Below are 72,089 nucleotides of genomic sequence, written 5' to 3' on the forward strand. Positions count from 1 at the left end.
AGCCCTTAGGTGGGTCTACCAAAATCGATACCTTATTGGAACTCACGGAGTCCATCTCCGATCTCATGGCGTCAAGACACTTTCCCCAATCGATGTCAGACATCGCTTCTTCATAAATCTTTGGATCAGTATCCAACTGATCGATCACCAGTAAACTGTATCTCCCAGGAATTGGAATATTTTCACTTGGAACTACAGGCATGGTAGATTATGCTATTGTTGCTTGAGGCGTTGCTTCACTTGACTCCACAAGAAGCAACTCCTCAAATCAGGTATCTGGTGTAAAATCCTTTTTTAGGAAAACTGCATTTCTCGAAACAAACACCTTATGTCATGATGGATTATAAAAACAATATCCCCATAGTTTCCTTCTAATATCCGATGAACCTACACAAACTAGATTTCAAACTCAGTTCGTATCCACTGGTTTCTTGACAGACAGGGGACTTCCTCATACCCTAAGGTATTTATAGGAAGCAAGCTAGCCATATCATATCTCATATTGTCTTGGCCACAGTCTTAGATGGCACCATGTTTAATAATTTGGTAGTCGTCTCAAGAGCATAACCCCAAAAGGATAGTGGCAATTTAGTGAAGTTCATCATTGATCGAAACCATTTCCAATCGTTCAACTGTGGCATTCCAGGAGGAGTCCACTGAGAGAGAGTCCCATTCTCTTTTAGATAATTCAACAATTCTCCACTTAAGTACTCAACTGTAGGAATAGTTGACCAAAAGCCAATTAGATTAGCGATTTGGAGAATAATTCAAGTAATCTTTATTTAAGAAAAATGTCGTTCTGACGAATATGGTAAGTATTCATCACTTAATGACCCATGTAGTTGGGTTCGGCATTGGATGGCGGCTGTAAAACCAAATTCTAAGGGTTGATCTGAAACCTTTGAAGTTGAGGACCTCGACACCTGGCATCGAGAGTCATACTGAGACTTGTACTGAATATTGCATTCATTGGATGAGTGTCGCATTTCATCGGCAACAGACTTTGAGGAATCACGGGAGTCGCATGCATGCGATGACTGTATCTTAAATTTGTGCTAGAGGTGATCATGTCTCAAATATGATCATCATAAGCCTTGCCTAGTACAGTCAAAGTATGTAGCGAGGACAGTGAGTTCCAAGGAGAGGATCCGTCCTCTGTTAAAATGTGATAGAGGTATCTTCTATGTACTTGAGATGCGTCTATGCTCTATAAAGTTGTGGCTACAGTATTTTGTCGAATAGGGAGAAGATGTTCCTTTGCCGAGCAATTTGGCGCAATGCGATCTCAAGTATTAAGCATAGATACCTAGTCCAAGATGGGAACCGACGCCAATTCCATGTCCTAGACTAAGGACGGGAGACAGTCGATGGATGGACCATACCCATATGGACTCGTGAGTTTAAAAGTTCACATGAAAATTTACCTGGTCTATAGTGTCATGGACCGTTGCTAGATGGCCACCCAGGTGACGGGCTTACTTGATCAAGGGTTGATCGAGAATTATTAATTAAATTAGATTTAATTAATAATATTGTTGGACACTAGTCCAAGTCTAGCTGAAAGGTGAACCTAAAGAATCACCCACAAATCATCGAGAAGGAACGACGAATTAATTGCAAATTAATTCCGTAAGTAATTGGAGTAGTTATATATGAGATGGATCTATTGGATGGATAAGCCCAAGGATAAATTGATTCGATTAATTTATGGTCGGCTTTAATTAAATTAGATTTAATTAATTGGGTCTTGTATTTTAATTAATTAAAATCGGCTCAAGCCCATCAACTAAGTTGGTGAAAATTGTTAAAAAAGAAAATTATTGACTAACAAATTCACCTTTGGAAAGTGCCATGTTAGTGATACTTTATTTGAAATAAAGGATTTTATTACCTTATGGATGGTTAAATGAACCTAAACATATTTTAAAGCATCAATTCAAGGTATATATATGTGTTTTAGTTATTTGGAATAATTAATGAATGAATGAATACCCAAAAATAGTTTCCTACTCTCCTAATTTCTACTCGGCCAACCCCCTCTTCAATGTACACTTGGTGTGTATTTTTCTCTCTAGTTTTCTTCTAGCAAAGAGAATTGAGGAATCCCAATTCCGCTGTGGTGTGGACGCGACGTTAGAGGGTCTCTACATTGAGGCCTTGGGTTAACGAATCAAACGAAGGAGGTTCAAAATAAATCAAGAAAAGGTAATTCTTCATTCAGGTTTTGTTCCTCTTATTTTTCATTCTACTCATACCCCTATTAATTTTATTATCATTTAATTTTATTAACTACATCGAGCACTCGAAAACTCTAAGGGTACACCCCTTGGAATTATAGTTTCATTGCGATTTCATTTTATTTTACGAACCGTTTCCACTTGAGCGTTCCCGGGCCGATCCACTCGCACCTCGTAGTGCCTTTCAAGTGGTATCAGAAGTCAGTTCTATGTAGGGATTATGTTATTGTGTGAATAAGCATGACAATATGTTCTCTATTGGTTTTGAAGCATGACATAATTTTTGCTTAGTCTTGAACAATTATATGAGAAAATTAATTTGTTTATTTTTTGCAATTTTTGATGATTTTAAGTATTTTATGAAAATTAAATTTTCTGATAAAATACTTATTTTAATTTCAGATTAGTGTATGAAAATAAAAAAAAAAAAACGGGAACCACTATAGCAATGCAGTGTCGGCCGGGCGCGCGCGGGCGAGAGCCTACGTGCAGTCCTAGCCACCTCGCGCGTTTAGGCAATCTGTGCTCGCGCTCTACGAGCAGGCAGCGCGGGCGCACACGGCCGGCTGTGCGGCCGCTGTGCTGTTGCTGCTGCTAACGCGACGGCTGGGCTACTTCTTCGAAAAATTGGATTTTTCAATTTCTGTACATTTTTTGAAAATATTAATTATTTTTATTTAATTTTGGTGAAAATTATATTTTTTCTAGAATTAAATTACTTTAATTAATTTTGTTTATTGTGTGCATTGGGTGCACGAAGGTTGATCATCCATTTGAGTTGCAAATTTTAAGCTTATTGTTTTGTGCATATAATTGTTTGTCGTGATAATGCATATCGAAATATTTTTGTAATGTTCATTTCTTGTATATCCTGAGTAACTGTTATTATGTGTTAGAATAAACGTGAATGGATGATCACAAAGCCCTAGACCGCATGTATGTCTTTTAATTTTTGTTGGGTGGGCCCGTGTGCTCTTGTGATTTTATTTTCTCCCTCCTCCTCGTTTTTAGCCTTAGAATTATAAGGCTTTCTATCTCCCTCCTAATGTACTTCCTCCAACTTCTGATCGGGATTTCTTATTCAATTGTAATGAGAGTAGTATAGAACATTTTTGGTGCGGTTTTTATTTTAAGTAAACCCATGGAAAAAAAGGCCTACGGAGAATGAGGTCCACGAAGAAGGTGGCCCATGGATATATCACAAGGTCCATCTATATGTTGATGGGTTACTTTTGTAATAGCATACGGTCACCCTAGACTGGCCACAAACTCACTGCGGGCTCATTGGGTTGCATAGGTTGAGCTCGTGATCATCCAACAGGGCATGCTAGATTTCATTGCGTGCGATGCGTTATTTCAATGCTTTAAATATTTGATATTCATGCGCATAATGTGTGATGAGGCCTCGACCAAACAACTCATAATTAGCTCTCACTTGGTTGGACCAAGCTGAAGTGTTAGGGGCCCAAAATGGAGTTGGATCAAAATGGTTTGACCTGTCCAAGGTATCCATCCACAATAATGTGGTGAGGAAGCTGCCACTATCTAAGTGTGGTCTCACGAATCGTGGCACATTTGGACTAGGGGCAAGCTGCACCATTATTGTGAACAAAGGAGCATGCTCAATGTTTTCCTATCTCATAAGTCGTGGGGGCGATAATTGAGGTGTGATTTGATTGATGTGTTGAGCTTAACACTAAACAAATATTAAGCCCATAAATGGACTTGGATCGAAATGGGATTTCGATCTTTCCAGGCCTTCCATTCATTGCAATATCATGAGGAAGCTACGGCTATCCAAATATGGTCTCACGAATTATGGCACATTTGGAATAATAGCAAGCTGCATTATTGTTATAAACAAAGGAATAGGCTCGTTGTTTCCCTGTGTCACGAGTGGTGGGGGGCGACAATTGAGGTATCATTTGGTTGATGGGACGGGCTTAACACCGAGTAGCATGATTCACTTGGAATCCTCGGGGTCTTGTGAAAAGGTGAGACAAAATATCTTGGAAATCTTATAGAATGAGAATGGTATTGGATACCTCGCACGACACTTTTGCCGTGTGAATCGTAAAAGTAGGGCATGACAAATTCGCTTGTGGATCTCAAGCCCACTAGAATAGTATTTTCCGAAACCCCACTTGAGAGTGGTGGGATTTTGTAGAAATAGTGGGAGGGGTTAACGACTAAAAGGCAAGTCTTAACTCAAACTCAACATTGCTATACTCTAGTTACTGTTCTGCTTTGCGTTTAGAATACATGTCTTGGATACCGTTTTTCAATTTTCTTTATTTTGAGATTCATGTAAATGGAACACAATCGATTAAAATTGATTGCAGAAATTGGAGGATTGTCCTCAATTTCCAAACCTAGACTTATGTTAATAAAAAGCCACTTCTATCGAACTTGTGAAAGGACATCCTTGCTTAAGGAAGTTTGACGTTTGGAATTAAGGCATAAGAACAATCGCAAGGTCCGTAGCATCATACCTGTTTCTATCACTCATGAGCGGTTTGACAGGCTGGATGTTCTTGATTCAGTAAATGCTTCACATAAATCAACTTTATGTGGCATTGAACTGGCACATTGGATATGCAGCGACGGAAGCATTTTTGAAGCCAAGATGACTGAGGACCATCTGTACATAAACATGGGGTTGAGATGTTATTCCTTGTAGAAAAGCTCGATAATCTCATTGTTTATCCCGAAAGGAGATATACATTGACGTGATCCTTTAGGTCCCTTCATCCCTCCTTTGCCCTATTTGTCATATACTCTAAATGGGCTTGAGAAGACCATTTCATGAGTTGATATAATGGTTGGTCCAATACGAGGCAACGATTGAATAATCTGCACCATCGGTATTGGACTTGGAGGCTTCAACCTCAAAAGCGAAAGGCAAGGGAGCCGAACGCCGAATGAGAAAGAAGGATGAAGCAAAGTCAGGCAAGCGCTTTTAGTACTCCTGTCACCTTGATGGGTGAGGGTAAAAGGAAAAAATGGAATAATGGTTTGGTAGTCAAAATTTTCTTGTGATGTTTCCATGAAATTACCAAAGGGCACTAGAAGAGGGAGTGTCGTGAAATCCCCTTTACCCAACTATGACATTTGTTGAGCAAACATGTTTACTGTTCTTATTCCCAAGTGTTGGACACTTGCTCTCGAAATGCATTTCTGCAAATGGTTTGTAGAAATGTTAAAGAATAGAACGCTAAGTCAAGTAGTCTTAAAGCTAAGGAATGGATGGGTCATTACTGAAAATGCAACAAGACTAAGTAAACTTAACTGTTAGTATTCATGTTGGAATAATATGCGATTACATAACCCAACGTGATCAAGTCATTAGTCAATTATTGAACAATTTAGACTACAAGCTTGATCAATAAAAGACTTTTTAAAGTTATTAAATTGTCGTACTGCATAATTGGATTATGCATGGTCAAAATAAATGACAGCTGGTCAAGAACATAACTTACAGAAAATGATATGCATGAGCTTGACCATATCCCTCTAGTTAGGATGAGTTGGTTGGTGGATTCAAAGAGTCTAGTAATAGATGATTTGAGTTTAATGACTTATGAAATCCTTTCTGAGAAAGAAGAAAGCCATGAAAACACTTTGTGGGATAAAGAATACTTGTCAAAAATGATCTATTAGATTGGATCCAAAAATGACATCTGTAAGTTACTAAATACGCAAATACCAGTAGAGGGTTTAAAAATGTAAGCACTTCTAGAAAGTTCGGAGAAATTAGACTTGAGGTGGAGAACCAAACTGGTTATGGAGACAAACCCTTTGATGGGATCGAGGTGGTGCGTATTTAGTGGGAGTTTTTGAAGCATCCAAAATGAGAATGGAATTCTCATTCAGTGAAATTCCTATGGAAGAGACGATGTTGAACTGTCTCCGATAAGGAAGAAATCGAGACCTCGATTGGACATGGTTCGGTCGGTGCTTCACTAATTAGTTGGGCCATCTAGATGTGGACTACCGAAAATCATCCAATTGAAAAACTTGGCTTTTTTTAAATTGCAATCCAGACACCATATTTTATATGAATTGGCAAACTTATGTTCTACAAAAAGTCTTGAGTATGAGGAATGGTCTTGTATACGTCAAAGGACTAGTGGGAGAAAAGTTAGACTCGGAGTTTAATTTATACAGGTTCATTATGGAATAATGAAACATCACTTGTAATTGAAGCTTTAACTGACCATGTCTATGTTCTCCAAAGGACAATCAGAAAACTCCAATTACCTTAAAGGTTCTGAAATCGGACAAGGAAAAGCGATGTAGGACATCAATTGGATAAATGGCTTGGACTCATAAAATCCGCTATGGAGTTCAAACTGGGTTTGAACGTCCCACATACTTGTTTCGAAAAGATCATGAGGTACATGACTTGGTCAAGAACAAGGTAGAAAGTCAATGGGAGCTCAATTGTGTTTCAAGTGTTTTAGATGTTAAAACATCTTTGATCATTTGGAATGATAGAAACATGTTGTGGAAGTATAAAACATGAACGTTGTGCACAAGATTCTCCATAATAGGAATTGGATTCCTATCTGGCCATAAGTTGTCCAAGATTTAGTCGTGGTAAATTGATGAGGAGCTTAAATGTTTGACATCCCCTACGTCTTTGCTGTAAGTAGGATGGAATGTTGTTCGGTGCACTGAATCCGATGTTGTTTATCCTTTTTGAGTATAACAACGGATATTGAGTGTGCACCGATGAGGCAAGAGATAGCTGTTGATGGGCCATCTTTAATGCCTAAATAAGGATTGAGGAAGAGCCTTTGACGCACATAAATGGAGAGTTAATTCTGGAAGGCTATAGCGATAGTAGCTTCCAAGATCATATGGATAATATTTAATCTCAAAACAAACATACATTTGAGATTTATGATAATGTGGTAACATTGGAAGGGTTCCAAGTGGAATACCACAAGGAATCTTATCATGGAAAATTGTTACTACCAAAAAACAACACCCAATTGTTTGGTGTACTACCTAGCATAACCGCGCAAGTAGTCACCTTGGAGGATGACAGCTGGGCTATGGCACAAGGTAAAAGCCTCGAAATCTCATCATAGGTCCAAGAAAAAATCTTAGACAACATCATCTACTTGGAGAGATGATAGGAAGATTTGACGTGGGGTTGGACCGCAGGACATCGACAGAAATGAAAAGCAGACCCTTGAGACCTAGCCGATATCGCAGTGCTCATAATCAGTTTAGTCTGAAAGACATGAATAATTGGCTTTAAGGTCAAGTGGGAGATTGTTGGAATGGGTGACCAAAAGCCAATTGGATTGGTGGTTTTGATAACCATTCAAGCAATCTTCATTGAAGCAATGTTGTCCTGATGAATGTGGTAAGAATTCATCATTGGTACACGTATCTCTTGTGCTTACCAAATTACATCAAGCATTGCTTGGACGTCAAAATAGATGCCAACAGACCACTTTAACAACCGTGTAACAATTGGACTACGGACTGGATGGTGGTCTTGAAACTAACTATTTAGGGTTAGGTCTGAAATGTTCCAAGTCGAGGACCTCGAGACTGGGGATCGAGAGTCCTACTAAGACTTGCATTAAGAATCACATTCATTTTATGAGTTTGGTGTTCATCGACGACAGACATGGGATGTTTATACGATAGTAATGGTTTGATTAGCTAGGTGTCGAATCGACTGAACTGACTCACAGGGATCGTCATATGGAAGCGTTGGAGGCTTGGTTGGTAAAATTTGAGTCCCTGGCTCTGATAGTATGGGAGTAGTCCTCAAACTTGAGGAATCACGGCAGTCGAGTGCATGTGATGACTGTATCTTAGATTTGTGCGAGAGGTGATCATGTCTCAGATATGGTCATTATAAGCCTTGTCTAGTACAGTCAGAGTATGTAGCGAGAACGGTGAGTTCCAAGAAGAGGATCCGTCCCCTGTCAAAATGTGACAGAGCTATCTCCTATACACTTAGAGATGCGTCTACACTTTATAAAGTTGTGGTCACAGTCATTGGTCGAATAGGAAGAAGAGGTTCCTATGTCGACCAATTTGGTGTAATACGATCTCAAATATTAAGTATAGACGCCTAATCTAGGATGGGAACCGACACCCAATCCCATGCACTAGACTAATGTCGGGAGATGGTAAACGGAAGGACCGTACTCGTATGGACTCGGGAGCCTAAAATTTCACATGGATTTTCGCCTAGTCTCTGGTGCCATAGACCGTTGCTAGACGACCACAAATGGTGACGGGCTTTGTTGATCAAGAATTATTAAGTTAATTTGATTTAATTAATAATAGTGTTGGACACTAGCCCAAGTCTAGCTGAAAGGTGAACCTAAAGAGTCACACACAAAGAATTAATTGGGAATTAATTCCGTAAGTATCTATCCTTCGAAGTACTAGATCTTTGAGTCGAAAATTTCGTATTTTCACTCTTCTATTGTGGGCATTAATCATGGTATTTATATATCTTTGGATACAAATAAAAGTTTTCTCTTTTAATTCTTCGATAAAATCTAGGTTTTCTTTTAGTAATTTCGTGTTGTTTTCTTCATAAAAGTTTAAACTTCTGTGGGAGGGTATTCCCAATTCTGCTGGGATGATAGCCTCAGTCCCATAAACCAATGTGAAGGAGCTTTCTCTTGTAGACCCTTGAGGGGTTGTTTGGTACACCATAAGAAGCTAGTTAGTTCTTCCGTCCAGTTTCCACCAACTCGTTCTAATCTCCTTTTGATTCTTTGCACTACGATTCGGCTAGTGACCTCCTCTTGTCCATTAGACTAGGCGTGTACCACTGATACAAATCTTTTCTTGATATGAAAATCTTTGCACCAATCTTGTATTTTATGACCTTGAAATTATCGATCATTGTCTGAGATTATTTCTCGAGGGAGACGAAAATTGCATATGATATTCCTCCATGTAAATTTCATCACTTCTTTTTCTGTGATACGCCCTACTAGCTTGGCTTCTATCCCCTTAGTGAAGTAGTCCATAGCTACTAGAAGAAATTTTCATTGACCAGGAGCTAGGGGGAAAGGTCCTACAGTATTCACTCCCCATTGTGCGAAAGGACAAGGTGGCAACATGGTTGTGAGGGATTCTGCAGGTTGATGTATGGGGGAGGAGTGCTTCTAGCGTTTCTCACATTTGCTAACCAGTTGTCGTGCGTCTTATTTTATTGAGGGCCTAAAGTATCCCGCCTGTAATGCTATGTTAGCGAGGATCATGTTCTTGTGTGCGCTCCAAAACAGCCACTATGTGTTTCTTTAAGAATATGTATTCCCTCTTGCTGCGATTAACACCAGAGTATGGGGTGTGGGAAAGATTTCTTGTAGAGGAGCCCTCCTTGGAGCAGGAAACAGGAAGCTCGAGCTTAAAGTCTTGCTACCTCCCACCTATTATTTAGGAGGCGTCCCTCTTCGAGCCATTGGATAGTGGGTATCCTCCAATCTCCCGAGGAGGATATGGCTAGAATATGAATTGGAGATCTTGGCTTGGGGAGGTATTGTATGGTAATATGTCTCGTTCTATAATCTTCTAAGAACTAGCTAAATTGGAGAGGCAGTCGGCCTTGACATTCTCCTCCCTTAGGATTTGATAAGTTGAAATGTCACAAATCCTGGTTTAACTCTATGATTCGTTGTAGTTATTATATCATATTTTCTTCCTTAGCTTCATATGAGCCTTCTACTTGTTTGACTATTAGCTGTGAATCTGAGTAAGCTAGCAAGTGTCTAGCTCCCAGTTCTCATGCCATTTTGAGGTCTTTTACAATGCTTTGTATTCAACTTCCTTGTTGGAGGCCTTAAATTCGAACTTGATAGCTAATTCTAAATCCTCTCCTTGAGGTGAAGTGATTACTGTGCCCGCACCACTACCTTGATTGATAGACGATCCCTCTACGTGTAATAGCCATTTTTCGGCTAGGGGGAAGTCTTCTTCAGATATCCTTGTTGTTTTTGGAATGAAGTGGGCTAAAGCGGGCCTTAATGGTAGCGATATCAAACTACTTAGTTCTACCGCCCATTTTACTAGTCATCTAGATGTATCTGGACTTTCCCATGTTTGCTTCAGAGGTAGATTAGTTTTTACTCCAATGACATGCGAGAGAAAATAAAAATGTAGTCTTCTAGCAGTAATGACGAGTGCGAGGGCCATTTTTTTTATAAGGGTATATCGTCCTTTTCCTCCATTAAGTAATTTTCTTATATAATAAATTGGCATTTATTTTACGTTATCTTCGCAAATGAGGACGGAGTTAATAACTTAGGGGGTGGCCGATAAATACACATAAAGGGTATCCCTAGGAAATGGTTTTACTAACAGAGGGAGCTAAATATCGTGTAAGCTCTTCAAAGGCTTGTTGGCACACATTGTCCAACTCGAAATTCTTCGCCTTCCACAAGACTTTGAAAAAGGGTAAGCTTTTCTCGGCCGACTTGGAGAAAAAACGGTTGAGTGCTTCCACTCTTCCAATTCGTCTTTGCACTTCATTAATATTGAAGGGCGCCTTCATGTCCAGAATGGCTTTTATCTTGAGGGAGTTAGCCTCGATCCCTCTTTGGGTGACCATAAATCCTAGGAAGCATCTCCCTTTCACTCCAAAGGCGCATTTTTCCGGGTTGAGCTTTAGTCGATAGTTCTTCAAAATAGAGAATGTTTCTTCTAAATCTACAACATAGTCATTGGTCTCCTTGCTTTTTACTAGCATGTCGTCCACGTATACTTCGATATTCCTTCCAATTTGTGGGCAAAAGATTTTATCTACTAACCGTTGGTAGGTGGCCCCTATGTTCTGAAAGAATCCGTATGGCCCGGGAATGCGATGGAAGCGTGAAATAAAAAATTTAAAACCGATTCAAAAGGGGTGTTCCCTTTGAAATTTCCTGGAGTTTGGTGTTTATCAAAAGCAAAATAATAACCATATAAACATGCTAGACATGTGGCTAGAGGATGAAACAAAAAGTATAGAAACATTATATGAAACTTTACCTTTTGTTTCTTTTAGAAAAAACTGCAACTTGCGTTGTTCCCTTTATGTTCTCCCATTCTGTTCACTTGAGAATTCAAATTAGAATTCCTCTAAGTTGTCCACACCACAAAATGAAAAAGGTATAGTTATTTCTCTATTGCTTGATAGAACAAAGAACAACAAGAAAATCAACTCCAAACACAACACTATTGTTTAGTGCTTTTGGATTGTTTTGTGTTCTAATTTGAATTCAATTCAATATAGAACAAAAAGGAGAATATTTTTTAGAAAAAATGGAAATCAAATTCGTGGATTTTGTGGTGGTTATGTTGGATATGTGTGTAGTTTTGTGTATCACATACAATTGAATTCAAAATTCAATAACTTCTAGGCTTGCCTCCAAGACAACCTATACAACCATATTCATATAATCTCCAACCATGATGAAATAACTCTTCCATCATGTTCATCATGATGAGGAGTTTCAACTCCTTCTCAACTTGCTCCAACCATCCTCAAATGGGCTTGGACTTCAAATATTCACCGGGCTCGATTTAATCAAATTAAATCAAGCCCAACCAAAGTTCATTGGACAATTGTTAATTAAATTTATTTTAGCCCAACTAAGTTCAAGGATTCATTTAATCCAATTAAATAAATATAAACTCAAATACTAATCAATTGATCCAATCAATTTTATATGGGGTATCGACTAGTAATTCCAACCAAAATTTATTGTTAAAGTTCGTAAAATAGCAAGATTCACGCATACAAAAAATACTTTTTCAATTTTTTCATTCCAACCACATTACAATAATTTTTCTCTAATTTTAGGGCATTTAATTATGTACGTACTTTGTCTCTTATTAATAATTAATCAGAAAAATAACTGGTTTAATTTAGTAATCAACTTAGAGCTTTTCACACTGTAAATTTCATTCATTATCAAATTCTTAGTTTTTGAGTCAAAACTTTTGAAAAGTAGCACTTTTAATTCCACGACGGTACCTTTCCATTAGATATTTTAGTAGAAATTACAACGTGGCCATTAGAGCCTTTATACTGTTAGTCTCATAATTTATTTATAAAAAAACACTTTGGTCCAGTTCACTTAAGTTCAACCACGTTAGATTTATATTAAATATCTAATGAAAAGATCATTAAGAGTAAAAGTACTATATTTTTAAAATTACGAGAATGAAAAAGAGAATATTATAATCAATGAAACTAAAAATGAAAAAGTAGTAAATTACGAGACGAGAAATACTATTTTTCCTAATTAACCTATTTATAAGAAAACAAAATCTTGACCTTTGTATTTTTAACTAAAACTTTGAACCATTAGATCATCTTGAAGGATGTTATAGGGGGTGAAGCTGGATAATATTGAGAGTAAATTACATAACACTCTCATATATTTTTAAAATTTAGCTAAAAACATTCTGTATTAAAAAAAGGGAATATTGCAATTTTCGTCCAGTTTCTTAGGGACGGTGGCGTTTCCAGTCTAGGTCTTTTTCAAAATAGAATAGTGGAACACTAATTAAACAATTTTAGGACAAATTACCCTAAATCGGCCGGAATTATGCACGAGGGAGGCACGTGAGCGTTTGAAAGTTGGGGGAAGTTGACGTGTTCGGTAAAACTGCTTGTGTGTAAAAAAAAACAATAGGCCCACGTGACGTGGCATCGGTAACGTGGAAAAAAAGCCACGTCAGATTGCCCATAGATACACATCGCAAGTTTTCTTCTGCAAACTAAATTGACAGCTTACCCCTAATCTTTGCTATGCAAGAACCCTAGTTCGCTCCCAATGTTTGCTAGAAAAAATTTGCTCCCAAGCCAAGCCACGATTGAAAGAGAAGTTGAGCAAGAAATTGAAGATGAGCAGTGTTTCATCTCTCGTCGACTGCTATTGTGGAAAGAGGACAGTGCTTCGGACCTCATGGACTGAGATCAATCCTGGAAGGAGATTCCATTCATGTAAAAACTACAATGTAAGTGTGTTTTTCTATTTTGTCATCTCCAGTTTGCTGAGTTTTCTCCTCATTATATTGTTAATTTTTCTTATCTTCTTAACTGATTGTAGATGGGTGGATGTGGTTTTTTTGATTGGGAGGACCCTCCAATGTTTAGAAGGGCGCGTGCAATTATTCCAGGTTTATTGCACAAGAAGAATGAAATGGACGCTAAAATTTTGAAACTAAATTTCAGGCATGCAAGACTTTGGAGACTGACAATTGTTTTGTTGGTTGTTTGCATAATACGCATTTGGGTGAGTGTTGGATTGTGTTCAAAGAAGCAACAAGAAAAATGTAGGGTGTAGATGATGAAGAAGATGGTTAGGCTTAGTTCATATTGTACTATTTTTAATTTGTAAGTGTTTGAATGTATTGTATTTAGTCTTTTTAAAGTACTTGTATTACATTACAAAATCCATATGTAATCATTTGGTTATGTGTAATGGAATTTTCCCCTGTTTTCAATGTATTGTATTTAGTCTCATCTTTCAATTATAAATTGTATTACGAATCCATATTTAAACATTTGGTTATGTGTAATGAAAGTTCTGCAAACAGAATTTATGTGAACTTGGACTGTGAACTCATAATTTTTATATTGTACATGAACTGTGAACTCATGATTTCTGGCAAACTTTCTGCTAACAAAAATCTCAGAATTTCTAAAAAAATACATTGAAATTTCTGAAAAAATTCCTGCAAACAAAAAACTCAACAATGCAAACAAAAAACAGAACAGTGAAGATTGAACCCATAATTTCTGTCAAAATTCTTACATTGCAATTTGTTTGACTTCATGACATTTCACTTGCACAATATCCACAAACACTAATCATCTTACTGCATTCCTACCACCACAAACTATCCACAAAAACTCATCATCTAATTGTATTCCTACCACCACAACACAAAAACTGATCCACAAAACCAAGTGCACAAAAACTAATCCACTACAACTGTGAAACATACTACTTTTACACGTGATCATCTGAAATTTTGGGAAGGCCATTTAGAGATATCAACCCACTTTCTCCCATGCTCCTTCACTATTCTCTTGGAAATAGGAGCTGCTGCCCTGCTTGAAAAAGAGGGCATGAAACTGGTACCAGTCATTGGAGGAGGTGCCCTGATGTTGAGTCTAGGTTGCAATGTCACTTGGGGTTGGAAGGACATGTTTGTGTTGGTCATCTGCAATTGTTCGTACATTGTAGACCCTTGAAGACATGGTGGAGTGGGTGTAGGGCCAGGTTCTGTCAGTATTTCTGGCTTCAAATCATGCTGCATTAGCTCATGTTGTTCCACAATTGGAGGTAAAATTGGTTGTTGATCATTTACTCCACTATCTGTAGCAGGCATAGTCACCTAATTGAATAGCATTGAGCACACTGTCAACCAATTTGTAAAATAGGATTAAACACCTATAAAAAGTGAGCAGACTTACCCTATTTGGATCTTCATAGACAGAATGTCTCCTCTTCCTTGTATTACTTGTGGATGATGAACCTGCCTGAAAATGAAAATTAATATACAAAAGAGTACATTAGTTTATATGTATACAATAGATTATGTATAGAAATAAAAGTGAATATTGAGGTACCTTTGAAAATAATGTATTCATTTCAATCTCATCAAGCCCAGGTTCTTGCATGTCCTTATATAAGGCACATCCCTTTGCATTATGCCCCTCTTCACCACATATCTTGCACTGGTGTTTAACATGTTGCCTTCTGAGTTTAATTTGTTTCTTTTGCTTTTTCTTTCCATCGTTTTCTTTACCTTCATCAGGCTCTCTATTTCTTGCTCCAGCAGGTCTTCCAGGACCCCATCCAAAGTTCGGATGCAACGGAGGAATGAAGCCTATCTCAGCCCACAGCATTTCACCACTGATTGGTAGTATAGCAGGTTCATACACTGACTTGTATGTATCCACATTGTAGTAAGGGTGAACCATCTCTTCAGGTTGCAAATTTTGATTAAAAATTGCACTGCATGCATGCTTGCAAGGGATTCCTGACAACTGCCACAATCTACATGTACATGTTCTCTCCAAATCCACTGAGAACTGACTCCCATCATAACATGAAATTTGATAGTATCTATCATTGGCCTTAATAGGGATGCAGTCACCAATTTTATCAATATGTTTCTGCAGCAACTTTTAAATTTTCGGGCACAGAGTTCCTTTCCACTTCTTGGATGCTTTTTTCCTGTTTTCTTGCAATCTTCACATTAGATATTCCCTTATCCATTCTAGCATTGTAAGATAGGCTTATCTCTTGCATCCATTATGTTTGCATTGAACCTTTCACAACAATTATTAAGCAACATATCACATTTTGGCAATTCAGTAAAATGTGACTTACTCCACTCACTTGGGGGCTTTTCATTCAACCAATCAAAAGCTTTCTCATCTAACTTCTTTATCTCTTCCATTCTTAGTTTAAACTACCCCACTGTTCTTGCTCTTGCTACTTTCCACATTGCATTTTTATATGCAAGACCCCTAAAACCCGCATTCTTGAAATTATTGTGTAAATGTCTTACACAAAGCCTGTTTGCAGCATTAGGAAAAACACTTTGAAAAGCCTGTATAAGTCCTTTCTGTTTGTCTGACATAAAAGTGTATTCACTATCCCTCTGAATACACACATCCTGTTTCAGCACCGTTAAGAACCACTCCCATGTGTTTGTAGACTCCCTCTGGACCACAAAATATACAATGGGGTACAAGTTATTATTCGGGTCCACCCAGACAACAGTTAGCAATATTCTCTTATGAGGTCACTTCAAATGACAACCATCTACACACATAACAAGCCTACAACCTCCCAAAAACCCATGCTTCAAAGCACTGAAACAAACATAGAACTTTTCAAATCTGTTCTGCCATTTTCATCATTAATCCCCAATATGACAGTTGAACCAGGGTTTGTTTTCCTATGTTCCTCTGCATAATCCCACAATTTTGTGAATTGATACTCCTGGCTTCCTTCCAGTTTCTTTAAAGCTTCTCTCTTGGTCATGTACGCTTGATCTCTAAACACATGACATCTAAACTCATTCATGATGTCCACCCTCCGCCCCTTTACACATCTTTTTGGATCAGACTTGAAGTCCTGAAGATATTTTTCACTTAGCCAACTAGTTTTCACATTTTTTACTTTGAATACTTGTGGGCATGTGTGCTCATCCTTGTACAGATTAACCTAGAAAGTTTGTTCATCCTTCAACTTTGTTGCATGTATTTTCCACTCACATCCCTCCTCAGAACACACAACCTAGACACTGAAGAAATCATTCTTAGTGAATTTGACAGTTCTCTTATTTTTATTGCATGTGATTGCACTGCTTTTTTGAACTCTTTCTTAGAACTAAATATCATTCCCAACTCAAGTGCAGGATCATACATTTGATCTGGATTGAATGCAACAAAATTAGGCCCATTCTCCTCATCATCTAACTGTCTATGTTCATCGAGATCATTCTCACTAGCCACCATATCAATTGATTCATTTTTAGAGTTGTCTTCCTCAGCATCATTTGATCCACTAGCAGTACCTATATCATTTTCATTATCTAAAACCTCCACATTTTCTTCAAATATACCCACACCCCCTGCCTCAGTTTCATTGTTAATTTCATCATCCTCCTCACCCCCTGTTTCAGCATTCATGTCATTTCCTCCTCCTACAACTCCCAAAAATACTATGTCATCATCCTCCGCTACTTTAGTTTTCCCCTTCTCCTTCTCCATCACCTTCCCCTTCCCCTTCCCTTCCCCTTTGCCTTTGTTTTACCCTTTCTCCCCCTCACTGGACCAGTTTCAACAGCATCCTCATTAGGTTCTGGAGGCGTATGTTCAATATATACTGTAACTTCTCTGCTTTGGATGTGATCTAAAGCTTGTTCTAGTATGTCTTCATCACTGAACAATAGTTTAAAGCCACCATTTTTAATTATGTAAAACCTGATTTCTTTCCCAAAAACCCCACATTTTTCAGCAAACAGTTCAAGATTTTGCCTGTTCATATGTGTCACGTTCACATAATCAAATTTCTATAATTTTCCACCGATGCAAGCTGCAACAGACAGGTTTCTAAGTTCACCCCCATAGAACACAACTACTGTTATGGATTTTGTTTTAGGGTTTGTAAAAAGAGCATAAAAAAAAGAAACCTAAGCAACATAGCAATAACAACACACCATACCAACACCAACATTATAATAGTAATTTCATGGGGGACCATGTTTTCCCTTTACAAAATAGCAATATAAAAAGAAAAAAAAAAACAGAGACACTCACAAAATAACAAAGAATAGTCATCTTCAGGGGACCATGTTTCCACTTTTCACAATACCAAATTTAATTCCTTTAAATGATTTCCTACGATAAGCAGGCGGTGGCATATTGAAATGATGTCTGCACGAATGACGACCATCTTCCCTCCGATTGATTTTACCGCAGTGAAATTTCCTTTTTCTTTGTGCTAAAACTCAGTAATCGCGTTTTTAAATCTTTTTCTTTCTCTACAATTTAGGTATTTGGCTTCAATATTTACCCCTCTTTCTTTACCCTAATCTGTAAAAGAGGGGAGAAGACGACAACAACACGTGCTTCAGACGTGCTGTCTGCTTTCCCTCCAATTCTGTCCACGTTGGCAAGCTGACGTGGCCTTTTTTTCCACGTCAGCTTTGCCACGTCATGTTCCCCCTTCTTTTTTTACACCTAATCGATTTAACCAGACACGTCAGCTTCCCCTAACTTTCATACGCTCACGTGCGTCCCTCGTGCACAATTCCGACCAATTTAGGGTAATTTATCCCAAAATTGCCAAATTTTTTTAATTGCTGTTCCACTATTCTATTTTGGAAAAGACCTGAACTGGAAATACCACTTCCCCTACGAAACTGGACGAAAATTGCAATATGCCCTTAAAAAAAATAGACAAAATTCTCGTTGTGTTTTATAAAATATAACAATTCACACTTACAGTTTGGTTTTTCTTTTTTTTTCTTCCTTCTAAATTCATTCTTCTTTTTTTTGCTGATTTTAAGTTCATGGTTGCTTAGTAATTTGAGTTATGAATATATATATATATATATTTGTTAGTGTGTGAGCGCATTATTCTAACTTTGGGTATTAATCTTATATGGGGTATTTTTTGATAGAGTAGACATATACTATCATTATAGGTCCGAGAGATGATATATATATTGAAAGTTTGATCCACATATATATATACACTACAAGAAAACAGGACATTAGAGACGAAAATTTCCGTCTCTGAAAGTGGGATTTCCGTCTCTAAAACAAATTAGAGACGGAAAAATCCGTCGCGGAAGTCCGTCCCAGAAGGCCGCGTCGCTAATAATTTAGCGACGGAATATTTCCGTCGCTAAATCTGAGACCGAAAATTCGGTCGCTAATTCTGTAGCCAAAAGAGAAGAAAATTTAACTGTAATCCGTCTCTGATTTCCGTAGGTATTCCGTCTATAAAATCTTACAAATTTCCGCCTCTAATCTGTCTCTGATTTGGCCTCTAAATTTTCAAAATTTTCCGTCTCTAATCCGTCTCTGATTCGACATCTAAATTTTCAAAATTTTCCGTCTCTAATTTTTTTGGTTTTTTTTGGGCAAATTTTTAATTTCTGTACCCAAATTAATATCCTGGTCATTATACCATCAAATATACATTCCATCAATACCAAAATCTGAATTTCCCAAACAAGAACAACAAATATTAACAAAAAAGATACTCAAAATACAACAACACTAATATAATTGATGTCATCATCCAAATACTACCAAATAATATCAATGTCTACTCCCAAGTCAACAAACATATGTCAAAGTACAACCCAAATCAACATACATTAAGTGATAAACAACCAACAGAAAAAATAAACTAATTATCTTTCCTGAAATGTTGTTGCTCCTGTTGTCCCGACCCACCAGCAAATTGATGGTTTGTGTATCCCACATCTTGAAGTAATTTTCGAACAAATTCTTCTAGGTCTGCCTCCCTCTTCCAACCCTCTTCGTCCCTCTTTCGAGCCTCTTCGTCCCTCTTTCGAGGTCTCTTCCTCCCTCTTTTGAGCCTCTTCCTCCCTCTTTCGAACTTCTTCAAGAGCAATTTCAAGCAATTTTCTATTTTCTTCTTCTCGTTTTGAAAATTCCTCCACAACCTTTGTTAACTCATTAATCTGCTGGTCAGATGCTTTAAGAATAGAACTGATTGAACTTGAACTTGTAGATAAGGAGCTACAACCAAATCCATATAAGCGTCCTTTAGAAGGACCTCCAGTGATATCATACCAAGTTGAGATATCAAATGAAGACTATGAAGAAATATCAGTACAACCCATTTTTTCAAGGTATTCTTCCTGTGACAGTACCTTCCATACAAAGGAACATTTATGTAATAAAAGTCTAACAAAATTTCTCAACATATATACTAATCAATATTTAAATCCAATGACCAATTATACTTACACTAATTCGTTTGGATTTGTTGTCGATGAACTCTCCGATTCCTTTATTCTTTCTATGACATCTTTGAAATAGCACAAGATCAGTCACTTCTCTACCAAGTTCTTTTTCCTATAGTGTACAAAACAATATTAATTCACATGTCAATAAATTGCATAAAAGATATCTAAAAACTTAATTTATATTTAAAACTTACCATTTTTTGCCTATGTGCCCCAACAGGAATAGAACCACCAGTGTGTTTTGTTATCGAACCATCTTTTTCAGTGAAACGATTTTTCCGGGCAGTTTGACATTTTCCTAAATAATCTTCTGAGGCCCAATACTTCTGAACTAGATCATTCCATAATTGATTATTCAACCAATAAGGACCTCTATCAATCATATCACTCATCTCTCGTTCTCTACCTTACTGTTTGTGAGCATCATTCAGTGCCTTTTGCTTAGCTTTGTACATCATTTCTTTGAATCGATCACTCGCATTTTCATTCCACACCTTCCTCATTTCTTCGTCGGTTACATTATCCCACCAATACCTCAACTATCACATGTCAAAACAGTAAATCACATTAAATAATTACAAAATATGTCTATATAATTAGCAATGAATAAATTGGATTAAATATAAACAGTATTTATTACCTTAAAGTTCTCCCACAATAAATCTTTAGATGCTTTTGGCACTGCGTGCCATCTTGGCCATGCTTCAATGAAAATGCCTTTAATATCATTTGTGAGGTTTCGTGTAACACCATTTTCAATAAATTTATTTTGACAGAATAAATTAAAAAATATATAAAATTAAGAAATAGAGCTAACATTATTTATGACTATATTAAGCTCAATTATAGAAGCTTTGAACTTACCGATTGTTCACCACTGTCACTTTTGTCCTTTTACTTGGATGATCTGGGATTTGAGCTCCACTATTGGGTCCCCGTCGACGTCCATGAGATACAATACCTTCACTTTGTCCTGTATTTTGTTCATTTTCAGATCTTGAAGGTATTGTTTCACCAACCTGTACAAAAAAAAAAAAACAATATTAGAAATTATCTAATGCATAATAAATAATATAAAAAAAAGAAAGTGAAAAATTGTCTTACTTGCGTCTCACTGTTCGAACCTCTGGGAAGAATACGAGATGAGATACTTTGTCCACGCACCTCTTCACTAGGATTAGAACTTGGATTATCTTCGGGTTGTGATAAGTGATCTCCCACTAACTCTTCGTTCTCATCTCGAAGTTGCAAACTTCTACCCCGCCCCCGCCCCCGCCCTCGCGCACGTCCGCTTGCTCGTCCTCGAGTCACCATCCTGTGTCAAAGAAAAACAAAAAACTATTAAGTTCTATGATTGAGATTACTATGACGAACAATGCTGATATAAAATGCATATAAAGCCATAGAATTAAATAAATAAAATTACACGAACAGTGTCCATATCCTCATCACTTTCATTTGAAACATATTCTTCTTCTTGCTCATCATCTTCTGGTTCGAATTCTTCTCCTTCCCAATGATCTTCCTCTATTATGACTTCATTGAAATCTACACCATGTTGAAGTCCCTCAAATTCATTTGCATCTACTTCTTCTACCACACCATTCGAAACAATAATTATCTCATCTCGATCAGTTTCAATCAAAATTTGGTGTGGATCAGATGTCTCATCCTCTTGAAAAGTAATATCGACGCTTTGCTCAATATTCTCGTCTTGTCCTTCAGCTAATAGGACGTCAAATTTACCGATAGCCTTTACTTTGCATACTGCCCACCAATCACGCCTCTCTCTTTTGGTGCTCGGAAAGTTTGTGAAGTAGACTTGTTGTGCTTGGGAAGCCAATATAAAAGGGTCATTTGATTTTAATTTTAATTTATTGTTAATTTCCACAAGACCCGATGTGTGTCACTTAAGCCCTTTATCAGAAGTGTCGTACCAATGACACTTAAACAAGACAACCCCACGTCTTATCCCGTAATACTCCAATTCTATAATTTCTTCCAGAATTCCATAATAATCCACTTCATATTCATTGTAGGTACTCCCGAAAACACATACACCATAATTTGATGTTGCTTTAGAATGCCCGTACTCCGAAGTGTGGAATTTGAATCCATTCACAAAGTACCCTTTATAGCAAGAAACACGTCGACTGCGACCATGAGCCAACTTTTTTATGATGTCGTCAACTTCGTTACGTGTATCTCGAATCTAAGAAAAAAATAATAATTTATAAAATAACATAATTTTCAATATGCTAATATATACATTGTTAGAAAGTAATCTATTACTTACATGAGCAAGTAGCCACCGAATGTTTCAAGTTCCATATCAGTTATTCTTGGAAATTGTTTTCTATTTTCTTCATCAAATTTCCTACAGAATTTGTGATGATCATATGTTAATTATTACACAAGTCATAAGAAACATTTGTGAGGACATAATGCACGAGTTAGATCACTCACTGCAAGAATGGATCAATCTTCTCATAATTCATCAAGACATATCTATGTGCAGCCTTCATCTCATCCTCATCCAGATATCTAACTGCAATTCTATTACCAAGTGGTCGTCCGGGATGTGTAGAAAATAGACTTTCACAAGAATCTATCATTCCTCCATCATCATTTCGTGGAACCTGATTTAATCTGGATTTTACATGTGGTTCAAAATATGAAGAGCAAAATGTTGACACTTCTTCAATCATATACGCTTCAACAATTGATGCTTCAACTCGAGCTCAATTTTCAACTTTTTTCTTCAAATGGTATAGAAATCTAAAATTTGTTAAACTTTTAATTTACACAAGATAACTTATATTTTCTAATTATATAAGATAATTGAACTTAAAAAAATTACCTCTCAAATTGATACATCCATCGATACTGTACAGGTCCACCAATCTTAGCTTCATATGCAAGGTGAACTGGTAGATGTTTCATAGAATCAAAGAAGCTTGGTGGAAAAATTTTCTCAAACTTACACAGCTGTACTCATCCCCGTCCTCGTTGCCGAACTGCCGTCCTTGTTGCCGTGAGTTTGGAGTTAGGGTTCTAAGAAATGGGTTTGGGGAAGAAATAGAGATGGGTTTGGGGAAGAAATGAGAGAGGAGAAGGAATGGAAAAGAAACACAAGTGAGAAAGAATGAGGAAGAAAAACGATAACAAGAGAGAGAAAGAGATGAGTTTTTTATTTTTGACTTTTTGTATAATTATTATTATTATTAATATATTATTATTATTATTATTATTACTACTACTACTGTTATTATTATTAGTATTAGTATTATTATTATTTTTACTATTATTATTATTATTATTATTGTTAGTATATTATTATTATTGTTGTTATTATTATTGTTAGTATTACTATAATAATAATAATAATAGTTATAATTATTATTATTATTATTATTATTATTATTATTATTTTAAATCATGAGATCGAATCATAAAATTTTTACATAGATTTAGTTGAAATTAATATATATATGTTCACAATCTGCAAAATTTTTATATTTATAAATGTTAGTATAACATTAATATAACTATCATCATATATTGTTGAACAACATGGGTTAATCTGGCCATCAAAATTCAGATCAGACCGCTGGATATGATAGAACTTACAAAAAAATTCATTTGGTAAAGTTTTAGACTTATTGGATATACAGATGTCGAGATATCATACTCGAAACATAAGAGTAATCATTCAAGAAGGTGTATCGTTGAATCAGACTATGTGATTTTAAATCATACCGTCCGATATGATCTAATGGACATAGTCTTGTATATACTTAAATTTCGTATGAATCAGGTGCCCGAATTTTAAGATCTCCTAATTATTAATTAAACTTTTTAATCTCATTATATATAAAATAAAATAATAATTAGAATTATTCAACTATCATCATCATCATTATTATTATTGTTGTTGTTATTATTATTATTATTATTAATTTTAGATTAATTCATAGGAATTACTAAATTTTGACATAAATTTATAAATAATGAAAAATTATAAATGAATTACTTTTCATTTTAAGAAAAATATAACGTAATACAAATATATATTAAAATATAACATAAAGTTTATATATGTCATATTAAATAATAATTTTAATTATAAAAAAATATAATTTACTAAGTTGTTGATTGAATTTATTTTTATATAAAGATTAAATTTTGACATAAAAGTACCATAATTTATTATTATCCAAATATGATATTGACTAATAATTATAATATATAGTCAATTTTGATTATAAAATTTATCAAATATTAAATATAAAATAATATATATAAAAAATTCAAAAATAAAAATATATATAAAAAAATAAAAAAAATTAATAAAAAGTTTACTTTTAGATTTATTGTTATAATTATACAAATATATATATTATCATGTCATATAATTACAACTTAATTATTATACATAAATAAAAAAATTCTTATTTTTGTGTTATAATCCTATATAGACCATCAGAGACGGAAATTTCCGTGGCTAAATTAAAGAAAAAATTAGCTACGGAAACAGAGACGGAAATAACCAATTCTCAGCCATCTCGATTTTTAAGCAATAATTTAACAGTATCAGAGACGGAATAGAGACGAAATTTCACGAAATTATAAATCCGTCTCTAAAATAAAAGTTACTAATAATTTATTATAAATAAGAGTTCTGTCTCTAAATCCGTCTCTAATAAAGACGAATTTTATTCCGTCTCTAAATTTTGATCTCTGCTACCGTGTTTTCTTGTAGTGATATAGGATTAAATGTAATTTTGCTCCTCTAACTTATTCGCCGGAAAATCAATCCATTTTTGCCCTAGTTTCACTGCCACCTTCTTTCTAAAAATCTGCCACCATCACTATAAATTACCGAGAGCCACATATACCGTTCGACTCTCAAGCTCAAGACGAACAAAATTCCTCAATCAATTTTAGGTTTCCATCACCACAAAGACTGGGCTTTTACCTTCACCGCCGCAACCTCTTCGCGTTAATTCCCCGCGGTCCGTATGAACGACGATCGTGGACCACCACAGTTCGACTCGCCTCTTCCTTGTGAGTCTAACGAGACAAGTCCCAGCCATTTTCATCAACGTGGTGCGAAGATCCAAGGATTTTAAGTTCACGGCCACCTTTTCCGGTGGACTGGATATTTTTTCGAGGAAAAAAGTCCCAAAATTAAGCAATTAAAATACATAGAGGACCAAATCCAAACTCTAACAAGTTAGAGGACTAAAATGGAATTTGACTATAATTAGAGGACCAAAATTGCATTTAATCCTATATATATATATATGTTACAATAGGTTTGGATATTACTCCTAATCTTGCACGTAACGTTATCTACATCAAACACTACCATACATTGTTGACTGGCAGGTCATAATTTATACATCAAAAAGATGAAAACATGATTCGAGCCAAAATAATGGGAGAAACTGAGTATGGGACGAATACAAAAAAAGTATTGAAATAGATATATAAAATTAAGTACAGGATGATTTTCAAAATGAAGTAAACGATAAATAATAGCTTGTAGCATAACTCAAACGTGACACGAATAGTCTAACATATAATTTTATTATTATATATTATAACATGGAGCAATGATATTAACATAATATAACTTTTAGATTTAATTTTATATTCATCACTTAATATTCATGCGCCTCGTACTGCATTTATTTCAAACCCTAGTAATACTCAAGCAACAAGCGATATGCCAAGGAAACAAACACTCATAAATTTCACTGTGAGATGAACGAAGCCAAACGCTTGATGAGATTCTTCGCCTTCTCAGTTTCAGGATCAAGTATATGAAAGCAATGACCCTCTCCTTCAACCACCACCACCTCCACGTCACCTTTCCACCCACTGCTCTTGACTTCCTCTGCGTAAGCTAAACCCCTCGACGTAAAGTCATCCTTCTCTGCCAACTTAACTATAATCTTGGAGCATCCCAAGCGGGATAAGCTCGGAGCTCCATCGGCCAGTGGATTAATGGACGGGTTATCAATCCCACCAGGAGCAGACGGGTATACGAATAACGACAGCCTGTAAGCTATATGCTGCTCCATATCTTCTGTTGGTTCGTCTCCAATGGGATTAGAGCCCCAGAAGTGGGGATATGAAAGAACTGCACCCAGGATTTTCACGTTTCCGGGTAAAGACTCTGACCCGGCATGCATAGCGATGTTGTGGGTGACATTCCCGCCGGCGCTGTCGCCGCCGATGAAAACCCGGTTAAAATCGGCGTGGTTGGTGATCCACTGATCTTTCTCGAAATGGGTATGGTCAAGAACGTGGGAACAAACCCATTTGAGGGCGTCCCAAGAATCTTCGTACGCCGCAGGGAGGAGGTACTCGGGAGCGAGGCGATACTCGACGGAGACAACCAGAGCCCCGGATTTGGAGGACAGAAGGTTCATGTAGCGGTGGTATTGGCAAGAGAAGGCGGAATCGACGCAGAATCCGCCGCCATGGTAGTAGACTAAGATGGGGAGCTTTTGCGTGGGGTTGCTGAGTTTCGGGAGGTAGAGTCTGGCGGACACATTGGGCGTTATGGTGGTATCTTTAGAGGCGACGCCGGTGGTAGGGTCTTCCGGCGACGGAGGAACGTGTGGCGTGCCGAGGAGGCGCTCTGTGTAGACCTTGATGAAGGGAGAGAGGTCGGTGAGGACCTCTATTTTGGTTGGCGAAACCATGGCAGTGTATGCTTGACAGAGAAAGGAGTGTGCTGTTAGTGGTGGAGGCGAGAAATTCACATATGATGTGAATGAACTGTGGGTAATTTATAGGAGAAAGGAGGGATGAGGTGGGAAATGAAGCACTTGTCTCCAAATTCAATTAGTTGGATAAAGAAGACAATGATTGGAAAAAACAAAGCACTTAGCCATTATTTATTAATTTATTAACTTATATCCAAAGTTATTCCCAACCTAACTTATAATCTATGTTTAGTCTTTGCCTTTTATTTGTGACATTTTAATGAATTTAGCCATAGAGGTGGTATACTATAATTTATAATTCAATTGATTTTAATAATTAGAGGAGTAGGGTTATTTGGAGTTTTCTAACTCATCAAAGGTAGTCTACATGGAGTTCTTAAAATTAGGATTTTGCTGGCCCCCATCCTCTCCCAAGCATGTAAGCCATAATTAAAGTGCAACTTATCCTTCACAAAAAAAATTATTCCTAATGTGACACTTCTTACAACATCGTTTTTTATGTACTTCGTAATAGTTCTTGTCACTGTTTTTATAAGTGCTTGATATTTGAAAAAGTATCTGTTACAAAAATAGCCAGATGTTATAAAAACCATAACTAATTAGTAACGACCTACAAATTGTAACGATTTTAGGCACACACCAATTTTATAGAAGATTTTATAACGGTTTTGACAGTTACAAAAGATTTCTTTTTTATTATCCTCTTAATGACGTCAACACGTCTTATCTATTACACATTTGTTACAAAAGCCGTGTGTGTGTGACCGTTCAAAAAAAATCGTTATAAATCCCGCCTTTTTTTTATAATGATTGTTTTCACTGGGTAATAACATGTATGTATATTGCACATTTGATTGATTTGTAATAATGCAAGCTAATTGACAACACTGTATAAGAAAACATAAAATAAGGAAGATAATAATATTTGGAATAAAGATGATATATACAGAAAATAATGTCAAATTTTTTGTATTATATATGACTTAACCAAAACGAGACCAAACTATTTTTGTTGCATCAACTTTAATTAGTTTATGTTAATAACAGAGCTTTAATTAGTTTATATGATTGTATTCACGTTATGGCTTTTATTTTAAGGGGAAAAGAAAATCTTGGTATGAAAAAATTTGTTCGAACCTAACCAATTATAGAATAAGTGTATCATATTTGTTATGTGATTAATTATTTTTTTAAATTGTAAATCAATTTATATGTCAAATATATTTTACTTATTATTTAATTAATTGAAATTTAATCGAGTTCTAATTTGGATTAAAAATTTTCGGCTTGATAGCTCATTTACTCCGAGAAGATATCAAGGACTAATAAATTCAACTGCTTTAGCAAAGCAATAATTCGATAACATAGTTTTAATTAAAGTGGATCCGTACGATTGTGTTCACATTGTAGCTTCTTGTCTTTCTTTCCTTTTTTGTCTTTTCTGCAAATTAATATATTTATTAACAATTCACTTTTACCAACCCAAAAAACTTACAATAAACTTAGAATTGGTTAAATAGTGTTAACATGCAATTGGGTATAATTATTAAGATATCGAAATAAAATTACATTTTAAAATCTATAGATTAGAAGTAAGAAATTGAGAACTGTATATATTTCACATTGGAAAATAATGGGAAATCAAATGGACATTAATGTGTATACATATATATCTAATAGGGGTGAATATTTTCTTGTTCAACTTCTCTCACATTAGAAGTTTATAATAAGAACAAACTTTTTATATTAAGTTTATGTCCAAGTTATGTTTGAAATGTAATGAAAATTTGAGTGAATATGGGGTTGCTCCGCACCTCGCACACTGCTGCCTGCCCCCTGCTCCGCCCCGACTCGGATCTGGAAGCGGATGTTAGGGCGAAAATCTCAAGATATAACTTTTTACTGCAGTAACAACAATTTTCAATCAGCTTAATTTTAAATTGACTGGTCGTTTTGTAGCCACGGGCTATTTTGCCTGGAGATTTAATGTTCGGCTTAATGAAAGGTTTTAATGTTGCTGTTAAGGAATGCCTACAAAAGGCTGCTCATCTTTTCATTTCAACACACCAACTTCTGATATTCATTCTTCTCTCATTTTGTGCTCTCTTGGCTTCTCTTTCAAAATTTTAAGTTTTGAGCTTTAGTTTCAGTAAAAGGATACTGAAGTGTTGTTCGAAGTGTTTATCAGTATAAGTGCAATATGAACAAACGGTAATCGTCTTATCCTGTAAGGAATTATGTAGTAGCCGGTGAACTTTTGGATGGGACGTATAATTTCTTCAAAGCTAGCAAATTTTCTTCGATTCAGGTAGTGTGCACTTTTCGTTGGACTGAGAATTGTTACGATACAACTCTCATTGTAAGTTATCCTTATATTTTATTGTTCGCTTAGAAACAATTTTAGTCCCGTATCTTTAGAGTTTTCCCATTTTGGTCCTCTAATTTTTCGGCTTCTCAATTTGGTCCCGTATTTTTTAAGTCTGCATGGTTTTTATCCTTCAGCCAAATTAGTGACCATTTTTTCCTTCTATAGAAAATCTCAGTATAGTCCATACACATCCCGTAGTTTGGCCCATCATGCTTCCAAATGAAATTAAGTCCCTATAAATTCATACCTTGGTTTGACCGTCTTGCTCCCGGGTATTCCAAGTCCATGATTTTACGGACTTCTTCCAACCACACAACTGCAGCTAATGGTTTGCAATTACTTGGTTCCTTCAATAGCAAAACAGCACAACCCTATTTTATTTCCTACCTTGGGCATAGAAGGTATTTCAAAACGGAGATTTAATAATAATGTGACTAACAAGTGGAATAAAAGCCTTTATTTATTGAAGAAATATATGAAATATTACATAGATATTGTATCTTTTGTTGGAGGAGACAACTATTTATCATATCATAAGTAGAGGACTTGACTTGTTGGGAAAACCCCCATAAACTAAAAATTTAAAATTACAAAGATTTTAAAGACTCAAATTTTAATGCTTTGAAGAGTAATAGAAATTTTTTGATAAACCCTCTTCTACTTCATTGCCTTCTTATCTGTAGTCGTCCATGGACTTCAAACTTGATCTTTGATGACATCGCTACATTCATCATCTTCTTATCTTTTCTAGATGACGTCATGATTTATCATCCTCTTGTCCTTTTCAGTTGTGGGCCACTTGATTGGTTGATGGCTTTCCTGCTTTTCTAGCTATTGGCCTTTGTTATATTTTGCCGACAGTCTTACTCTTGAATTTTTACATTCTCGAGATTTACTTTGTCTTGTAAATCGGTCTCGGTACGGGTTTCTATTGTGTAACCCGAATTTTTGTCACAAATAGGGGCTTTTCTAGTTTCTCACAGTAAGGGCATACATGGTTATGCCATTGTCCAATATGAAGCTTGTTACATGTCTTCATCATTGTAGACTCGGTTGTTGGCAGCTTATTTTCCCATATGAGCATTCTAATCTTTTAAAACAAGCTCTCAACAAACTCAATGATTTTTCCTATAATGGAATTTAACAGGAATTATCCATTTAACTTTTCTGAAAATATCTTAAACGGATACTTGACTTTGTCCATCTCGATGAGACAGACCCATAATCCCCAAGCTCTTCTAGTGGAAATGTCATCTTCGCTTATGGTGGACATCAGTGGAGTTTTTTTTTTAGTCAGCTTTTGATTTTGTTAAAAGCTACCATATTTGTCCTCTACAACTTCATAAAATAAAATGCTAGATGAGACCCTCTTCCTACTGTTTTTGGAGCTACTGATACAAATTTCAACTCCAGAATATCGCCTCTCTTTAAGTGGGGGTATTTTTCCATAAATCAAAGACTGCCCCACTAATCCACTCCGAAACTTTTGAAACTTTTGAAACACCTGGTGACATAGTACGAACTGAAGCTAGAGCTCCAAATCATACCATTCTCTAACATGATCTGGTTTGGAACCCTCTTAACATCCAGACCTTATTATATTTTCTGAATATTTTGGATGATGGTCTTGTCTGGATTTACTCCTTTGCGAGAAATTATTTTCCCACATGCGCTTATATTCCTGCCAGGCAGAAGATGATATCAATTTCTTAATATTAACCTTAGAAGTGTCTATCATCAACCTAATGCTAATCTATTCCTGTTTAACCTTAGAGGTGTGGTGTTCACTTGAATCATCAGGAGTTTACAGTTCCCGTGACTGAATTGTTATAGCTTCACCACAGTTTGGCGATGACCTTCTGTAATAAGTACTTGAATCTGACGCTATGGGTCTAGAGCCATGTACTCTAAATGCATGTTTAAGGTCATGCTCCCTTAGCTCGTGAGTCATTCCCGGAGATGATGCCTTCCGAATTAGTTCTCATAGGTCGTTCCATAGCGAGGTGGATGCCAATGAGGAACTCCTTATAGCGACCTGAACTGTGTTTAGATCAGCTCGTTGGATTTGTCCAAAATCTTTGGCGTTTGCCGCTAGCTGTCCGAACTTCTTGTCAAGCTCTTCGAGGTTTTCCCTGAGTTGCTTGAGTCTCAACATAATAGAATTTGCTTTAGAGGCCTCCATCTTCATCATGAAATTTGCAAGAATATTATCATTAGATTTTATAATGACAATATTATAACAATAATATTGGCATTCAACTTGTCATATGATAATACGAGTTTTCTTTATTTTAGATTCAAGTTTATTCTTTAAGAAAGCTTTAACATTAGTGTTATCATCTTTTAGAGTGAATCCTTTACCAAGTAGAAATAAAGATCATTCTTAAAAGCCTTCTAAACCACAAAGAACTCTTTCTTACCCATCAAAAGTCATTAGCGTTTGTATAGACCATCAATTCGTCCTCGTCTTGTGGTATAGCAAGCATTGGCAGATTACTACAAACCTGTTTCAGTTCACGAATCCCGTTCGTGTTGATTTCTTCCCATTTCCACTTTGAACTTTATGTTTCCTTCAAAACTGGTCGAAAAATTCTTCCTTTATCTTGCAAGATCCTTAATAAAGATACCTGCAAAATTAACAACTCCCAAGAAGCTCTATAACTGCTTCTTATCTTTGAGTACATATAGAAATTGTGAATTTTCTTCACAATATGCTCTTGCAACTCAATACCCATTTCGTCAATAAGAAATCCTAAAAATTCAATTTTATTGACGGCTATAGTAGGCTTCTTTTCAGAAAGTACTAAACCTTCTCTATGGCATGCATCAAAAAATATTTCAAGATGTTTAATATGATCTCTCATACTTTTGGATGCAATCAATATATCGTCAATGTAGACAAATATAAACTCAAAATAATTTTTGAATAGATTATCCATTTTTTCTTTGAAATATCTTGGAAGCATTAGCTAAACCTATTGAAGTACATTCTAGATATATTGTCCTTGTGGTGTGGAGAATGTTGCAATTTCTTTGATTCACTCTCCATCTTAATTTGATAAATCCAGATTTTGCAATTGAATTTAGAAAATCATTTTGTATCTTTAATGCAGCCGATTAAGTGCTCTCTACTAGGAAATGTAATAACCATCAAATTCTAATATTTTATTAATCCTTTGATAGTTAATAACCAACCTGGGTTTACCTCTTTTTATCTCACTATGGTTTCTTACCTGAAAACTAGTCTACTGCAAGCAAAGACTCCAAGCTCGACGAGTCCAAGACTAGCATGCTCTTTGATAATCATCTGCACATCTTTCTTATCCTCCATGTTCATTTGGATGAGTTTGTACTGAGCGTACTCGTATTTGCATTCTTCTTTGACTTTTAGACTAGCTTCAATCTTGTTCCTATCTCACCAAGCCAGAGGGTTTCCACCAAAGTTCCTTCAGATAAATCTTTTGATGTTCTCAAGAAAAAACTTGCTTTCCTCGCTAATCTCTAGCGATTTCATTTTGCTGAAGTGCTTCCGTAAGGTTCCTTATCTCTTCCTCATATTCCTCGTACAAACTGTCGCTATTGATGAGTTTTTGCCTGAAAGACAAAAGAACTTTACAAAATTTTCACTTATCCTGCACTTTCCAATGAGTTAATTTGCCATCGAAATCACCACATTTGCTGCAAAAATTTTTAGGCATTATCCTGTTAAATGTCTTTTCTCTTTGCAAAACCTGAATGTCACTACCATAGTTAGTAGTAAAGATTGACAGATTCCTTTGATTATCCTACATATATCTTGCAAATGTTTAAATAAAATTGTTATCTATCTAAATATCAACACCTGTATCATGAAAGTAAATAAGAGTTGTTTTTACCCTAAACCATGGTGTTCCAAATGCTCCTTTGATCATGATCTTAGCTTCTCGTATTCCTTTATTTAGTATTAAGATTTTCTGCAAAAAAATCCCTTCTTGCAATAACGGGTAAGGTTTTTCTTGCTTCTTTAGGATAAACTCCAGGTCTTGTCGTGAAAATCCCTGATCCTGAATTAATATAAGTTGCAAAGTACTTTGTCTTATACTGATCATACAACATACCAATATATATGTACATAGAAAAGGGACTAGCCATTTAATCCTTATGGTAACACCATCTAGACTAAATTCCATTCCGTAACCTTTTCTTCAACATGGTTTATGATCTTCAAGGAAACTTAACCACAAAATCATACTCCCATTTTCTCATCCTCCAACACCTGTAACTAGAATTTCATGGCCTACTATTTCTAACATGCATTCATATGTACCAGAAATATGTTGCTGCAAATGATATTGTTAGGACAGAAGACCAAAAAGCCAATTAGATTGGCTTAGGTATATTCTATTATGACAATTAACCGATACTATGTAATATTATTTCAAGAGAATAAAATGAGTATTCACTTATTTTGGCATCGACTTTATTGTGCTCATTCTGTATGTTTGCATTTACTTGAACATCACAAAAGAACCCATAGACCAATTGGAGTTGGGTCGCACATTGCATGGCGGTCATAAAACTAACTGCCATAAGGTTGAGTTTGAAATGTTCCAAGTCAAGGACCTCGAGAATAGGCATCGAGAATCCTATGGAGGCTTGCACTAAGAGTCACATTCAATTTGTGAGCACATGTTTATTGCTGATCTTGGTAGGTTGATTGACTGGGTGTGGAATCAAAAAACCTGACTCTTGGGGTTCGTCATATGAAAGCCTTGGCGGCTTGATCGGTATAGCTCAAATCCCAGACTTTGATAGGACGGGAGTAGTCCTCAGACTTGAGGAATCACGGGAGTCACGTGCATATGATGACTGTATCTTGGATCTACACGAGTGGTGATTGTATCACAGACATGATCATCATAAGGCTTGTCCAATGCAGTCGAGTATATAGCGAGGACGGTGAGTTTTATGAAGAGGATCTGTCCCCTGTCAGTATGTGATAGAGGTATCTCCTATGCTATTGGAGAAGCATTCACGCTTTATGAACCTGTGCCCACAGTCGTTGATCGAATAGAAAAAAAAAGTTCCTGAGTCTAGAAACATGGCGTAACGTGACCTCAAGTATTAACCATAGACGCCTAGTCAAGGTTGAGAACCAACACCTAATTTCATGCCCTAGACTAAGGTCGAGAGATGGTGGACATAAGGACTGTACCAGTATGGACTCGAGAGCTTAAATGCTAACACAAAAATTCACCAAGTCTCTAGTGTCATGCACCGTTGCTAGACGGTCACCCATGGTGATGGGCTTTCTTGATTAAGAGTTAATTAAGAATTATTAATTAAAATTATATTTAATTAATAATGATGTTAGACATTAGCCCAAATCTAGCTGAAATGTGAACCGAAAAAGTCACATTCAAATCACCATAAAGGAACGGGGAATTAATTTGAAATTAATTGTACAAATAATTAGATTACTTACAAAAGAGAGATCCATTAGATGGAAAAGGTTCAAGAATAAATTAAACCTGTGCCCACAGTCGTTGATCGAATAAGAAAAAAAGGTTCCTAAGTCGAGAAACTTATCGTAACGTGACCTCATGTATTAACCATAGACGCCTAGTCCAGGTTGGGAACCAACACCTAATTTCATGCCCTAGACTAAGGCCGAGAGATGGTGGATATAAGGACTGTACCAGTATGGATTCGAGAGCTTAAATGCTGACACGAAAATTCACCAAGTCTCTAGTGCCATGCACCGTTGCTAGACGGTCACCCATGGTGATGGGCTTTCTTAAATAAGGGTTAATTAAGAATTATTAATTAAATTAGATTTAATTATTAATGGTGTTAGACATTAGCCCAAATCTAGATGAAAGGTGAACCTAAAAAGTCACATTCAAATCATCAGAAAGGAACGAGGAATTAATTTGAAATTAATTGTACAAGTAATTAGATTACTTACAAAAGAGAGATCCATTAGATGGAAAAGGTTCAAGAATAAATTAATGGCATTAATTTATATTGGGCTTGTTTATTATTTAATAAGTTGGATCTTATTAATTAATAATGACAATTTGGGCTTATGTATTTTATTATATTAAATACAAATTGGGTGCCATTAAATGGATTTTTATTAAAATTGAATTTAAATAAAAATTCATTGGGCTTATATTTTTGTAGTACCCCTTCACTACAAGGGCTATATCTACCCTAAACGTCATACTTATAGTAATCACTGTGTTCATATATATACATTGCACATAACCATCTAATTAATTTGCATACGTAATCCCAACACATCATAATAGATATTATCAACCCACAACATTATATATATACATATCACACATCATAAAGTGATTCGTCACAGGTAATCCGTACACTTATATTCTCTCTGTACAGACAAAATGTGATTTGTACTCTAACTGACAAAGAGGAGAAAACTGCATACTGGCCCAACCTGTCTGAGTATAGTACGTAGACCTACTCTTCAACAGTCAGACACCTCAAAGTCTATTCCTGAAAGAAAATGTTAGTAGAGGGATGAACCTGCCACTCAATAAGTAAATAACCAGCCCTATCTATATATGCATGTCAAACACAGCCCAAACAAGATAAACAAGCAACACGAATGGAATATAATCAATTTAATTCCAACATAATCAGCTTTATTACACCACATGACTATCTCATAATAAGACAACCAACCAGACTCCATTTTTCCAAGTTTGCTTACCAGAAGGTGATATTGTGTTTTTCCCGCCAACTCAATCTCACCATTATATAAATTTAAGTGAACCCCCTTGACAGCCGGCTCATCAATATCCTTTCGCACATAGCATTTTCATTTCGCATATAGCTCTTTCATATCGCATATAGCTCTTTCATCGCACGTAGCTCTTTCATATCGCACATAGCTCTTTAATGTCCTATTTTCGCTCTATAGGTTTTTCAACACATCAAGGGGTATTCACACCATAATTATATTCAATTTCCACCACTCCCTCATTTCCACATATCACCATTCTTGTAAGCAACTAGTAACGTAAAACAATATATTAACATATTCTCATTTTCAGATATTCAAAACACATCAAACAACAAACATAATATTTCATCGTATTTTCTCATTCCATATACACAATACCATCAATCGAATCAAATCATCCATCACTCATATACTTTCAGGTAAATCCATGTCAGCACGAACTACAAATTCATATAACATTAAAACCACAAATACAGAAGTCATATATAGATAATACTAATTATTTACTTACCTCGACCTTACAACGCTTTTATCTATCCAATAGATAGTAGTTCGGTCTTTTCACTTTACCCCGTATCCTATAATAAGTTATACCACACGCAATTAATATATCGAGAATATTGTAATTTTTTTAAATACAAATCTTCATTTTTCCTCTTTATTAACATACCATTTATTAAATATAATTTTCGGAATATTCCTATGAATTTTCTATCAATTTCCCGCTACTATACAATTTAATTAAACAATAATACATACAATTGCGTATTTGGTTAATAATTCCGATGGAATTGTATAAATTGGCTATAACAATATTCAAATCTAATGAATTTAATAACCTAACTAACCCACGATATCATGTTTATATCCAATTTGATATTTAATTCGACACTATTTTAAACAGCCAAACTCGTAAAATATTTTGATTGAATAGTACATCGCTCAATATAAACAACATTTAATAAATGGACTAATTAAGTAATATAATTATATAAATTAATAAAAAATTAAAATTATACCTCGTACCTCTATTTCTTTCTCTTTCTTCTTGCCGAAGGGTGTGTATGTGGTGTGTGTATGTTTGTGTGTGTACAGCAAGAACAACAACAAAAGAAAAGAAAAGAAAAGAAAAGAGAGGGTGAGGCGGTGGGAGGTGGGCCACAACCCACTCTCAATTCTTTCTCTACTCTTTATATATATATATATATATATATATATATATGTATACATTGGCATATATATCTTATTACTAATTTATATATATTATTATTATTATTATTATTATTTTATTTAATTAAACTTTTCTTCAAAATACCAATTACGTCCTTCCTAATTTCTTAATTAATATAATTTGCTCTCAAATATTATAACGAGCTCCAATTTAACCCATTCAACTTTTATTATATTCCAATTATGGAACATAATTTATTTACCAATTAACTAAATTTCATAAAGATTTACCAATTGATCCCCCAATTATATATTATAATTTTTGGGGCGTCACACTTTTTCTTTGTAACAATAGGCCAAGCCCCCTTATTTGAGCTTATAAAAAATTCTATGGAAAGAAATAAATAGTTAGCAAATTGCAATTACCTTAGTAACCTATCCAAAGCTCCATGATGGGTTCTGTCCGTACAACTAGTGTATCTAGCCAATTTTGAGATAGAAAAAGATATATTTGTGTCTCATGCCATTTGCTAGATACACATCATTTTTATCTGTTTTTCAGGAAAGAGTATAAGAAATTTGCTAAGGTTATGGCACTAGATCTAATTAAAATACCTATAATAGGTGGTGTTGATATTATTATAAAAAATCATCCAATTTTAGACCGAACATTTAGTTTTAGAACTGAGTTTAGTAGCAGGACGTCCTTTTCAAAAAAGATAAGGTTATAGGTTATAAAGGAAAGGAGATAGAGTTATTAAAAGGTTTAACTTCTTAAGAGATTAGGGTAGATAACGTAAAATTTAGATGTCCTAAAGGATGGAAAGAAAGACAAGTTATATTTGATATCACTAAGGATGACAACTTTTTCCGTTGTGATGATTTATAACTGAAAGATTGCGTGGTACGGCCCGGGAACAGGCTAGCATGAGCTGTAAATAAAAAGTGCGTAATAATAAAAATTAAAGCATAGAAATGAAGAATCCAAGGGGTTTACCCTTGAAGTTCTCGGGTGTTCCATATATAATAAAATACAACGTACTTGGGGCTGACGTAAAAAACACAAAAAATGAAAATAAAGAAGGTAAAAATTTGGTACCTTCAGTTTCTAACGTTCGGTTGAAATGTTCTTCACTTGAGGCACCATCACAGAAACCCTCTAATTCATCCACACCATACCAGAATCGGGTTCTCGATGATCTCTTTCCTACAAGAGAACAAGAGAAAAATCACTCCAAGTGCACAAGAGAGGGAGCGACCGAGAGGTGTTAGGAAGGAGGAGATTTTATTTCTTTGTTGTGTAATAATGTGATAATTATTTTCTAAATAATTATGTAATATATATATCTTATATTAATAATTAAGTATGTATCTAGATATATTCTTTATATCTACAAGGTATATTTTCTTTATTCTAAATAAAGGGATCCCCAACAATGGCTAAATGCACTTTCCAGAACACTATGCAGTTTCTTCACGGATAAGATAGTTATCATTTATTCAATATTGCACTTATACTGACAAACATCTCGAACAACACATTTTACTCAAACTAAAGCTCAAAACTTGAGCTTTGAGAGAGAAGCTCATAGAGCAAGAAATGAGATTAGAATGGATTTCAGAAGTCAGTGTGCTGAAATGAGAAGAGGAGCAGCCTTTTATAGGTATTCCTTAGTACCAACACCAGCATTAAAACCTTTCATTAAGCAGGCCATTAAACCTACAGTTGAAAGCGCTAGAAATTGCCAGAAACCGCTAGCAAAGGCCGACGGTTACAAGTCGATCAAAGTTTTAAATGCATGTTTAAAATTAATTTGACTTAAAACTATTGTTTCTACTCAAATAATTTATATCTTGAGACTGAGACATTCACTCTAATGCCCGCATCTACATTCGAAGCCGGTCCAGGTGGGGATGTGTGGGGCAACCCCATATTCACTCAAATATCTATAATATTTCAAATACAACTTGTACTTAAACTTAATATATGAAGTTTATTTTTGTTATAAACTTCCAACGTGGGACAACTTCAGTGTAAAAACACTCATCCCCACATCCACCTTATATACACATCAATTGCCCTTTGATTTCCCATCATCTTCCTGTGTGAGATCCACATTTCTCAATTTCTTACTTCTAATCTATGGATTTTAAGATGTGATTTTATTCAAATTACAACAATCCCCACAAATTCATAGAGTTTAACTCAAGTTTTTGTTTGCTTTCAATAGTAATACCTTGCGGTTTGAACTACTGTCTAATTTATTAAATGTCAGCTACCACAAAGTGAATGCCTATAACTCTGTTTGATGCTAATGCCCTTATAGATATCAATCTAACTTGGATGTTTCTTGTGGTCTTTTCAGCGTATTTACGACTTTGACCCTTTGCAATTGTGGTTTGACTATCACAATGTACAACAATAGGTGGAAGAAACTAGCTTACAATGGCAAGTTGTGGTAACAAATCATATAACCATTTTGCCTCGATACCTGCCATATTCGACGCAAATAGCTCGCGTTCAAAGTAGACCGAGTTATCAAAGTTTATTTTGCAGACTTCTAGGAGACTGTCTACCCACCTAAGGTAAAACTATATCCTAAACACCCATTACTAACGAAGTTTTTGTCTATCTAACTAACATCACTATATCCTTCAAGAACAAAAGGGAATATGCTATAATGTATGTCTAGTGATACCGTGCCCTTTAGGTACCTTGTGCAATTTTGGACAGACCGTATAATTTTTTCAAGACAAGCAGATTTACGATTTGGTTAGTATGCAATTCTTGTTTGGACTGAGAGTCGTTACGATACAACTTTCCTTTATCCTTTATTTTATCGTTAAACAACATATGTAACTGTTGTCGCTATTATTGTTCCAATGTGGGTATTTGTGTTTTAGTTTTAAAATAGATTAATATATCCGATTATTAATCTCAAAATGAAATTTAAATTGTTTATGCAATATTCCCAACTGAACCTTCACTGTTGCTTCTAGGAATTATATCTCTTTTGTATTTTGAAAAATGAAGTACATTACCTTCTATTTAAATTATTGATGGGGAGTAATTTACTTTATTTTTTAAATTACAAGAAGATAATTTACTAATTCTATTTTTTTATAATTTTTTTTATTAATTTTAGATATCACTAGAGGTAAATTGGATGTAGAGATAATAATAAATAAATCTTTTCCAACGCTTGATCGATTTGGCTGCCTCATTTCAAATGTGCGACAACATGTTTGATGCAAATCTTTTGTTGTCTTTTTGTATACGAAAATAACAGAATGTCGGTGTTGGGAATTCGTTGTAAATTACACTGTGATTGCCCATCGCAAGTATATAAAATGTTTTCGCACATGTTTGCGAACCGAATTTGGACGGAAATGTCTTTCTGACAAAATCCATTGCAAATGTTGTGTGTGCAGTTTATGACCAGCTATCATATCAGTCGTTGTTTATAATTGACACTATTAAAATAATATCATATAATTATGTTTTTTATTTTTGTAAAAATAAATATATATTTTTATAACATATAGGAAAAATTACTAAAACTTCTTTAAATTAAGTATCTTTATATACGAAAGAATCTCAACAACATAGGTTTCAGATAACCCATCGTTAACGTATCAATTTCCAAGTGACAATATATATAGTAAATTACAAGGATTTTTTTTTTCAAAATTAAAAAGGGTGAGAGTAATTTACTCCCTTGTGATTTAGAAAATAAGTAGATTACCCCTTTATAAAAAAGATATAGTAATTTACCTCCCTATACTTTTTAAAATGAAGCAATTTACCTCTTTGTTTAAGATCGTAAATTGCTATTTGCTCATTCTCAATAATATAGGGTTGCTTTCATTTTTTCTCAATTATAAATAATCCTGGTTGATGCGTGTGATTTTAGCACAGGTCTAATGTTCTTGGATCTTGACAATTAATTTGGGCTGATTGAGGAAAATAACTTGAAAAATAGGACTGGCCATTATCGTGTTAAATGTCTTTTCTCTTTGCAAAACCTGAATGTCACTACCATAGTTAGTAGTAAAGATTGATAAATTCCTTTGATTATCCTACATATATCTTGCAAATATTTGAATAAAATTGTTACCTATCTAAATATCAACACCTGTATCATGGAAGTAAATAAGAGTTGTTTTTACCCTAAACCATGGTGTTCCAAATGCTCCTTTGATCATGATCTTGGCTTCTCGTATTCCTTTATTTAGTATTAGGATTTTCTGCAAAAAAATCCCTTCTTGCAATAACGGGTAAGGTTTTTCTTGCTTCTTTAGGGTAAACTCCAGGTCTTGTCGTGAAAATTCCTGATCCTGAATTAATATAAGTTGCAAAATACTTTGTCTTATAATGATCATACAACATACTAATATATATGTATATAGAAAAGGGACTAGCCATTTAATCCTTATGGTAACACCATCTAGACTAAATTCCATACCGTAACCTTTTCTTCAACATGGTTTATGATCTTCAAGGAAACTTTACCCCAAAGTCATACTCCCATTTTCTCATCCTCCAACACCTGTAACTAGAATTTCATGGCCTGCTATTTCTAACATGCATTCATATGTACCAGAAATATGTTGCTGCAAATGATATTGTTAGGACAAAAGACCAAAAAGTCAATTAGATTGCCTCGGTATATTCTATTATGACAATTAACCGATACTATGTAATATTATTTCAAGAGAAAAAAATGAGTATTCACTTATTTTGGCATCGACTTTGTTGTGCTCATTCTATATGTTTGCATTTACTTGCACATCACAAAAGAACCCATAGACCAATTGGAAACCGTGCAGTTGGGTCGCACATTGCATGGCGGTCATAAAACCAACTGCCATAAGGTTGAGTTTGAAATGTTCCAAGTCGATGACCTCGAGAATAGGCATAAAAAATCCTATGGAGCCTTGCACTAAGAGTAACATTCAATTGGTGAGCACATGTTTATTGGTGATCTTGGTAGGTTGATTGACTGGGTGTCGAATCAAAAAACCTGACTCTTGGGGATCGTCATATGAAAGCCTTGGCCGCTTGATCGGTATGGCTCAAATCCCAGATTTTGATAGGACGGGAGTAGTCCTCAAACTAGAGAAATCACGGGAGTCACGTGCATACGATGATTGTATCTTGTATCTACACGAGTGGTGATTGTATCACAGACATGATCATCATAAGCCTTGTCCAATGCAATCGAGTATATAGCGAGGACGGTGAGTTTTATGAAGAGGATCTGTCCCTTGTCAGTATGTGATAAAGGTATCTCCTATGCTATTGGAGAAGTATTCACGCTTTATAAACCTGTGCCTACAGTCGTTGATCGAATAGAAAAAAAAGTTCCTGAGTCGAGAAACTTGGCGTAACGTGACCTCAAGTATTAACCATAGACGCCTAGTCCAGGTTGGGAACCAACACCTAATTTCATGCCCTAGACTAAGGCCGAGAGATGGTGGATATAAGGACTGTACTAGTATGGACTCGAGAGCTTAAATGCTGACACGAAAATTCACCAAGTCTCTAGTGCCATGCACCGTTGCTAGACGGTCACCCATGGTGATGGGCTTTCTTAAATAAGGGTTAATTAAGAATTATTAATTAAATTAGATTTAATTACTAATGGTGTTAGACATTAGCCCAAATCTAGATGAAAGGTGAACCTAAAAAGTCACATTCAAATCATCAGAAAGGAACGAGGAATTAATTTGAAATTAATTGTACAAGTAATTAGATTACTTACAAAAGAGAGATCCATTAGATGGAAAAGGTTCAAGAATAAATTAAACCTGTGCCCACAGTCGTTGATCGAATTAGAAAAAAAGGTTCCTAAGTTGAGAAACTTAGCGTATCGTGGCCTCAAGTATTAACCATAGACGCCTAGTCCAGGTTGGGAATCAACACCTAATTTCATGCCCTAGACTAAGGCCAAGAGATGGTGGATATAAGGACTATACCAGTATGGACTCGAGAGCATAAATGCTGACACGAAATTCACCAAGTCTTTAGTGCCATGCACTGTTGCTAGGCGGTCACTCATGGTGATGGGCTTTCTTGATTAAGGGTTAATTAAGAATTATTAATTAAATTAGATTTAATTAATAATGGTGTTAGACATTAGCCCAAATCTAGCTGAAAGGTGAACCTAAAAAGTCACATTCAAATCATCAGAAAGGAACGAGGAATTAATTTGAAATTAATTGTACAAGTAATTAGATTACTTATAAAAGAGAGATCCATTAGATGGAAAGGGTTCAAGAATAAATTAATGGCATTAATTTATATTGGGCTTGTTTATTATTTAATAAGTTGGATCTTATTAATTTATAACGAAAATTTGAGCTTATGCATTTTATTATATTAAATACAAATTGGGTGCCATTAAATGGATTTTTATTAAAATTGGATTTAAATAAAAATCCATTGGGCTTGTATTTTTCTTTGTAACAATAGGCCAAGCCCCCTTATTTGAGCTTATAAAAAATTTCATGGAAAGAAATAAATGGCTAGCAAATTGCAATTCTGGAAAGTGCATTTTAGCCATTGTTGGGGATCCCTTTGTTTAGAATAAAGAAAAATATACCTTGTAGATATAAGAACATATCTAGATACATTCTTAATTATTAATATAAGATATATATATTACATAATTATTTAGGAAATAATTATCACATTATTACACAAAAAAGAAATAAAATCTCCTCCTTCCTAACACCTCTCGGTCGCCCCCTCTCTTGTGCACTTGGAGTGATTTTTCTCCTGTTCTCTTGTAGGAAAGAGATCATCGAGAACCCGATTCCGGTGTGGTGTGGATGAATTACAGGGTTTCTGTGTTGGTTCCTCAAGTGAAGAACATTTCAACCGAATGTTAGAAACTGAAGGTACCAAATTTTTACCTTCTTTATTTTTATTTTTTGTGTTTTTTACGTCAGCCCCAAGTACATTGTATATTATTATATATGGAACATCCGAGAACTCCAAGGGTAAATCCCTTGGATTCTTCGGGCCCGTTTGGTTGTGTTTTCATTTTCATTTTCAGTTTCCAACATTTGGAAATGGGTAGAAATACTTTATTGGTTTTTGTGCGAAAACTGAGAATATGTTTGGATTAGTTGTTTCCAAATGTAGGTATATAGGTGTGAAAATGTTGAATATAGGTATATATATTTTTGATGTGATAGATGACCAAATTGATTGAACATGTGAAATTATAAAATAATCAAAGTGAGTCTTGCCATTTGAAATAATTTTAATTGATTTGACACAAGAAAAGACATGTTGACAAGATAAGACAAGTATGACAAACAAGTGACCTATAATTTCAAAAATTTGAGAATTAAAATAGGAATGCATTCTCAATGAAAATGGCTTGACCAAACAAAATCCCAACCACCCAAATAGTGAAAAGTGGAAAAAATCTCATTGAAAACACAACCAAACAGGCACGAACATTTCTATGCTTTAATTTTTATTATTACGCACTTTTTATTTACAGCTCATGCTAGCCTGTTCCTGGGCCGTACCACGCAATCTTTCAGTTATAAATCATCACAACGGAAAAAGTTGTCATCCTTAGTGATGTCAAATATAACTTGTCTTTCTTTCCATCCTTTAGGACATCTAAGTTTTACGTTATCTACCCTAATCTCTTAAGAAGTTAAACCTTTTAATAACTCTATCTCCTTTCCTTTATAACCTATAACCCTATCTTTTGAAAAGAACGTCTTGCTACTAAACTCAGTTCTAGAACTAAGTGTTCGGTCTAAAATTGGATGATTTTTTATAATAATATCAACACCACCTATTCTAGGTATTTTAATTAGATCTGGTGCAATAACCTTAGCAAATTTCTTATACTCTTTCCTAAAAAATAGATCAAAATGATGTGTATCTAGCAAATGGCATGAGACACAAATATATCTTTTTCTATCTCAAAGTTGGCTAGATACACTAGTTGTACAGACATAACCCATCATGGAGCTTTGGATAGGGTACATAACCTAAAGGACACGGTATCACTAGACATACATTATAGCATATTCCCTTTTGTTCTTGAAGGATATAGTGATGTTAGTTGGATAGACTAAAACACAAATACCCACATTGGAACAATAATAGCGACAACAGTTACATATGTTGTTTAACGATAAAATAAAGGATAAAGGAAAGTTGTATCGTAACGACTCTCAGTCCAAACAAGAATTGTATACTAACCAAATTGTTGAAAATCTGCTTGCCTTGAAAAAATTATACGGTCTGTCCAAAATTGCACAAGGTACCTAAAGGGCAAGGTATCCCTAGACATACATTATAGCATATTCCCTTTTGTTCTTGAAGGATATAGTGATGTTAGTTGGATAGACAAAAACTTCGATAGTAATGGGTGTTTAGGATATAGTTTTACCTTAGGTGGGTAGACAGTCTCCTAGAAGTCTGCAAAATAAACTTTGATAACTCGGTCTACTTTGAACCCTAGTCATTTGCATCGAATATGGCAGGTATCGAGGCAGAATGGTTATATGATTTGTTACCACAACTTGCCGTTATAAGCTAGGCTTTTCCACCTATTGTTGTACATTGTGATAGTCAACCCACAATTGCAAATGGTCAAAGTCGTAAATACGCTGAAAAGACCACAAGAAACATCCAAGTTAGATTGATATCTATAAGGGTATTAGCATCAAACAGAGTTATAGGCATTCACTTTGTGGTAGCCGACATTTAATAACTTAGATAGTGGTTCAAACCGGAAGGTATTACTATTGAAAGCAAATAAAAACTTGAGTTAAACTCTATGAATTTGTGGGGATTGTTGTAATTTGAATAAAATCACATCTTAAAATCCATAGATTAGAAGTAAGAAATTGAGAAATGTGGATATCTCACACAGGAAGATGATGGGAAATCAAAGGGCAATTGATGTGTATATAAGGTGGATGTGGGGATGAGTGTTTTTACACTGAAGTTGTCCCACGTTGGAAATTTATAACAAAAATAAACTTCGTATATTAAGTTCAAGTACAAGTTGTATTTGAAATATTATAGATATTTGAGTGAATATGTGGTTACACATCCCGACCTGGACCGACTTCGAATGTAGATGCGGGCATTAGGGTGAATGTCTCAATCTCAAAATATAAATTATTTGAGTAGAAACAATAGTTTTAAGTCAAATTAATTTTAAACTTGTATTTAAAACTTTAATGAAAGGTTTTAATGCTGGTGTTGGTACTAAGGAATACCTATAAAAAGCTGCACCTCTTCTCATTTCAGCACACTGACTTCTGAAATCCATTCTAATCTCATTTCTTGCTCTATGAGCTTCTCTCTCAAAGCTCCAAGTTTTGAGCTTTAGTTTGAGTAAAAGGTGTTGTTTGAGGTCTTTGTCAGTATAAGTGCAATATTGTACAAATGGTAACCGTCTTATTCGTGAAGAAATTGCATAGTACCTTGTGCAATTTTGGACAGACCGTATAATTTTTTCAAGGCAAGTAGATTTTCAACGATTTGGTTAGTATGCAATTCTTGTTGGACTGAGAGTCGTTACGATACAACTTTTATTTATCCTTTATTTTATCGTTCAATAACATATCTAACTGTTGTCGCTATTATTGTTCCAATGTAGGTATTTGTGTTTTAGTTTTAAAATAGATTAATATATCCAATTATTAATCTCAAAATGAAATTTAAATTGTTTATGCAATATTTCCCAACTGAACCTTCAGTGTTCCTTCTAGGAATTATCTCTTTTGTATTTTGAAAAATGAAGTACATTACTCCTATTTAAATTATTGATGGGGAGTAATTTACTTTATTTTTTAAATTACAACAAGATAATTTACTAATTCTGTTTTTTTATAATTTTTTTTTATTAATTTTAGATATCACTAGGTAAATTGGATGTAGAGATAATAATAAATAAATCTTTTCCAGCGCTTGATCGATTTGGCTACCTCATTTCAAATGTGCGACAACATGTTTGATGCAAATCTTTTGTTGTCTTTTTGTATAAGAAAATAACAGAATGTCGGTGAATGGAATTCGTTGTAAATTACACTGTGATTGCCCATCGCAATTATATAAAATGTTTTCGCACATGTTTGCGACAATCTAGACGTTGGGAACTGAATTTGGACGGAAATGTCTTTGGACAAACTCCATTGCAAATGTTGTGTTCGCAGTTTATGACCAGCTATCATATCAGTCGTTGTTTATAATTGACACTGATGGGTATACACTTGTAACCCCTATAATAAGACCAGATTACCCTTTATTAAGGGCATTAGAGTCATTTCGCGACCAGGATCCGCGCCTCTTGTAACGGGCGGGTCGCACAAACCGACTGAAGACCCGAACAATGGAAGCCGTTCGATCAGAACATGAGCCAGTAGGATAAGGCCACGTGGCCCAGTACCCGATACCCAGTTGTGCTCTATAAATAGACCCCGATACGCCATTATTGAGGTACCTTTTACGCATTTATTGAGATCGAACTTTGAGATCGCATACATTTCACTCGATCAACCTAACTTGAGCGTCGGAGGGTCATTGTCGGGGACATGCCCGACGAGCTCACGGTTCGTGTTTTATTCTCAGGGGACCCAAAATCTGATTCGGAGGAGTTAGTCAATCTGCGGTGAGATCGTCTCAGGAGATCGAATAATTCGACCCGGATCAGTTGGCGCTGTCTGTGGGAACGTCTGAGAATTACATCATGGAAGGTTCATCGAGAAGGAACGCCGGGGAAGAAGATACACCAAAAAAAGGAGGAACGACAATCCAGATAACGAAAGAGGAGCTCCAAAGAATGATAGAAGAAGCGAGTCGGAATGCCATTGTGGAGTACGAGAGAAGAACTGCGACCCCAGTGGCCAAAGAAACTGCAAGAAGGCAATTGTTCGAGAACACCGAACCCCAAAGAGAGTCGCGGGTGCATGGCGAGCCAGGGCGCGGGACTAAAAAATTGGTCTCATCAGACGCGGGATCCAGTAGTCATGCCCGATCATAGAGAAGAGAACCCGTGATTTCGCGAGCAGAAGTGGAAAACGTAGGAAGACAGATAGAAAAATTGAAACAACAACTACGCGACCTGAAAAAGGCGCGACCCCGTGTGTCTGTAAAAGACCGTCAACTACGCGACCTGAAAAAGGCGCGACCCCGGTGTCTGAAAAAGACCATCAACAAACACGCGACCTAAAAGGCGCGATCAAGTATCTGAGAAAGACCATCAACTAACACGCGACCTGAAAAAGGTGCAATCCGGTGTCTGAAAAAGATCATCAACACATGCGATCTGAAAAAGATGCATTCGTCTTGCCATTTGAAAAAGAAGCATCAAATACGCGACCTGAAAAGGGTGCGACCCGGTGTTGGAGAAAGACTGCGATCTACATGAAAGAGAGCAGACCCCTCTTGGAATGCGCGCCGCAGATCAATCGCCGAGATGCCGCCACGTGTCCGCCTGGGTAACCGATCGACGGACGCGACTGTTCGACTTCTTCAAAGGCAATGGTCATGCACTTTGAAAAAGTGGGGGAGTAATGATGGGTATACACTTGTAACCCCTATAATAAGACCAGATTACCCTTTATTAAGGGCATTAGAGTCATTTCGCGACCAGGATCCGCGCCTCTTGTAATGGACGGGTCGCACAAACCGAGTGAAAACCCGAACAATGGAAGCCGTTCGATCAGAACATGAGCCAGTAGGATAAGGCCACGTGGCCCAGTACCCGATACCCAGTTGTGCTTTATAAATAGACCCCGATACGCCATTATTGAGGTACCTTTTACGCATTTATTGAGATCGAACTTTGAGATCGCATACATTTCACTCGATCAACCTAACTTGAGCGTCGGAGGGTCATTGTCGGGGACATGCCCGACGAGCTCACGGTTCGTGTTTTATTCTCAGGGGACCCAAAATCTGATTCGGAGGAGTTAGTCAATCTGCGGTGAGATCGTCTCAGGAGATCGAATAATTCGACCCGGATCAGACACTATTAAAATAATATCATATAATTATGTTTTATATTTTTTTAAAAATAAATATTTATTTTTATAACATATAGGAAAAATTACTAAAACTTCCTTAAATTAAGTATCTTTATATATACAAAAGAATCTCAACAACTTAGGTTTCAGATAACCCATCGTTAACGTATCAATTTCCAAGTGACAATATATATAGTAAATTACAAGGAGTTTTTTTTTGCACAATTAAAAAGGGTGAAAGTAATTTACTCCCTTCTGATTTAGAAAATGAGTAGATTACCCCTTTATAAAAAAGATATAGTAATTTACCTCTCTATACTTTTTAAAATGAAGCAATTTTTCTCTTTGTTTAAGGTCGTAAATTACTATTTGCTTATTCTCAATAATATAGGGTTGCTTTCATTTTTTTCGAATTATAAATAATCCTGGTTGATGCATGTGATTTTACCACGGGTCCAATGTTCTTGGATCTTGACAATGAATTTGGGCTGATTGAGCAAAATAACTTGAAAAATAGGACATACAAAATAATATGTTAGCACTCCAACACTTAAATTGGTTCTAGATTTATGAATAAATAATTACAGAAATAAATCGTAATGAGAAATTGAGAAAAAGCTAAGAATTTCGTGAGCAAAATAAGGCTAGAGCACGAATTAAGAGTGGCAACAAAACAGCGAGACAGTTTCTGGATTCTTGAAGGTGTCCGTGTTAAGGGATGTTGCTTGTATTTATAGAGAAAGAGTCCCTCTTCGCAAGGACTCTGCACGTGACTTGCATTTCCAAGAAAAATGGTGAAAATCTATGGATAAGGCACGATCCTATCTCATCCTTGACTTGAGCAGCACATTTTTAGTTGGATGAGGACTCCTACCCTGTAGGGAGTCTTTCTAGGTCAAGAAAGTCCAGCTTCTTGGGGCGCCTTCCTTCCCTAAGCTAAGCTTGGAAGGTAGGTTTGAGGTCCGACAGGCCTCGTACCAAACCATGGATGCAATATGATGAGTTAAAACATAATAAGATCAAAATTATAAAAAAAATTAACTTGTGACATATAAAATACAGTTTTGTTTTTTCAATTTTCATATAAAAATAGGGCGTGGATCCAAAACTATTCTGTTCCATTACCTCAATGCAGATTTCATTGACAACCAAGGGAAAATGCTTGGACAGCTATTCGCGTTGCAAAAATTTTAATTTTAGTGATATAAGAATTTATTTAGGTAATTCTGTTATATAAATTTATACATTTAAAATAAAAATGATTCGAATTTACTAAAATGGCCAAAACTATTCGAATCAATTATTATTGACAAGAACAATTGTTAGCATTAATAGGGAAAGAAAAGGAATGAAATGAAGTAACCCCTAGAGTAATGGAATTAATCTTATAATGTTGTATATATTGGGCACATATATCATTTTTTATAGATTAAGAGGGTTGATAAATTTATAAACTTTTCAAAACAACTTATATGATATTTCAAAATTTATAAAAAAATAAGATCTAAAATAGCTATTTGATAATTTGTTTTAAATAACTTATAAGATTCTAAACTAAGATTTTTTTTTTTAATTTTATTAGTTCTTTATAAGGAAAATTAGTTAACCTTTTTTAAAAATATTTTATAAGCTCTATAAGACTATTATAATTTTCTCATTACTTTGTCTCTATACTTTATTTCTACCGATCACATAAAATTGCTATTGATATTATATAGATCATACAACACAATAATTATAAATTATGTGTAATATCCAAGAGAGTATTTTAAAAAATATTAAATACAAAATATTTTGAGAAATAGTTAATTACTTGATCCAAATTGTATTATGTCCATTTTTGGTATTTTACTAGCATTGATGGGCACCAGAGTCTACCAACACAATAATGATCTGATCTTCATGAAAATTATAGCACCCTTTAACGGTATTATGACTATATCAATTCTAAATATTACATCTATAGTAAACCATGTTTATAAATGTGAACATACACATAATTCGATCCCTGGAGAGTATATATATGCACGTAATCTCGTAATCACCAATAGAGAATTTATGATTTCATCCACAAGATTTTATATATGTCTATCAAACACCAAAAAATGGAATTGTTATAATTAGTTCTCATGCCTTTCTCATTTTTAATTTATATTTATACAACACCTAAAGGTGTTTTTTTTTTATTAACGGATGAGGAAAGAACTGCATATTGGCCGACCTAATTGAAATGCAAGGGTTAGACTTAGCCTTTTGTAGTAGAGATTTATTCATGAAAAATATTCATTTGCAAACACTAACAACATATTATACAATAAATAGAATATTTCAATGTATTTCATTATTTAACTTTCACAACATAATCATCCAAATAAAATCATTCACTACTCAGATAATTCTATCTAAATAAGTTCCAACACGAATACAAACTTACACAAAAGTAGTACAATAAGAAAATGTAACGTATATATAAATAATAATAATTATTTTTTCTTATCTTGATCTTATAGGGATTTAATTAGCGGATAAAATGTTATTCAATCCTCTACTTTATGTTCGTATCCTATAATAAGTTATAATGCATATTATGAATATATCAATAACATCGTAATCTTTAAATAGAATATTAAATACTATTCGCACAGTTTCCAACAGTCATATAATATTTCATTACTTCCGACATTTAAATATTGGTTCGATTTTTCTAAATAACTAGACAACCTAAACTTTCTAAAGATATACATAGTCTATCAATTATCTCATAAAAATTTATTTTAGTAAACCCCTCATCTTTTTATAGTTATCATTCTTAATAACAATTATAAACTAAATTATCTTAAAAATCGTATAATATTCTTTTTAATAAATACAATATTTTTAAAAATCTCTTTCTAATATTATGCGAATACCATTTTCTAATATCTCTATTCATTTTTCATCAGTTTCTCACTAATATAGAAATTAATTAAATATCTAACCATATAGTTAATTATCTGATTAATCAATCAGATTAAATGAACAAATCGACTATTAAAATGATTAGATCTAGTAAATTAAGTAATTTAATTCATCAAAATAGCACCCTAATCCAATTGAGACATTTAACCAATCACTAATTTACAATTACTCAAACTCATAAAATTTTCCAATTAAATATTAAATCGGATAGCATAAACTATAATTAGTAAAGGCGCTAATTAAATAATAAAATTATATATATGTATAGTATTTTAATATTTTTTAAAATATCCATTACGTTTCTCTTATTTTCTTTCATACTAGTTGTCATGACACGCTATTTTTGCGTACATATGATAACTAATCTTTTGTGCTATAGAGTATATTGTAAATAATGTTGAAATATAAAACCTGATACATTACAGGCAATTTTGACCCCACAAAAAATTTGTGCGGCGGTGTCATTGACCGTTATTTGTGAGTCTAGAGGCCCTTTTTTTATACTAACTGTTATGGCACGCCATCCCTATGTGCATATAGTACATAATACGTTTACGATTTAAAAATATAGTATATATAAAAATAAAATATATAAACTGACATACCATATTTAAAAAAATAAATGAGTAAATAAAAAAATTAACTTAGGAATATTATCGACAAAAAGAATTGGTGTCGCAGAGTTACAAATTATTGTTTGTGAGTGAAAGAATTTTTCTTTTTTACTAATCATTGTGGCACGCCATTTCTGTTTTTATATAGCAAATAATATTTAATTCTTTAAAAAAATATTATAATAAGAGTAAAATATATAAAATAATATTTACATTCATTATAAAAAAAAAAAGAATGAGAGAGAAAAGAAAACTAAGTTATCAATTAATGTAAAATTTAAAAAGTCAAATAAATTAGTTATTTGTTAGTTGAAGGGCATTTTTGGCTTCACACAAAATTGGTGCAAAAGTGTCATTAACTTTCATTTGTGAGTGTGGAGGGCTTTCATTTTTATATTAGTATAGATAATTTACTCCCAAATATTTTATAAAGCTCCAATCCACTCCATTCAAGTTTATTTGAATCTATTTTTTTTTTCCTAATTAACTAAATTTTATAAATACTTATCAACTAATCCTATAATTACATATTAAAAATTTGTGAAAGTTACAAAAGTCCTAAGATCAAAGGAGGACTAACCTGTAAAATAGAAATTAGCACTATGATGCTTAAATTAGTAACGAATTTAAAAAGATAATTGAAAAACTTGAAATAACATAAGAATAATGATGAAATAGTTGAAGTGACTTGACAAAGGAAATATTTCCCAAAATAGGTTTGGACGAATCATATCAACAGATCAGAGTAATATAATTATCATGTGACTGGTCGCTTTTTTTAAACTATACATCAACACACGACAAGTGTACTGCACTTGCTATATAATTGGTGCAAATTTGGCAAGATTCCATCTGGGTTAGAATTTTTCCTTCTCAAAGTATTAAGATAAAGTGAGAATAATTGTGTGGAGTGTAAAATAGTGCAAACAACTTGCTAAAAATTGAGATAAAAGAGTGAGATGAGTGAATAATACTTGATATCTTTATGATTGCATAAATGGCCTCTATTTATAGGCTGATGGATAGCAAAATTTGAAATTAGTTGTAGCTTGTGATACACCATTGGAAAGTTGCATGAGTTCGCGAACTAACACTAATAAAAATATTTTATTAGAATAGCTTTTGTAACGACCAGCTTTAAGGTTTTAGTTTACTTTATAAATTTGAAACAACCGTTGTAACAGAACAATGCATGTTCCTTCAACAGATGTTACAAAAAATTGTAACAACTGAAGACGAAGCCGTTCTAAATTGTACCGGATGTTGTAATGGTCAACGTCACCATTACAACAATTATTGAATGTAGAAATTGATTTTTGTACTTTCTTTAATACGGCCACTATGAATTTATTAGACCATTTGTTGGAATGGTCGTTGTATAACACATAGTTATAAGTGTATATCCCTTTTGGAACAGTGTTTTGAACTCTATCTGTAATGGCAGTGTTTGTACCTCATTTGTAATACCAATGGTAGCACATTTTGTAGACCTCATGGATTTCTGGTGTGAATGTTTGTTGCAGTTTTGCAACAGTCACTGGATCGATTTTTGTTTCTATTTTGGTAATATTATTTAAACGGGGACATACTAGTGTTTGCATCTTATTTCAACCGATCTTTTGAACGGTTCATTGAGTTTATTGGAACGAATTTAGGAATTGATTCCACATTTTGTGATAATAAAGTGTATTTTCAAAACCTTGCAGAAACCGTTACAAATGTTATGCATTTTTATATAATTTATTTATACATAAATTATTAAAATATTTATTTTCATAATATTTGTTGAGTTTTAGTTATAAATGTTTTATTGAATTTGCTAAATAGGCTTAGAGAACTCATTCCCCTTATAATAGGCTTAAAAAAAATTCATCCTATTCACAATAGTAGACAACAAAAAGGTTAAACATCGCACCTCAGGAGACCTAACGTTCCCCTGAGCAATCAAAAGTATTTACAAGAATACAAAAAGTACAAGACAAAAGACCAACGCCTAGAACTCTAAGACTGTGGAAGTCCAACATCTATCGGTTAAGGTTGTTGGTCAGTCGAGTTAAGCGATTGCATTGCCGAAATATGCATCAAGGGTGTCGAGTGCGCGGGTGGCCCTTGAAATTCTCCCCCACATGAGATGGCGACGTCCTCGGCGCATGAGAAGCATAGTAAGCTTCGACAAGAGGTAGGAACGTCTTGAGGTTCGTCACTCGCTCCCAGGTGTTCTCCTCGCTGCTGCATCCCCTCCATTTCGCCAAGTATTCCGTGTGATTACGCTTTGCGATACTCGTAACTTGGTGATTCAGGATCGCTTTAGCCACCTTCTCCTTCGTTTTCCTCAATTCAAGCTGCGGGCGGCTAGGCTGATTACGGGCATCATCCTCCTTATCAGTTGAATATTTCTTTAATTAGCTCACAAGGAAAACATGTGGATTTTCCACCAGGAAGGCAACTCTACCTTGTAGGCCACCGTTCCAATATGCTTGATGATGGATTAAGGGCCAAAATATTTTTTCATCAAAAGAGGATCACTCTCCTTTGATAACTTCGATAATCTCAGGTTTGGGACCTTCACCATCACAAGGTCTCCCGCATTGAACTCGATGAAGCGGCAGTTTTGATCAGCATACTTCTTCATCTGCTTCTGAGCTTTCTCCAGGCAACTTCTGGCGATATCAATGTTTTGCTTCCATTCCTAAGAGAAACTTCGAGCGAGAGGGGATCTCACACTTTGTGGGGAGTCGAGAGTGTGATGGAAGAGTGGTTGTTGCCCAGTAATGATTTCAAAAGCACTCTTATTGGTGGAAGAGCTCTTTTGAGCATTGAAGCACAGCTGAGCGACATCCAAGAGCTTCACCCAATCCTTCTGAGCACCTCGCACAAAGTGCCGAAGGCATTCCTCCAACATGGAATTAAAGGATTCAGTCTGACTGTCAGAGTGTGGGTGATAGCTTGAGCTCATAGAAAGTTTGAATAGCTCGGTCCAAAAGACGCCAGTGAAACGGGAATTCCAATCACTAATGATGACCTTCGGTAGGCCCCAATATTTCACAATATGCTTGAAGAAGAGATGAGTTGTCCCTTCTATCGTAACGTATTTTGGGGCTCCTGAAATATAATCCATGAAGACGCTCTCCCAGGGTTTCTTTAGGATGGGATGTGGTTGCAGCAAACTACATTTCTTCAAATTGTCTGCCTTGTCCTGCTTGCAAACTAAGCACGTGCGGGCATATGACTCCACACCGTCCCACATCTATGGCCAATAGTAGGCCCTCTGCACCAAAGCATAAGTGTGCTCCTCTCCCTGATGTTCCGCCCAAAGAGTGCTGTGGCTTTCTGAAATGAGTAATCCATTTAGGTGGTTTCCCTTGATCATCAGTAATCCATCCTCAAGCCAAAATTGCCGAGCTTTACCCTGCTCGACAAGGTGGACCAGACCCTGCATTACTGGATCTTTCGGTAATAACTCGTCCGCCCGATCCCTTATCGAGGTGGCAACTACGCTAGAAGAGAGCGCTGCTATTGACCCCAAACTCGCCAAATCCACCCTACGGCTCAGGGCGTCTGCCTCATGGTTGTTGGAGTCAGCTCGATACTCCAGCATAAAGTGGAACTCTGACAACAATTCCTGCCAGCGTGCCTGCCTACTAGTCAGCTTTGGCTGCGTCATGAAATGACTTACCGTAGTGTTGTCCTTCCTAACCATGAAGGGAGAGCCCAATAAGTAATACATCCATAGTCTAAGGCAATGTACTGCGGCTAGTAGTTCGTTTGCGTGCACTAAATAGCGCCATTCAACATCCTGAAGCTTCCTGCTCTCAAAGGCAACTGGGTGGCCATCTTGCATTATGAACCCTCCTAATGCAAAGTTTGAAGCGTCTGTCTCCACCCCGAACGGCTTCGACATGTCTGGTAAGGCCAAGACAGGATCTGTCACCATTGCCCTCTTCAAGTTGTCGAAGGTGACTTGGCATTGGGGCGTCCAGTTCCAAGTCTCTGTCTTCTTTAATAAGTCCTTCAGGGGCCGTGCTATCTCGGAGTAACCTTTCACAAAACGCCAATAATAATTCGCCAAATCGAGTAATGAGCGCAAGTTATGAACATTGCTCGGCGACCGTCACTCCTCAATAGCCTGAACTTTCTTGGTCGTCCATTCGAATACGTCCTCTCTCCAGAATGTGCCATAAGAAATTGATAGTCTCTTGAGTAAATGAGCATTTTGACACCTTTGCATATAGCTCGTGCTTGCGGAGATTTGTCATAACTTGCCGCAAATGGTCTCGTGTTCGGCTAAGGTTCCGCTGTAAATTACAATATCGTCCAAGTACACCATCACTGATTCATCAAGAAAACCATGGAGTACCTGGTTAATCAGAGTGTTGAAGGTTGCGGGAGAGTTTTTCCGAACGAAAGGCATGACAAGAAACTCGAAAGCTCCATACCTTGTGACCACCGTCGTCTTCGCCTCATTGCCCTCTTTGATTTGGACCTGCTAGTAGCTCGACCTCAAGAGTATCTTCGTAAAATATTTCTCCCAACTGAATGGTCGAAGCAATCCGCCACTTGTGGTATGGGATACTTGTTCTTCACAGTAATTTTATTCAGCGCCCGATAGTCACAGCACATACGTAGGAAGCCGTCAGCCTTCTTCTGAAATAAGACCGGCGCCCCATACGGCCACTTAGCAGGTTTGATGATTCCGTTGTATAACATATCCTTCAGCTGCTTCTTAAGTTCCACAAGCTCAGGTTGCGACATCCTATATAGCGCCCTGGCGGGAGGTTTCGTGCCAGGCACCAATTCGATCTCGTGATCCACTGCCTTCTTCGACAGAAGCTTCAGGGGCAACTCCTCTAGCATCACGTCCTCAAATTCCCTCAGCAACGTCTTTATTTTGCCAGGGATGGGCCCTGATGTCTCCTCTATATCCTCAAAACGAAGAGTGCACAAGTAGGATGACTCATTCCGCTTGCCCCCTTCTCAAACTGCATGGCCGACAGATTTTTCTCTCCTCTGCGCCCAGTCAATGTGGGATAATACAAGGTTTGGCCCCCAACATCATCAGTGAATCAACGTGTGGCAAAACCGTTGTAAGTGTGTCCCCCAAAAATTTAAGCCCGAGAATGAGCTTGAGGCCGTCCACCACCACGACAGAAAGATTGGTCTTGCCCTAAAAAGTACCAACCTTAATCAGCACCGATTTGGCCACACCAGCAATAGGTTGTGTGGCCGAGTTAATCGCCTTCACTCTCCCAACTCCCTTCTCCAGCATGAGCCCGAGCAAGTCTCTCTACTTCGGTTTGCCAGGTAGTTGTGTGTAGCTCCAGTATCAATCATGGCGCAGATAGGCTTGCCATGAATCTTCACATCAACAAACATCAACCTTTCTTCCTAGGATTTCGGGGTTTTGCTTCTTCCTCAGGATGGCTCCTAGTAAGAGCCGGGGTAGTCTTTCTCGGCCGAGGTGGCACAATCTTCTTTGCCTGCACCTGGACAACGTATTACACCATTGGGAGATGACGCCCTAGTTGTCCTCATCCTTCTCTGAATCATTCCCGACACTCGCAGATGTTTGTGGCTCGACAGTCTTCGCAGGTGACGCCTTGTCAGTAAAGGTCGCCAGCGCATTTAACAGTTGTTTTTTTTAGGCAGTCCTGATATCTATGCAGACCATCGCGTAGGAAGCATCCGCTGCTCTTCTGCGGCGCCCCCTGCTTGTTCTCGTGGGGCTTGTTCCTGCTTGAACTGCCTTGCGATCTAGTCTGAGAGTGGGGCTCCCGATCTCCCCCATCTCTGTTGAAGTAACAATAGGGGTGTTACTTAGTGCACGCTGGAGCAGACCAATCTGAATAGATATCTTCTCCATGTCATGCCGCTTATCAACGATGCCACCATCTCCAAAGGGACTGGCCATCTCTTGGACCACCTGAATTCATCCAGCTCTGAATTCAGCACCATGATCTCAATTTCAGGGAAGAGACCTTCTCCTCTAAATTAATCACCAGTTCAGTCAACCGGGAGTTTTCATCCTCCGGGTTCACGGCTCGCTCGCTAGGTGAAGCCGCCCGTCTCGGGCTTTGGGCCTCTTAGCTCGCCATTCTTGCAGCAGAATTTGCTTGGGTCACAGCAACCAGCCTCGGCCCCATGAAAGTATCGTGGCTCCGATACCACTTTTCACGAGGCACCTTCCGTAATGCGAGGAGGGGCACCGTATGGCTAGCAGTCTGCAGACTACTTCCTCCAATAGCAACACACAACCGAACTCCTGCTCGGCACTAGCACAGCACGCCGACTGGAATAGCAACACCAATCGCAACAGCAAGCAAGGTGCATTAGGAAAGCAGTAATTCGAGCAGGATATTCAGAAAGCGTATTTCATTGCATTGCAAATTGCATATACATTATACAATGATGCTAGCGTAAGGGATCGCCTGGAGGGGGACACTAGCACGCAACACTACATCAAGCTTCGAGAACTCATTCCCCACTATAATAGGCTTAAAAAGATTTTTCCAATTTACAATAGTAGACACGAAAAAGGTTGAACATCGCACCTCAAGAGGCCTAACGTCCTCATGAGCAATCAAAAGTATTTACATGAGTACACCAAGTACAAGACAAAAGACCAACGCCTAAAACTCTAAGACTGCGAAAGTCCAGCGTCTGTCGGCGAAGGTTGTTGGTCGGCCGAGTTGAGCGGTTGCATGGCTGAAATGTGTGTCAAGGATGCCGAGTGCGCGCGGGTGGCCCTCGACACCAGGGCTAAGGTTAATGGTTGCGCACCATAGTATTTATTGCGCTGTGAAAATTTTTGTCCATCTTGAAAAAATAATTAAATATTAAAAATAGAAAAATGCGATGAAAAAATTTAAAAAAATTTTTATGTTACCTAGGATCGTAGAGGCTGAAATAGTAAGTGTAGACGGTGGTGGCATTGGTTGTGGTGCATCCCATGGCCTAGGAGGGCCTACGAATTGCTCTCTATGTCCGGATCCACTAGCGAGGTCTGTGGAACGATTCCATGTTCTGATGGTGGGGGTGCTTCCACATCAATGGTTGTAGCATGACTGGGTGGGCCACAACCACGTCCAGGACGAGGCGGACAACCAATTGCCTTGGATCTATAACTTAAGGAATTATACAATTAAAAATTAGTAATTTATTATATTATAAGAATAGAACTTTAGGAATTAAAGAAAAGAGGTATAAAAAGAAAAATCTAGAAAAGAAATACATAAAGAAAAAGATTTAGCTAGAAAAAATGAATGGAAGGCTAAAAATAGTACCACAAAGAAAATAAGAAGATGCTATATTTGTGGAGAAATAGACCATCTTGCAGAAACAAAACAACTAGGAGATTGAAAAATAAAATAAATAATCTTAATTTAGAAAAAGAAGAAAAACAAGAAATACCCAATGTAATAGTTTTTGAGGCAAAAGAATCGTCTGAATCAGAAGAATAATCTGAAGAACAAAGTGAACTTAAAAATATTCAGGAAAATTTTGAATATTTATCAACCTATTTTGAATCTGAAGAAGAATAACCTTTTTGTTCATGCAGACAGGACGAAAATTCACATCACGGGTTTTATGAATTGATGATGAAATTTAAGGAAATGAGAAAAATAAATATTCTCACTGATAATCATATTATCGAATTACTTGGAGAAATAAAAGACCCTGAAGTTAGGAATATCATTTTGAGTAAAATTGACAATAATGGTAAGGCCTCCACATCTGAGTCCAGCCCAATTTATGATAAAACTATTAATAAATCCTTTGAACCATATACAATTACTGAAGTCAAGAAACTGCTTAATAAAAAAAGCATACTATTAAAGATAATCCCTCTAGTCTAGAAGCTCTAAAAATAGAAGTAGAAACATTGAAAGAAGAAACAAAAAATATTGAAAAATATAATTAGTCTCTTACTTATAGAGTTGAAATGCTAGAAATTAGCAAGAATACTGGAATAGAAAAAGAAAAATATGAGGATTTCTATCCACTTTGGAGATAGTCACTAGTCAAAATTAGAATGTTAAAATTGATCTTTTAATAATAAAAATTTTAGAAAAATGTTTACTGCTCTTCTTGACAGTGGAGCAGTTATTAATTCTATTTAAAAAAGTCTTATACCGACTAGGTGTTTGAAAAGACGACCCACTCTTTATCATCTGCCAATGGCCAAAAACTGAATATACTTTAAGATTCCAAAAGCTTATATACGTAATAAGAAAAAAATATTCCAACAAGCTTCCTATTAGTAGAAGATTTAACTAATGAAATTATTCTTGGTACACCTTTCCTTAAGAAATTATTTTCAATAAGAAATATCAATGAAAAAGGTATAATAGGAACCTTTGAAGATGAAATAATAAAATTTGAATTCGTCACTCAACCAATAGACAGAGTTATCAATGAAATAAGATATTTAAGACCAACCAAATATGCTTTATTAAGGAAGAAATTAATTCATTACGAATAAATGAATTACTTAAAATTCCTAAATTACAAGAAAATATTAAAATGATTCAAAATAAATTTGAACTAGAAATATGTGATGAACATCGCAATGCATTTTGGCATAGGAAAAAATATATTGTTAACCTCCCTTATGAAAGTGAATTTTTGGAAGCAAATATCCCTACTAAGGCAAGACCTTGTCAAATGAATACTGAATATTTAGAATTATATAAAAATGAGATTAAATCCCTAGTTGAGAACAAACTAATTAGGTCATCAAAATCACCATGGTTGTATACTGCTGTTTATGTTAATAATCATACAGAAGAGGAAAGAGGAAAACCCAGGCTTGTAATAAATTATAAACCCCTTAATAAAGTCTTAAAATGGATTAGATTCTGATCCCTAATAAAAAGGATTTGTTAGACATATTACATAGCGCATTAATCTTCTCAAAATTTGATTTAAAATCAGGATATTGACAAATTCAAATAAATAAATCAGATAGGTACAAAACGGCATTCGTAGTCGCATTTGGACATTATGAGTGGAATTTTATGTCATTCGGATTAAAAAATGCACTTTCAGAATTTCAGAATATTATGAATAATATTTTTAATCAATTCCATATATTATCATCGTTTATATTGATGATATCTTAGATTTCTCAAACAGCGTATAAGACTATTTTAAGCATTTAGAAATGTTTAAAAACATAGTTATCCAAAATGATTTAGTTTTATTGAAATAAAAAATGAGAATCGTCCAGACAAAAGTTAGAGTTCTGAGATATCATATTGAAAAAGGGGAAATTATACCCATCATAGATGTATTGAATTTGCAGATTAATTTCCTGATAAAATTATTGAAAAAATTCAGTTACAAAGATTTTCAAGTAGGTTAAATTATATAGCCTCATACTATAAAAATCTTGCTCAAGATACAACAATACTGTACGACAAGCTTAAAAAGAATCCATCAGAATAGACTAATGAACAAAAGCAGTTAAATTAATTAAACAGAAGGTAAAATCATTACCATGTCTAACTTTTGCTAATCCTAATTGGAAGAAAGTAATAGAAACATATGCCTTTGAAATTAGATTTGTAGGAATACTAAAACAAATTGATGAAAATAAACAAGAATACTTGGTTAGATTTCATTTAGGAAAATAGAAAGCAGCCCAAAGAAATTATGCTACTGTTTCTAAGAAGTTCTTGCTATTGTTAAATGTGTGTTGAAATTTAAAGATGATTTACTTAATCAAGAGTTCACCATTAGGACAGATTGTTCTGCTGCTAAATTTATGTTTAATGAAGATTTTAAACATGATGTTTCTAAACAAATGTTTGTCAGATGACAAGCACATCTTGCCCCATTAATTTTTCCATTGAGCATACTAAAGGAGAGACAATTGGTCTTCCCGATTTCCTATCAAGAGAATATATTGATGGAAATAAATCTGGATGAATTTGGAAATGAAATATTTAGAGGGATGAACGTCCCAATTAACTTTCCATAAGTATACTGATTATAATTAATTTGCATGTCTCCTTTTCTAAGGATATTTCTAACTCTTTCTGCAAAAAATAAGGAGCCATCTATGAATTTAGACTTCTAATGAGCATCATTTGACCTGGGAGTTCCATGACTTTACTAAGGAATACGTCTTTATATCATTTAAATGATGTTAATGTCTTACATTTTAAATTCTGTAATAGTGTTTGGATATTTTTACTATTATCCGACCACTTACCTGTAAACTGTTGAACAATATTGATAGCTAATGTACAAGCTACTTTTTCTTCTGAGATTATATTTTTAATTTTTAATTTATTTAATATTACATCTTATCAATATGGCTGAGATAATTATCCCACTATTCCTTTAATTAGCCAGTGAATCCTGCTATGGCCATTTTAGCAATAGCTCTCACCACCGTATTCACTAATACAAACCCACCAGCAGGCATAGACACATATAAGCCATGTCCAAATGGTTCTATTTTAGCATGTACACAAGATGCAAAATCATGTGATATAAACGAACAAGTAGATCCTGGATCAATCAACACATGTGCACTAGAATCACAAATAGAGAAGGAACCAGTGATAACCTCGGGTGCCGTAGGAGCTTGTTCTTTTGTGATTGCATACACCCTAGCTTGTGGTTGAGGCTGACTACTTTGTTCTGTTGATGACGTGGAAATATTCCCGCTACCTCGACCACCTCTACCTCGTCCTCTTCTCGCACCTGTTCGTTGTGAGTTTTTCCCCACACTGCTAAACTCTGAAGTTTGAGGTCCTCTGGGATTATCCCTCCATGTAGGACAGTCCCTGACAATATGTCCCGGCTGACGGCATCGATAATATAGAATTGATCGGGCTCCCCAACATTCACCAATGTGTCTCCTACCGCAATTAGCACAAGAAGGAATAGATCCTCCATTGAACGATCTGGATGAACCTTGTCTCCCTCCAAATCCAACCGAAGTAGGGTCGCCTCTACTCGAAAATACTAAAGGGGACCTACTAGTCTGACCCACTCCTCGGCCTCTAAACCAACCTCTCTACGAACCAGAACCCCTAAAGGAATCTGCACCACTTTGTCCTGGTGTAGGATTTAGGTTATCTGTCATTTTCTTTCATTTAGCTTGATTAGATTTCCTTTCATTTGACGTCTCTTCTGCCCTCAATGCCGCTTCCAGCAGCGCACCATAACTCGGAGGTTTAATTGCTATTTTCTCCCGAATCTCGAGTCTTAATCCTCTTTCAAATCTGTCTCTCCTCAATTCATCGGTACTCACCTCCTCTGGAACATATTTTGACAATCTCACAAATTGAACCTCATATTCAGGAACAGATAAATTATTCTGCTTTAATTCAAGGAATTCAACTTTCTTACGGTTTCTGTACACCGGTGGAGTATATTTGTCAGTAAATTATTTCAAAAAGTCATTCCACTTCAAAATGACAGGTCGGTTCTTGCTCCCCGGAACTGTTTCCCACCAATCTAAAGCGTCTTTCTCCAATAAGGACAACGCGTACCTCAACTTTTGCTTAGAAGTACACTCAATTCTGTCCAACACCCTTTCCGTGTTTCGCAACCATTCCTCTGCTTCTGCAAGGTCAGTTGTACCTGCAAATACCTTGGCTCCCTGTCTCCTTACTGGATCATAATTTTTATCAATAACTGCATCATGTGGTTGGGGTTGTGGCGATGTAGCCATCCTCTGCATCATCTCCAGAAACTATTGCATAGAGGGATTTATTTCTGGTTGTGGGGCATTTCTATTTTGGAATTCTAACCCCTGATGTTCTGATGCAGAATCATGACCCTGCACAGACTCTAATGACTCAGTTGGGCCAGCAGCATTTTCTCTTGACGCTTCCATCCTATATATACACACATGTGAGTAGATGCCTAATATATACACCTTACGTATAAAATTACATTTCATCTACTATCCCAAGGAAATCTAATCCCTACTCTGATACCACCTAATCTAGCACCTCCTTTGCTACAAGGGTTATATCTACGCTAAACATCATACTTATAGTAATCCTTGTATTTATATATATACATTTGTACATAACCATTTAATTAATTTGCATACGTAATCCCAACACGTCATAATAGGTATTATGAACATAGCCAATTCGCGATAAAAAAACCAGTTAAACTCTTTTGTTCTCTAGTTTGCTTATCAGAAGGTGATATTGTGTTTTTTCCATCAACTCAATCTCACCGTTATATAAATTTAAGTGAATCCCCTTGACAGCCGGCTCATCAATCTCATTTCGCACATAGCTCTTTCATTTCGCACATAGCTCTTTCATATCGCACATAGCACTTTAATTTTGCACATAGCTCTTTCATTTCGCACATAGCTCTTTTCATATCATGTTTTCACCTTATAGGCTTTTCAACACATCATGGGGTATTCACACCACAATTATATTCAATTTCCACCACTCCCTCATTTCCATATATCACCATTCTTGTAAGCAATTAGAAACGTAAAACAATATATTAACATTCTAGACATCCATAATACATCCAACAACAAGCATAATATGTCAATGCATTTTCTCATTCCACGTACACAATACCATTAGTCAAATCAAATCATCCATCACTCATATACTTTTAGACAAATCAATGTCATTATGAACCACAAATTCATATAACAGTAAAACCACAAATACAGAAAACATATATAGATAATACTAATTATTTACTTACCTCGACTTCACAACACTTTTATGTACTCAATCGATAATTGTCAGTCGTTTCACCTTACCCCCATATCCTATAATGAGTTATACCACATACAATTAATATATCGAGAATATCATAATTTCTTTTAAATACAATATTGAACATCATTCGTACAATTTCTAATAATTTTTAATATTTCATTTCTATCAAAATACAAATCTTTGTTTTTCCTCTTTATTAACATACCATTTATTAAATATAATTTTCGGAATATTTCTATGAATTTTCTTTCCATTTCACGCTACTATACAATTTAATTAAACAGTAATACATAAAATTGCGTATTTGGTTAATAATTCCTATGAAATTGTATAAATTGGCTATAGCAATATTCAAATCTAATAAATTTAATAATCTAATTAACCAACGATATCATTTTTATATACGATTTGATATTTAATTTGACACTATTTTAAATAGCCAAACTCGTAAAATATTCCGATTAAATGATACATCGTTCAATACAAACAATATTTAATAAATAGACTAATTAAATAATATAATTATATAACTAAATAAAAATTAAAATGATAACCCGTACCTCTATTCCTTCTTCCTTTTTTTCTTTCCCAGATTGTGTGTGTGTGTGTGTCTGTCGTGTGTATTTGTGTGTGTATGTACCAAGAACAACAATAAAAAGAAAAAGAAGAAAGAGAGAGAGAGTAAGGCGGTGGGGGGATGGCCCACCTCCCACTCTCAATCCTCTCTCTTTTCATATATATATATATTATTCATTAATATATATACACTAATATATATATATATATTATTTACTAATATATATATAAATATTAATAATAATATTATTATTTATTTAATTAAATTTTTCTTAAATTACCCATTACGTCCCACCTAAATTTCTTTAATTAATATAAATTGTCCCCAAATATTATAATGAACTCCAATTTAATTCATTCAACTGTTATTATATTCCAATTATGGCCCATAATTTATTTATCAATTAATTAAGTTTCATAAAAATTTACCAATTAATCTCCCAATTATATATTATAATTTTTGGGGCGTCACAATAGCTTTATCGAAATTATTATTTTCTTTACAGATAGTACTATGCATCATCATTCTATGATAGTATTATAAATTTGTCTTTCTGTAAATCCATAAATGTTCCATTCATAAATTTATTTTCCATTATAACTATTTTGGTCAATTATCTCTAGTTCCTGATAAAGAACATCTTGGGTGTTGATCTAGGATAATAAAATTTTGTTTTCATTGGCTTCCTAGCAAATTTTTCTAATTTATTAATTTCCTCCATGAATTCTTCTTTGTAATCCAGAGAGTTACGTCATTATTAGAATATTTAGGTTTAGAGTTTTAAATTTTTGGTCTAGTAAATTTTCTAATTCACCTATAGGTTTTCAATTAAAACCTACAATATCTGGGAGTGGTTGAATTGAGGGTCTGGCAATATTTCTCCTTTTTCTTCTTCAGCCAATGCCTTGCTTGAGAACATTTAAGTATAAATTGGCACAATTTTATTTTTTCAATACCTCATTTATTTGTGTTATTGTAACTATTAGAGTGTCATCTTCAATTAATTTAGAAAATGCTTTAGAATTAATTTTTATTTCATTTGAATTCATTTTGAAAGGCTGTTGAGGGTGAAAAACATTATTTAGGATTTTTTCATTTTCTAGAAAATATTTTGTTTTGAATACATTTAAGTATTGTTTTAAATATTTGGTTTTAAACCAAGCAACAAAAGTAACTTTCTTATTCCATATGGTTAATTCCTTATAGAATTGATTTGAAATCTCATTATGTTTCTCAGGTGGAAAATTTTTAAAAAATTATTTTTTAAACGGTTCCCATTTTTTTTTGAAAAATTCTCCTTTAATTTCTTTCCTAGCTAGGGATCCAGGACTAAAATCTATTATGTTTGTCTAATTTTCAAATGAAAATTTTATTTTATAAGCAATTATATCTGGTATATTCATTTATAAACAAAAACTTGTCTCTGAAGTTAATTCTTCATTAAATTTGGGATCCTTATAGATATACCTTTAACAATATTATTTGGTTGTATTCATATTTCTTCGACCTTATCCTAATTTGAATCATTTGAATTACCTTCCTCTCTGATTCAGGATGTGGATGCTCTAGATGGGTCGTTACCTCTATTGGTGATATGTAAGACATCGAATACTTTGAAGAATTGCTTTTTTAAATATTTTGATTGATTAACAAAGTCTATTATGACATTTCCTTCTGGATTTTGCAAAATATTTGTATACAAACTCTCAGTATTACTTCTAATGGGAACTTCTTTTTCAATTACCCAATGTTCTGGAAACTATATTTTACTCCATTTTAGTTGTGTCTTAGTATTAATCCTTGAATTTTGTAAATTTGTTTCAAAGAATACTGTTTGACCAAGAGATTTATTATCTTGTGTTCTACAATTAGGATTAAGTGTTTTAAGAAGTTTATAATAGATTCTATAACATATATGTACATATTAATTCGGACCCAGGTGCATAATTGTATCCATGGGTTTTAACATTTAGTGTTAATGCGTCGAGTATATTCACGTGAGACATTCATAATTGTAAATTTGGGTAAACATTAAAAAATACTGGTCCATGTGCCAGACTAGATTGTATTATTTCTATTAGAGATTTCTTAACATTCTAAATTCTTGGCATCTCTTAGGGCCGCTAAAAAGCTTTCCGAAAATCTTCTAATGTTAGAGGCTTAAAGGCTATTTGTACAAGACCTATATGTAAAAATTTATATTCTTCTTGGTAGTGCCTTATATCCATGGCATCCAAAATTTCTATTACTTTTTCTCATTATCAAGAGCAATAGATTCTTCAATAGTTTTACTTTTTTTTTTTAATTTTCCAAAAATCAAATCTACCAGAATTGTAAATTAATCTAGGATTTACTTAAGGAATTTTCCATTTATTTACTTGATCTAAATTTTTTGGGAGTTCATACTCCTCTTTGTTAGCATGTTTTACTTGATTATTATTATTATCAAATAAATACTGCATATTAAGCAAAGAAATAAAGTACTATTGAATTATCCAATAAAACTTCAACAAAATGGCTTATGATAAAGTATATAAAATTATTATTATATTATCATAAGTTCCATATATTATTATAAATTTTACTATAATGATATGATTATATATTATTATAACTTTATTTATTAAAACAATTGTATTAAGACTTGTCTTAAAGTATAATAGTAATCGGACCATTTTTTCTAACATGAGACTAAAATCTAATGATCACACTACTAAGAAAATCAAACTAGGGGCACATAGTAAAATTAAATGGACTCTCAAAATTCTCTCGCTTCTCTCACACACACTCCTACACCTCTCATTCACACACAACCACACGACAACCCTAGTTTGGCCGCAGATGACGATGCCGAGGACGATCCTCCGGCTGATGGGTTGATGGACAACGCCGATGGCAACGACGAAGTGAGAGCTGATGTTGAGGAGACTGCCCAGACGTGCGAAGCCGCGGCCATGGACGATCGAATTCGCTCGGAATTCAACTTCTCTAAGTTTCTATCGTTTTCGACACGGGTGATTGACAAAGGCGACGAAGCCTCGCTTGCTGCACTCAGTGATGTTCATGGGCGGTGGAAGGCGAGATTTGGTAAATGTGAAAACGATGTACGGCAGTCGGCTGGATCCGTTTTGTTCTTTTCTATTGCAACTGCGCGATCGTTCCCTCGACATCCGACTCCGGGCGGCGACTATCCTACAGTCCATCGCCCCGTCTGCTGCTCCGCCAGTTAGTGTTTTGACGATGGAAAAACTTAGGGTTTGGGGGATGATGACGTGCACATTGTGCCCTCGTCGCTTGTGACGACCACGAGCTTACCAGTGTCGACGTTGTGCCAAACTGAGGCTTCCGATGATGTTGTTTAGGCCCCAAGGTGCGAACCAGTTGCTGGTTTGGATAGGGGGCAGTCTTCCATTGCTATTTCTCGGACGATACATGGTAGCCCGACTAAACCCGTTGCCTCCATGGGTTTGTTCATTAGTACAATGTTGTTGCAACGTTCCTCTATTTCAACTACTACAGTGGATCATAGTTGCTTTTGGGTTTCATAATTCCACTAGGAAAACACAATCCTATGTTCCTCCAGTAATACAAAATGGCGAGGTGGTTGTGCGATCGAGTTTGGAGACGATACGGGAAAGCTCTCGTAGATGGCATGCGACAGCCGTGGGTTACTTCTTGGGTAAGAAACTGTATTTTCACCACCTTAATCATCATGTTCGTACTGTTTGGCCTTGGGTGAAGAATGTTACAGCCACGACTACGGGATTCTACTTCTTCCAATTTAAAACGGAAGTGGCCATGGAGGAGGTGATAGAAAGCGGTCCATGGTTGTCCCAAGGACAACTTTTTGTGCTAAAGAGATGGGAGATGGGTATGGTGCTTCGGAAACATGCGTTAACTTAAGTCCCGATGTGGATTAAATTGGGACATTTACCAATTGAACTTTGGACTATTGATGGCTTGAGTACTGTAGCGAGTGATATTGGTAAAAAGTTGTATACGGATAATATTACCATGGCCTACACGAGACTGGATTTTGCTCGAGTTTGTGTCATGTTGGATATCGACTCCAAGCTCCCGAAACACCTCGTCATCATGGCATCGAATTAAGGTGGTGGCGAGACGCCGTGCAAAATTGAAGTGGAGTATGAATGTTTACCACCTAAATGCACTAACTGTGCCATGTTTGGACATTCCCGAACAATGTGTCCGACGACTAAGCAGACGAGCAAGCCAGTGCATGTTTATCTCCCTAAACCGCGGATGGAGCAGTCTATGCCGGTGCCATCTCCTCTGGTGCCACCAGCTGCGGTTGGGACTAAGGAACTGTGGATTGTAGGTGATATTATGGTATCGATGGCTGAGGTGGCTTCCCAATGCCCACTTGCCACAGGTAATGAGCTTGTACTTCATAATGCATTTGATGCTCTCATGTTTGTTGATGATAGTGCAGCAACAACCTCGAGGGGTCCTATATCTTGCAACCCCATATAGGATGACAATGATTAGTACAATAGTTTGGAATGTGCGGGGCATGAACTGCGGGGATCATCAAGTACCGGTTGTCTATCTTGTTAATGCTTATCGATTGCATTTTGTGGATTTTTTGGAAACTACAATTGCTGCTCATAATGTTACTACAGTCCAAATGAATATGTTGCCTCGTTGGAAGTGGTTTGTTGATTATAGTGGCCCGGGGGATCATATCTGGCTAGCCTGGGATGATGATTGGATCGGTTTAGATGTCGTGGATGTTGGATTTCAACATATCCACTATCATATCCTTATTCGATTATTAAACTTGCATGTGTTGATTACCATCGTGTATGGAGCCAATGAGTTGTGAGTGTGAAGGGAGCTATGGCAGGACCTTGGGCGTCTTGCACATAATATTGATGATTCTCCTTAGCTTGTGGGTGATGATTTTAACACTATCCTTAACATGAGTGAACTGTGTGGAGCTTCAGGAGACATTCGGCCGGTCATGGAGGACTTTCAGGCGTGCCTACAAGACACGGGCCTCCTTAGCTTACTGATGTAGGGGGAGAGGTTCACATGGCATAATTGCAGCAGTGATCGTCAAAGTCTCTGGAACCGACTAGAATGGTTCCTAGTCAATGATTGTTAGGTGGAACACTGGCCGTCTGCGCATTATAAATCTCTGAATCCGCGTACCTTTGACCACCCTTCATTGGTGATGTGTGGTGATACTACCCTTCCTACTATGAGTATGTTCCGCTTTGATAATTTTTTAGCCCTGTCATCGGATTTCACCCCTTCTGTGTAGAGTGTGTGCTATAATCATATTGTGGGCACTGCTATGTATATTGTTACGCGTAAGCTGAAGGAGCTTAAGCCTATTTTCTGACATCAAAGGAGGAATAAGTGTGACCTTGCAACTAACGTACACCTGGCTAAAGGCTTCCTTGACACAGCACAATCCCTGTTACAGTTAGCTTGTTATAACTCACTTTTACTTCATTGGAGCATTGCTGCAAATTGATTCTTATTCCCGCTACTCGATTGGAACCAAATATTTCGCAGCAACGAAAGAATATGGCATGGAGGAAGGGCTGGGATCAATGCTCCCGCATATTTTTCCGAAAGATTGCAGCCTGGAGGTCTGCTAAACGAATCTTTAAAATTTTGAACTCTAAAGGTACCTTGCTCACTGAGCCCTAGGACGTCAAGGACGAATTTGTGAATTATTATCAACAGCTACTGGGAGGAAATAGGAAGTCGAAATTTATTGACCTAGGGTACTTGCGGTCGTGGGCGCATCGTATCTTATCACCTGCAGGGGCAAGTGAACTTATCTGTCCGGTCACCCCTACGGAGGTCAAGTTGACGGTCTTTGACATTGTTGAGGATAAAGCGCCAGGCCTTGATGGCAGTACCTCGGGGTTCTTTAAACCGGCTTGGTCGGATGTAGGGTAGGAGGTAACTCAAGCCAGTCTGGATTTTTTTCGTACAGGCAAACTTCTCAAACAAGTTAATGCTACTCTACTTGAACTCATTCTTAAGCTACGCAATCCGTTTATTGTGGCTGAACTTCGACCCATTTCCTGTTGTAAAGTACTATATAAGGTAATTATGAAAATTATAGTATAATGGTTGCGTGTGGTACTAGATGACTTGCTTTGCCCCTCATAGAATGCGTTTGTGCCGGGTAGATCGATTAGTGATAAGCAACAACACCTCCGCCACATTGTGCACTGAAGGTGGACTTTCGAAAGGTGTATGATACAGTAGAATGGGACTTCTTATGGGTAGTCTTACGATTATTTGGTTTTTCGGGGAGATTTATTGGTTGGATTGAGGAGTGCATCACCACGTCGTCTTATTTTGTTTGCCGTAATGGCAATATTCATGGATTCTTCAGAGGTGCACGGGGCTTGCATCAGGGCGATCCCATGTCTCCTTATCTCT

The 72,089-nt window shown here is 35.8% G+C and overlaps 1 protein-coding gene, 2 long non-coding RNA genes and 1 pseudogene across 5 annotated transcripts; all 4 read right to left on the reverse strand.

The window, feature by feature from the left end:
* Window positions 1-20,152: 20,152 nt before the first annotated feature.
* LOC148788415 (uncharacterized) lies at window positions 20,153-23,528 on the reverse strand (annotated as a pseudogene).
* A 1,674-nt stretch (window positions 23,529-25,202) lies between these two features.
* LOC105160141 (2-hydroxyisoflavanone dehydratase) lies at window positions 25,203-26,532 on the reverse strand. The gene has a single exon (XM_011077405.3). The coding sequence runs from the start codon at window positions 26,459-26,461 to the stop codon at window positions 25,505-25,507; it is 957 nt and encodes a 318-aa protein (XP_011075707.1). The 5' UTR covers window positions 26,462-26,532; the 3' UTR covers window positions 25,203-25,504.
* An 8,592-nt stretch (window positions 26,533-35,124) lies between these two features.
* LOC148788416 (uncharacterized) lies at window positions 35,125-36,760 on the reverse strand. Of its 3 annotated transcripts, XR_016065328.1 has the most exons (3): window positions 36,634-36,760; window positions 36,119-36,185; window positions 35,125-35,357 (listed from the first exon to the last, which is right to left on the reverse strand). It is a non-coding gene; the product is annotated as an uncharacterized LOC148788416 (long non-coding RNA). The 3 variants fall into 3 exon arrangements; XR_016065327.1 differs by having other exon boundaries at window positions 35,125-36,185; XR_016065326.1 differs by having other exon boundaries at window positions 35,125-36,185; window positions 36,627-36,760.
* A 26,891-nt stretch (window positions 36,761-63,651) lies between these two features.
* LOC148788417 (uncharacterized) lies at window positions 63,652-65,700 on the reverse strand. Its single transcript, XR_016065304.1, has 3 exons — window positions 65,644-65,700; window positions 65,067-65,133; window positions 63,652-64,216 (listed from the first exon to the last, which is right to left on the reverse strand). It is a non-coding gene; the product is annotated as an uncharacterized LOC148788417 (long non-coding RNA).
* Between the last annotated feature and the right edge of the window lie 6,389 nt (window positions 65,701-72,089).

Source organism: Sesamum indicum, linkage group LG4 (assembly GCF_026168435.1).
Source record: "Sesamum indicum cultivar Baizhima isolate 11 linkage group LG4, ASM2616843v1, whole genome shotgun sequence".
In the NCBI taxonomy this organism is placed as follows: domain Eukaryota; kingdom Viridiplantae; phylum Streptophyta; class Magnoliopsida; order Lamiales; family Pedaliaceae; genus Sesamum; species Sesamum indicum.

What these genes read in the sequence shown, in the direction of transcription:
- LOC105160141 (XM_011077405.3), bottom strand. Translation starts at nt 26,461, where the DNA reads ATGGTTTCGCCAACCAAAATAGAGGTCCTCACCGACCTCTCTCCCTTC.